Raw genomic sequence first — 72089 nt, 5'->3', positions numbered from 1 at the left:
TTTTGCTTCATGCTTATGAGGATTTGGCATATTGCTGATTGAGCTGAGAAACGTTCTTTTATTCCCCCATCTTTTGGAATCACTTGTGTAAGGTTAGCAAATGCCTTCATTGAATATTTAGAAGAATTCACCCAATAAGATCATCTTTGCCTACAGATTTCTCCTTGGAAAGTTTTGTAATTACCAATTCTATTTCTTTAATAGATACAGGATTATGAAATTTTTTCTATTATTTCTTGAGTTCAGGTTAGTAAGTGTTGTTTTCTAGAATATGTCTATTTCATCTAACTTTTCAAATTTGCCGGCATAAAGTTATTTATAATATTTTCTATTGTAATTTTAATGTCTATAGGATCCTTAATGACAGTACATTTTTCATTCCTGACATTGGAATTTCATGCCTTCTGTCTTGTTTTAAAATCTTCTGCAGTCTTGCTAAAATTTTATCAATATTATTAGTCTTTTCAAAGAAACAAACCTTTAGTCTTGCTGATATTTTTTATTATTATTTCCTATCAAATTATTTTCTTCTATTATGTATATAATTCCTTTACTTTTACTTTTCTTGGGTTAAATTTGGCATTCTTTTTCTAAGTATGTGATTGATTTTCAGTGTTTTTTTTCCTTCCAATTAATTATATGTAGTTAAGACTGCATATAATTTTTGTCTAGACCTGACTTCGGCTTCATCTTATGTTATAATATTTTGTAATGTAAGTATAATTTGCAATATTTTCAATTTTCCTTCTTCCATCCTTCTTTTGTTTTTCTTTCCTTTCCTTTTCTTTTCTTTCAAGACAGGGTCTCACTCTGTTGCCCTGGCTGGAGTGCAGTGGTGCTGTCATATCTCACTGCAGCCTTGGACTCCTGGGCTCAAGTGATCCTCCCACCTCAGCCTCCTAAGAAGCTAGGACTACAGGCATGCAGCACCACACCAGCTAACTTATATTTTATTTTTTGTAGAGATGGGGTCTCATCATGTTGTCCAGGCTGGTTTTGAACTTCCTAGGCTCAAGAATTCTCTTGCCTCAGCCTCCCAAAGTACTGGGATTACAGGCGTGAGCCACCACACCCAGCTGATATTTTCACTTTTTATTGTCAGGGATCTGACAATAGTTAGATTTAATCTCTGATTATCTTCTTTGATCTATGGATTATTTTAATTTGTATTTCTTCATTTCTAAACTCTTCAAAATTTTCTGGTTATCTTTCTGTTGTTGATCTCTAACTCTGTTCTATTTTTGTCAAAGAACATTATAAAAGATAAAATACTTTGAAATATTGTATTCTTTTTAATTTTGTTTTAGTAGTTATGTTTTTTGAGAAATTTGTCTTTTTTTTTTTTTTTCTGTTTGACAGGTTGCTATGTTGTCCAGGCTGAAGTGTACTATAACCCCATACTCCTGGGTTCAAGCAATCCTCCTGCCTCAGCTTCCCTGGTAGCTGGAACTACAGATGTGTGCCACCCTGCCCAGCACAAAATGTGTCCATTTTATCTAGATTATACACTTTGTTGGCATACAATTGTCCACAGTATTCCCTTATAATTGCTTTTCATTTCTGTAAGGTGATAGAAAGGTCTCATCTTTTATTCCTGATTTGAGTAATTCGATTCCTTTCTTCTTCTTTTTTTTTTCTTACTCAGTCTAGCTAAAGTGTCCTCAGTTTTGATTCTTTAAAAGCAAAAACTTAGTTTTATTGATTTTCTCTATCTTTTTCTATTTCCTAGTTCATTTATTCCCATTCTAACATTCCTTTCACTAGTTCTGGTTTGTCTTACTCTTTTCTAATTTATTTTCTTTCTTTCTTTTTTTTCCTTTTGAGACAGGGTTATTTTTTTGACACGGAGTCTTGCTCTGTCACCCAGGCTAGAGTGCAGCGGCCTGATCTCCACTCACTGCAACCTCCCCATCCCGGGTTCAAACGATTCTCCTGCCTCAGCCTCCCAAGTGGCTGGGATTATAGGTGCCTGACACCATCCAGGCTAATTTTTGTATTTCTAGTAGAGACGGGGTTACTTCATGTTGGCCAGGCTGGTCTCAAACTCCTGACTTCAGGTGATTCACCTGCCTTGGCCTCGCAAAGTGCTGGGATTACAGTCGTGAGCCACCGCACACGGCCTCTTTTCTAATTTCTTAAAGTGGAAGGTTGTTACTGATTTGCAATTTTTCTTCTTTTTTAATGTAGGTATTTACAGCTATAAATTTATCTTTTATCATTAAAATGTCCTTACTTTTCTCTAGTGGTAATTTTTGTATTAAAGTCTATTTTGTCTGGCATTAGTGTAGCCACTGCAGCTTTCTTTTGGTTGCTCTTCGCATAGTGTATCTTTTTTTTTTTTTTTTTTTTGAGACGGAGTCTCGCTCTGTTGCCCAGGCTGGAATGCAGTGGTCGGATCTTAGCTCACTGCAAGCTCCGCCTCCCGGGTTTACGCCATTCTCCTGCCTCAGCCTCCCTAGTAGCAGGGACTACAGGCGCCCGCCACCACGCTCGGCTAGTTTTTTGTATTTTTTTTGGTAGAGACGGGGTTTCACCATGTTAGCCAGGATGGTCTCGATCTCTTGACCTCGGGATCCGCCCGTCTCGGCCTCCCAAAGTGCTGGGATTACAGGCTTGAGCCACCGCACCCTGCATAATGTATCCTTTCCTGCCTTGTACTTTCAACCTCTTTGTAACTTTGTATCTAAGGTTTGTCTCCAGCAGAGAATATATACTTGCATCATTTTAATTTTATCCTTTCTGCTAACCTGTCTAAGTTGAAATGTGTAATGCATTTATATTTAATGTGATTACTGTAACATATTTTTATGTCTACCATTTCATTGTTTATTTTCTATTTTTCTGATATCTTTTTTGTTCCTCTATTCCTCTATTACTGCTTTCTGTCATGTTAAACAGACATTTTCTACTGTATCATTTTAATTCACTTATCATTTCTTTTACTCTACTTTTTTTAGTTCCTCTACTTTTTTGTCTTAGTGATTACCCTACAGATTAAAATCAGCATATTAATAATCCAGTTTGTATTAGTACTGACTTAATTTCAATAGTATACAAACGCTTTATTTCTGTATAGCTCTGTTCCCTATCCCCATGCTGTTATGTCATACAAATTACACCATTCTTTTTTTGTTTTGTTTTGTTTTTTTTTTTTTTTTTTTTTGGGGGAGGAATCTCGCTCTGTCTCCCAGGCTGGAGTGCAGTGGCTCCATCTCGGCTCACTGCAAGCTCCGCCTCCCGGGTTCACGTCATTCTCTTGCCTCAGCCTCCTGAGTAGCTGGGACTACAGGCGCCCGCCACCACGCCCGGCTAATTTTTTCTATTTTTTAGTAGAGACAGGGTTTCACCCTGTTAGCCAGGATGGTCTGGATCTCCTGACCTTGTGATCCCCCCACCTCAGCCTCCCAAAGTGCTGGGATTACAGGCATGAGCCACTGTGCCCAGCACAAATTACACCATTCTTACATGTGTGCCTATCAACGCAGATTTATAAATATTGTTTGCTGAAGTTTTAAATTAAATGGAAAAAGGTATTAAAAAGTACATTTATATTGTCTTTTATATTTACCTATTTCAGTTACCTTTACTGGTGTCTTTATTTCCTTACATGGATTTGACTATATTATACTATATTCTAGTGTCCTTCACTTGAGCCTGAAAGTATTTTAGTACGGCTATCTTGCTAATGATGAAATCTCTGTTTCTTTTTACCTGAAAATGTCTTAATTTCTCCTTCATTTTTGAGGGATAGTTTTGCCAGATTTAGAGTTTTTGGCTGACAACTTTTCCCCTCAGCACTTTGAGTATGTCTTTCAATTGCATTCTAGCCTCCATAGTTTCCCTCCTTCCTTCCTTCCTTCCTTCCTTCCTTCCTTCCTTCCTTCCTTCCTTCCTTCCTTCCTTCCTTCCTTCCTTTCTTTCTTTTCTTTCTTTCTCTCTCTTTCTATCCTTCTCTTTCTTTCTTTCTCTTTCTATCCTTCTCCTTCCTTCCTTCCTTCCTTTCTCTCCCTTCCTTCCTTCCTTTCTTTTTCTTTCTTTCTTTCTTTCTTTCTTTCTTTCTTTCTTTCTTTCTTTCTTTCTTTCTTTCTTTCTTTCTTTTTCTTTCTTTCTCTTTCTTTCTTTCTTTCTTTCTCTTTCTTTCTTTCTTTTTCTTTCTTTCTCTTTCTTTCTTTCTTTCTTTCTTTCTTTCTTTCTTTCTTTTTTCTTTCTTTCTTTCTTCCTTCCTTCCTTCCTTCCTTCCTTCCTTCCTTCCTTCCTTCCTTCCTTCCTCTGTCTCTCTTTTTTGTGTTTTTACCTTTTTCTTTTAAGTAGGGATGGGGTGTTGAATTCTTATACTCAAGCAATCCTCCCACCTCAGCCTCCCAAAGTTCTAGGATTATAGGCATGAGTCACCATACCTGACCCTCCATGGTTTCTAATGAAAGATCATCTGTCAATCTTCTTGGTTGAATGTGATGAGTCACTTCTCTCTTACTGGTTTCAAGATGATATCTTTGTCTTCAACTTTCAACAGATTGATTACAACATGTGTAGGTGTGGATCTCTTTGAGTTTATTCTACATACAGTTCATTAAGATTCTCAGATATGTAGATTAACATTTTTCATCCAATTTGCAAAGTTTTCAGTCATTATTTCTTCAAACATTCTTTCTGGCACTCTTTTTTTCATTTTAGGACCACAATTATACATATTTTGGTCTGCTTGGTGGTGTTCTACAGGTCTCTGAGAATCTGTTCATTTTTCTTTTCTCATTTTTCTTTTTCTTCCTCAAATTGGATAATCGAAATTAACCTACATTTAACTTTGTTGATTATTTCTTCTGCCTGCTCAAATCTGCTGTCAAGCCAGTCTGGTGAAATTTTCATTTCTGTTATTCTATTTTTCAACTTCAGAATTTCTATTTGGTTCTTTTTTAAATATAACTCCTGTTGCTATACTCTCTATTGGGTGGTGAGACATCATTCATATGCTTTCCTTTAGTAAACATGATTTCCTTCAGTTCTTTGAATGTATTTTAAATGCTTATTTAATGTCTTTGTCTAGTAAGTCTAATTGCTGGGCTTCCTTAGAGACATTTTTTAATATATTAATTTCCCCTCATGTACAGGCCATACTTTATTATTTCTTTGCATGTCTTGTAATTTCTGTAGAAAACTAGATATTTTGTGTAATATAATGTGGCAATCCAGATAATCAGATTCTTCCCTCCCTTTCCCTTCTAGGGTTTGCTTTCATTGTTTGTTGTTGTTTTGTTTTGTGACTTTTCTGAACAAATCTTACAAAGTCTGAATCTTCGTTATGTGTAACTATTAAACTTTTTCTCAGTTAGCTCTGTGGTCACCTAATGTTTGAACAAAGGTTTCCTAAAATGCCTGGAATAAACACATCTCCTAGTCTTTCCTGGGGGGCTTTGTCTTTGTTTCATGTTGCTGTAAGAGAATACCTGAGACGAGGTAATTTGTAAAGAAAAAAGGTTTATTTTACTCATGGTTCTGCAGGTTGGAAAGTTCAATATTACACAACTGCATTTGGTGGCTTCTGCGGAGGTCCTTGTGCTGTGTCGAAACATGGCAGAGAAACAAAAGGAGAAGCAGGTACATGTGAAGAGGACAAAACAAGAGAGGCAAACTTACTTTATAACAACCCACTCTCATGGGAACTTGATAACTAACCCAGTCAAGAAAGATACCAATCCAACTTAATGACCTAAGCACCTCTTAAAGGCACCATCTCCCAACACCACCAGATTGGGAACCAAGCCTCAAAATAAGTTTTGATGAGGACAAGCCATATTCAAACCACAGCAGGTTCTGTGTGCATGTTGGTGAACACCTTCAACACTCAGCCAGACAATCGACAACTCTGCTTTACCCTTTATCTCCTCCTTGTACAGAGCCCCAAGGCCAGTCCAAGAAGAAAGCTTACAATCTTCTCATGTCTTTCCTAAGTATGCACCCCGTCCTGCATATGTACATGGCCTTCTAGATTTCCAGGAACATAATGGAAACAATCAAAACCCCTTGGACATCTCATTTCCCCGATTTTCCCTTTAAGCTTTTTATTTAATCTCTCGTTTTCCCTCAACTGTTATCCGCTGCCTCAGGCAACTCAGTTGCCTTTAATTGTTTCCAATAAATATTTTCATGGAAAAGGATTTTTGCACTGGGCAAATTCACTATCAGGTCAAATGAGACCTACTTTGCAAATTGGGTATTCCAGGAAACCACCAGACAGGTAAAATAATGACAATTCTCTGATCACGAGGTTTTGGAAAAGCTCCAGCTCTGTGCTGCTCCCTCTAGGCTGCTGGTTTTCACCACGATTACAGCTTGTTGGTTTTCAAGTCTACTGCAGAACCTGAGAGGACAGAATGGGAACTGTACAAGTTAAAATGTCACAAAACTGTTTTTCTTTAGTAAATGTTCCCTGGATTGCTGCAAGACTTTGGTTAATTTCCAGAGTTCTGAAAAAGTTGATTTTTTACAATTTTTGTCACTTTTCCTGTTGCTTTTATGGAGAGGAGAGTTTTTGGAGGTTCTTTCTTTGTTATTTTTGCCAATATTGACCCATCTATAGGAGTTTTTAAAATTTTATATCATTGCCATTTTTTAGTTCTAGAATTTCTATTTAATTATTTTCTATACATTCTATTTCTTTAACAAAATTTTTCATTATGATTTCTATTATCTTGAACATATTCATTACGGCTACTATAAAGTTTATCTCTAATCCAATAATTAAGTTATTCATTATTTTTCTCAGTGATGCGCTTTTCTTCCAGAAGGAATTTGCCCTATCCTCTGTTAGGCATATAGAGTAGAAAGTGATCCTTATTTTAATGTGGAATGGATCTGACTTGAAGCAGGGTTTAAGTTTTTTATGGTTGTCATTGTCTACTGTTTCACTGACATCCTGACCCCTTAAATTTGGCAGCCCCAAACACCATTCTTTGTCTCTCCATGGCCATAAGTTGTCTGCTAGAATTATCGGTCTGTTGCTCTGCCCTAAAAATAAGATAATTTCTTTAGGAGTAAAGCGACTGGAGAATGCTGGCTCCTCTCTTGTTATCTTCTTTTCATGATCTTGTCTTCTCAAGCTGTGATCACCTTAAGAGTTTTATGATTCCCTCAAACATATTTTTTGTAGTTTTTTTTTTTTTCCTTTGAGAGGGAGTCTTGCTTTGTCATCCAGGCAGGAGTGCAGTGGTGTGATCATAGCTCACTGCAGACTCAGCTTCCTGAGCTCCAGTGCTCAAGCAATCCTCCTGCCTCAGCCTCCCAAGTAGCTAGGACTATAGGCATGCACCACCTTGCCCAGTTGATTTTTTATTTTTGTAGAGACTGGGTCTTGCTATGTTGCCCAAGCTGGTCTTAAGACTCCTAGGCTCAAGTGAGCCTCCTGCCTTAGCCTCCTAAAGTGCTGAGATTACAGGTATGAGCCACTGTGCTCAGCCTATTTTTGTGTTTTATCTGGCTTTACTCATTGTTATTGTGTATTGCACAAGCTATTCCATCATAGCCAAAAAGGGGAAGGCAATCCACAGTATTGTTTTTTATTTACAACTGGGTCTAGAATTGGAACCTCAGGTATTTCTACTAGTCTCTTCCTTCATAATCTCTTATTTCAGAAGTGGAAGTTGATATTGGACATCTTCCATTAGCCAAGCATATATATTGCATTAATATAGTATGGATCTGGGAGCTAACCAAATGATGTGTTATGACTATCATAATCTACCACTTTGACCAGCAAACCATAGTCACTCCTTGGTGGGAGAATACAACTGATCAAACATATGTTATATCTGGGACTAGAAGAAAAATAATTTTATTCCTCTTCAGTTACTCTATGGTAATCATTAATCTCAGATACTCTTAGAATTAATGACACTCATTAACCAGTTTATCATTGATGTCATTGTTGTCATAGTAAATTAGAAATGAGGGATTATCTTCATCAATGTCAGTATTTCAAGTAATATCAGCAAGAAATTAATAATAATCTGTATAGATGTGCTTGGGCAGATTCATTTGAGGCTGGGGAAAGAGAATGGTCAAGTACATCAAGTACATGGTCTGGTAAAGGTAAGGCATCCAGTATGGCTACAGTGTAGTGTACAATAGCGTGACAGAGAGTAAATGACTAGAGTAATGAGTTGATGCCTTTTATTTACTACTTCTCTGCCTCTCTCTGGGTAGAAAGGAGGTAAACAATATCAAATGTTGGCAAGTGACAATATATTACTATGGCTTTACGCTGAAGAATCATGACCTATGGGTGATTAGTAAGCACATAAAACACAATATTGAGAGTTCTAAGATCATTAGTACTAGAATCAGTCATCCTTAGTTTAAACCTATCTATGTCCCTGATTAAGCCTGTGTAATAATTTAACTATGTGGAATTATAAACGGAGTGGATGTAAAACCATAAATACCTTTTCTACCTTGTGTATCCCCAAGTTAACTTTCCCTTATTTGAATTTCTGAAATATCTATGGTCACTCTATTGCCACCTAACAAGGTGCAAAAATGTATGATGGATGAGAAGTCAGAATGAAGAAAGACAACAGTCTTAACAATTTGCTGTTAAATTATCTTACTTCTTGCAGATTGTACAAAAATATATGATGTTAAAAGGTTTCTGCAAGAAGGAGTCCTGAATATTAAGTCTCTTTAGCTTAAAGGTAAGTCAGCCTCTGTATAAGGACAATTTCATTCCTGTAACTTGCTTCCTATTTTCTTTCCTTTTTCTCTGGATTTGGCTCTTTCCTATCTTCTTTTTCTTGTCACTCTATTTATTCATATTTTTTTGCCTGTTTTCCAACTGGCTGTAATTCAGAAATGAAAAATATGTATCTTAATATTTTGATGTATTCATTTACTTAATAATGTAAGTTCTGAAGATTTGGAATGTATAAGTGAAAATTTCATTATGCTTTGTCTCTGTAAAATAAAAACTAAACTACGTGTTTGGGTTGGGGGGGTTGATTTTTGTTTCTAATTTAAAAATTTTTTTGATACATTATATTTGAACATATTCGTGGGGTGCATGTGGTATTTTGTCACATGCATGCAATGTAATGATGAAGTCAGGGTATTTAGGACATCTATCACCCACCATTTATCATTTTTATACATGCGGTACATTTCAAGTCCTGTCTTCTAATTTTTTTGAAAAATACTATACATTGTTGTTGACTATAGTCACCCTACTCTGCTATCAAACATTAGAATTTATTCTTTATATTAGTGTAGGTTCATAACCATTAACCAACATCTCTTTATCTCTGTCCACTTCCTAGTCTCTGGTATCTATCATTCTACTCTCTACCCTGATGTGATCAACTTTTTTTTTTTTTTTTTTTTTTTTTTGAGACGGAGTCTTGCTCTGTCACCCAGGCTGGAGTGCAGTGGCCGGATCTCAGCCCACTGCAAGCTCCTCCTCTCGGGTTCACGCCATTCTCCTGCCTCAGCCTCCCCAGTAGCTGGGACTACAGGCACCCGCCACTTCGCCCGGCTAGTTTTTTTTTTTTGTATTTTTTAGTAGAGACGGGGTTTCACTGTGTTAGCCAGGATGGTCTCGATCTCCTGACCTCATGATCCGCCCGTCTCGGCCTCCCAAAGTGCTGGGATTACAGGCTTGAGCCACCGCGCCCGGCCGATGTGATCAACTTTTTAAACTCCCACATACGAATGAGAACATGTGATATTTGTTTTTCTGTGCTTGGCTTATTTCACTTAACATTATGATGTCCACTTCCATCCATATTACTGCAAATGACATGATTTCGTCTTTTTAAATGGCTGAATAGTTTCACTGTCTATATATACTACATTTTCTTTATCCATTCATCCTTTCATGGACACTTAGGTTGATTCCATATCTTGGCTATTGTGAATAGTGCTGCAATAAACATGGGAGTGCATATATCCCTTTGATACATTAATTTATTTTCCATTTGGATAAATACTAATTAGTGAGATTGCTTGTGTAGTAGTTCTATTTTTAGTTTTTTGAGAAATCTCCATACTATTTTCCATAGTGGCTGTACTAATTTACATTCCAAGCAATGGTGAATAAGAGTTCCCTTTTCTCTTTTGGTTCCATATGAACTTTAAAGTAGTTTTTTCCAATCCTGTGAAGAAAATCATTGGTAGCTTGATGGGGATGGCATTGAATCTATAAATTACCTTGGGCACTATGACCATTTTCACGATATTGATTCTTCCTATCCATGAGCATAGAATGTTCTTCCATTTGTTTGTGTCCTCTTTTATTTTGTTGAGCAGTGGTTTGTAGTTGTCCTTGAAGAGGTCCTTCACACTACTTTAAAGTTCATATGGAACCAAAAAAGAGCCCGCATTGCCAAGACAATCTTCACCCAAAAGAACAAGGAGGCATCACACTACCTGACTTCAAACTGTACTACAAGGCTACAGTAACCAAAACAGCATGGTACTGGTACCAAAACAGAGATATAGACCAATGGAACAGAACAGAGCCCTCAGAAATAATACCACACATCTACAACCATCTGATCTTTGACAAACCTGGCAAAAACAAGAAGTGGGGAAAGGATTCCCTATTTAATAAATGGTACTGGGAAAACTGGGTAGCCATATGTAGAAAGCTAAAACTGGATCACTTCCTTACACCTTATACAAAAATTAATTCAAGATGGATTAAAGACTTAAATGTTAGACCTAAAACCATAAAAACCCTAGAAGAAAACCTAGACAATACCATTCAGGACATAGACATGGGCAAGGACTTCATGTCTAAAACACCAAAAGCTCATTTAAAACAATGGAATTATTTATTTATTTATTTATTTATTTATTTGTGTATTTATTTATTTTTGAGACTAGATCTTGCCCAGGCTAGAGTGCAGTGGTGCCATAGTTCACATATATATATGTTCCATCATATATATATATTCCATCATATATATATATTCCATCATATATATATTCCATCATATATATATATTCCATCATATATATATCTCTCACAATTTCTTTATCCACTCATTGGATTGCTTCCACATTTTTGCAATTGCAAATTGTGCTGCTATAAACATGTGTGTGCAAGTATCTTTTTCATGTAATGACTTATTTTCCTTTGGGTAGATACCCAGTAGTGGTGTTGCTGGATCAAATGGTAGCTCTACTTTTAGGACTCTTTAATGAATCTCCGCACTGTTTTCCATAGTGGTTTTACCAGTTTAATTCCCACCAGCAGTGGACAAGTGTTCTCTGTTCACCACATCCTTGCCAACATCTATTATTTTTTGATTTTTTGATTATGGCCATTCTTGCAGGAGTGAGATGGTATTGCATTGTGGTTTTGATTTGCATTTTTCTGATTATTAGGGATGCTGAGCAATTTTTCATATATTTTGTTGGCCATTTGTATGTCTTCTTTTGAGAATTGTCTATTCATGCCCTTAACCCATTTTTTATGGGATTGTTTGTTTTTTACTTACTAATTTGTTTGAGTTCGTTGTAGATTCTGGATATTAGTCCTTTGTCATATGTATAGATTGTGAAGATTTTCTCCCACTCTGTGGGTTATCTGTTTACTCTGCTGACTTCTTTTTGCCATGCAAAAGCTCTTTCATTTAATTAAGGTCCCAGCTATTTATCTTTGTTCTTATTACGTTTACTTTTGGGTTCTTGGTCATGAAATCCTTGCCTAAGTCAATGTCTAGAAGGGTTTTCCCGATGTTATCTTCTAAAATTTTTATAGTTTCACGTCTTAGATTTATGTCCTTGATCTATCTTGAGTTGATTTTTGTATAGAGTGAGAGATGAGGATCCAGGTTTATTATCCTACATGTGGCTTGTCAATTATCCCAGCTCCATTTGTTGAATAGGGTGTCCTTTCCCCACTTCATGTTTTTGTTTGCTTTGTCAAAGATCAGTTGACTGTAAGTATTTGGGTTTATTTCTGGGTTTTCTATTCTGTTTCATTGATCTATGTGCCTACTTTTATACCAGTACCATGCTGTCTTGGTGACTATGGCCTTATATTTTGAAATCAGGTAATGTGATGCCTCCAGATTTGTTCTTTTTGGTTAGTCTTGCTTTGGCTATGTAGGCTCTTTTTTGGTTCCATATGAATTTTAGAATGTTTTTTTCTAGTTCTGTGAAGAATGATGGCGGTATTTTGATAGGAATTGCACCGAATTTGTAGATTGCTTTTGGCAGTATAGTCCTTTTCACAATATTGATTCTACCCATCCATGAGCATGGGATGTGTTTTCATTTGTTTGTGTCATCTATGATTTCTTTCAGCAGTGTTTTGTGGTTTTCCTTGTAGAGATTTTTCACCTTCTTGGTTAAGTATATTCCAAGTATTTTTTTTATTTATTTATTTTCGGGCAGCTATTGTAAAAGGGATTGAGTTCTTGATTTGATTCTTAGCTTGGTTATTGGTGTGTAGCAGTGCTACTTATTTGTATACATTGATTTTGTATCCTGAAAGTTTATTGAATTCGTTTTTCGGATCTAGGAGCTTTTTGGATGAGTCTTTAGGGTTTTTGAGGTATATGATCATATCACCAGTGAACAGTGATGGTTTGACTTCCTCTTTACTTATTTGGGTGCCCTTTATTTCTTTCTCTTGTCTGATTATTCTGGCTAGGACTTCCAATACAATGTTAAATAGAAGTGCTGAAAGTGAGTATTCTGGTTTCCTTCCAATTCTCAGGGGGAATGCTTTCAACTTTTCCCTGTTCAGTATAAAATTGGCTGTAGGTTTGTCATAGATGGCTTTTATTAACTTGATGTATATCCCTTCTATGCTGATTTTGCTCAGAGTTTTAATCATAAAGTGATGGTGAATTTTGTCAAATGTTTTTCTCTGTGTCTATTGGGTTGATGATATGATTTTTGTTTTTAATTCTGTTTATGTGATGTATCACATTTATTGACTTGCATGTGTTAAACCGTCCCTACATCCCTGGTATGAAACCCACTTGATCATGGCGCATTATCTTTTTGACATGCTATTGGATTCAGTTAGCTAGTGTTTTGCTGAGAATTTTTGCACCTATGTTCATCAGGGATATTGGTATGTGGTTTTCTTTTTTCTTATGCCTGTTCCCAGTTTTAGCATTAGGGTGATACTGGCTTCATAGAATGATTTAGGGAAAATTCTCTCTTTCTCTATCTTTTGGAATAGTTTCAGTAAGATTGATACCAATTCTTCTTTGACTATCTGATAGAATTAAGCTGTGAATACATCTGGTCCTGGACTTTTTCTTTTTGGCAGTTTTTAAATTATTATTTTAATCTTGCTACTTGTTATTGGTCTATTCAGAGTTTCTATTCCTTCCTGATTTAATCTAGGAGGGTTGTATATTTCCAAGAATTTATCCATCTCCTGTAGACTTTCTAGTTTGTCTGCATAAAGGTGTTCATAGTAGCCTTCAATGATATTTTTGTATTTCTGTGGTATCGGTTGTAATATCTCCTATTTCATTTCTAATTGAGCTTATTTGGATCTTCTCTCTTCTTTTCTTGGTTAATCTTGCTAATGGTCTATCAATTTTGTTTATTTGTTCCAGGAACTAGCTTTTCATTTCATTTATCTTTTGTATTTTTTGTTTCAATTTCATTTATTTCTGCTTTGATCTTTGTTATTTCTTATATTCTGATGGGTTTGGTTTATTCTTGTTTCTCTGGTTCCTTGAAGGGTGACCTTAGATTGTCTATTTGTGCTCTTCCAGACATTTTGATGTAGGTATTTAATACTATGAACTTTCCTCCTAGCACCACTTTTGCTGTCTCCTCTCCCAGAGGTGTTTTTTGTTTTTTTGACAGAATTTTGCTCTTGTTGCCCAGGCTGTAGTGCAGTGGCACAATCTTGGCTCACTGCAACCACTACCTCCTGGGTTCAAGCGATTCTCCTGCCTCAGCCTCCCGAGTAGCTGGGATTATAGGCACACACCACCACACCTCGGTAATTTTTGTATTTTTAGCAGAGACAGGGTTTCACCATGTTGGCCAGGCTGGTCTCGAACTCCTGACCTCAGGTGATCCACCCACCTCGGCCTCCTAAAGTGCCGGGATTACAGGCGTGAGCCACCGTGCCTGGCCTTCCCAGAGTTTTTGATAAGCTGTGTCGCTATTGTGGTTCAGTTAAAAGATTTTTAAAATTTCCATCTTGATTTCATTGTTGACCCAAAGATCATTTGGGAGCAGATTATTTAATTTCCATGTATTTGTATAGCTTTGAGGATTTATTCTGGAGTTAATTTCCAGTTTTATTCCACAGTGATCTAAGAGGGTACTTCATGTAATTTTGATTTTCTTAAACTTATTGAGACTCGTTTTGTGGCCTATCATAACGTCTATCTTGGAGGATGTGCCAGGTATGTGCTGATGAAAATAATGCACGTTCTGCAGTTGTTGAGTAGAATGTTCTATAAATATCTGTTAAATCCATTTGTTCTAGGGTGATATGGTTTGGCTCTATGTCCCCACCCAAATCTCACCTTGTAGCTCCCATAATTCCCACCTGTTGTGGGAGGGACCCTGTGGGAGATGATTGAATTATGGGGTGGGTCTTTCCCATGCTGTTCTCGTGGTAGTGAATGGATTTCAGGTGATCTGATAGTTCTGAAAATGGAGTTGCCCTCATAAGCTCTCTCTTTCCCTGCCACCATCTGTGTAAGATGTGACTTGCTCCTCCTTGCCTTCCACCATGATTGTGAGGCTTCCCCAGCCACGTGGAACTGTAAGTCCAATTAAACTTCTATCTTTTGTAAATTGCCCAGTCTCAGTTATGTCTTTATTAGCAGTGTGAAAATATATACTTACACAGTAAATTGGTACCAGTAGAGCGGGGCACCTCTCAAAAGATACCCAAAAATGTGGAAGCAACTTTGGAACTAGGTAATAGGCAGATGTTGCAAGAGTTTGGAGGACTCGGAAGAAGACAGGAAAACGTGGGAAATTGTGGAACTTTCTAGAGACTTGTTGAATAATGATACAGACAATGAAATTCGGACAGAGATGGTCTCAGATAGAGATGAGGAATTTGTTGGGAACTGAAGCAAAGGTGACCCTTTTTATGTTTTAGCAAAGAGACTGGTGGCATTTTGCCCCTGCCCTGGAGATTTGTGGAACTTTGAACTTGAGAGAGATGATTTAGGGTATCCAATGGAAGAAATTTATTTATTTATTTATTTATTTATTTATTTATTTATTTATTTTCTTTCTTTCTTTCTTCTTTCTTTCTTTTCTTTGAGACAAAGTCTCATTCTTGTCCCCCAGGCTGGAGTGCAGTGGTGCGATCTTGGCTCACTGCAACCTCTGCCTCTCGAGTTCAAGTGATTCTCCTGCCTCAGCCTCCAGAGGAGCTGGGATTACAGGCACCTGCCACCATGCCCAACTAATTTTTGTAATTTTAGTAGAGACAGGGTTTCACCATGTTGACCAGGCTTGTCTCAAACTCCTGACCTCAGGCGATTCACCTTGGTGGAAGAAATTTCTAAGCAGCAAAGCATTCAAGATGTGACTTGGGTGCTGTTAAAAGCATTCAGTTTTAAAAGGGAAGCATCGTAAAAATTTGGAAAATTTGCAGCCTGACAATGTGATAGAAAAGAAAATCCCGGCCGGGCGCGGTGGCTCAAGCCTGTAATCCCAGCACTTTGGGAGGCCGAGACGGGCGGATCACGAGGTCAGGAGATCGAGACCATCCTGGCTAACACGGTGAAACCCTGTCTCTACTTAAAAATACAAAAAACTAGCCGGGCGCCGTGGCGGGCGCCTGTAGTCCCAGCTACTCGGGAGGCTGAGGCAGGAGAATGGCGTGAACCCAGGAGGCGGAGCTTGCAGTGAGCTGAGATCCGGCCATTGCACTCCAGCCTGGGCGGCAGAGCGAGACTCCGTCTCAAAAAAAAAAAAAAAAAAAAAAAAAAAAAAAATCCCATTTTCTAAGGAGAAATTCAAGCCAGCTGCAGAAATTTGCGTACATAATGAGGAGCTGAGTGTTGGTCCCCAAGACAAGTCCCTTCTGCTGCTTCCTCTACCCCTGTATTTCCCTCAGCTGTCTAAATTGACTCAGCTCCAGATCAGGTCAGAATCTTCTCCCATGATCCAGACCTTCAGACTCCCTAGTGAGGTATGTGTTTAGGGGTGGACATCCTCCTTTCTGACTTCCACAATTTGGGCACTCATAGTATTTGGGATGTCTCCCAGGTCCTGCAGGAGCAATCTGCATCCTTCAGAGGGTCTGTGGGTTCTCTCGGCTTTCCCAATTTATTCCTGCAGTAGGTCTGGAGCAAAAATTCATGATGCCAGACTCCACACGCTGCTCTGTTCATCCAAATTGGAGGGACAATCTCTTCCTGCCTCCCATCCACCTTGATTCTTTCCCCTATTTTGTTGTATTCTATCAGTCTATGTGTCTTTTTTTATACCAGTACTCTACTGTTTTGGTTACTACAGCCTTATAAAATGTTTTGAACTGAGGTATTGTGATACGTCCAGCTTTGGTCTTTTGGCTCAGGATGACTTTGCCTAGTCAGGTTCTTTTTTGGTTCTATAAAAGTTTTAGGATTGTTTTTTCTATTTTTGTGGAAAATAACATTGGTATTTTGATAGGGATCACATTAAATCTGTAGATTGCTTTGGGCACTATGGTCATTTTAGTGATATTTATTCTTCTGATCCATTAGCGTGGAATTTCTTTCCATTTGTTTGTGTCCACTTCGATTTCTTTCATCAGTATTTTGTAGTTTTCCTTGTAGGGATCTTTCACCTCTTTGGTAAAATTTATTCCTAAGTATTTTATCATATTTTTTGTAGCTGTTGTAAATGGAATTGCCTTTTCATTTGTTTCTCAGCTATTTCATTGTTGATGAATAGAAATGCTACTTATTTCTGTATGTTGATTTTGTACCCTGCAAGTCTACTGAATTTCTTATCAGTTCTAAGAGTGTTCTGGTGGAGTGTTTGGTTTTTCTAAATATATTATTTTGGAACTTGCTTTATGAGCTCTTGCCAGCAAGATGGTGGATAGGAGACAGGGCTGATATTCAGTGCCTCCTTGGATGGACAGAATAGTACTATGTTGAGTAGGAGGGGTGAAGGTGAGTATACTTGTCTTTTTCCAGTTCCTAGAGAAAAAGCTTTCAAGTTTTCATCATTCTGTATGATGTTAGCTGTGGGTTTTTGTTACATAAAGCCTTTATTATATTAAGGCATGATCCTTCTATGCCTAGTTTGTTTAGAGTTTTTATCATGAAAAGGCATTGAATTTTATCAAATGCTTCTTCTGCATTTATTGAGATAGTCATATGGATTTTGGCCTTCACCGTGTTGATGTGATGTATCACGTTGACTGATTATTGTATGTTGAAACATTTTTGCATCCTTGGTGTAAATCCTTCTTGGTCACATTATATTATTGTTTTGATCTACTGTTTGGTTCAGTTTGCTACTATTTTGGTTAGTATTTTTCCATCTGTATTCATCAGGATATTCACCTTTAGTTTTCTTTTCTTGGAGTATCCTTGTCTGGTTTTGCCATTGGGGTAATGCTAGCCTCGTAGAATGAGTTTGGGAGAATTCCCTCCTCTTCAGTTTTTTGGACTAGTTGGAGGAAAATTGGTGTTAGTTCTTTGAAAGTTTGGTGGAATTCATCAGTGAAACTATATGCTCTCGGACTTTTCTTTGTTGGGAGATTTTTTGTTACTGATTCAATTTCATTACTCATTATTGGTCTGTTCAGATTTTCTTTCTTCCTGATTCAATCTTGGTAGGTTGTATGTTTCCAGAAATTTATCCATTTCCTCTTGTTTTTCCAGTTTGTTACCATATATTTGTTCATAACGGTTTCTGATTATCTTTTGTATTTCTGTGGGATCAGTTGTAATAGCTTCTTTTTCATTTATGATATTGTTTACTTGGGTATTCTCTTTTCTCTTCTTTTCTTGGTTAGTCTAGTGTGGGGGTTCAGTCAGGATAGTGAGAGAAATTGTAAAATTATAGGATATAGACACAAACCTTCTTGGAAGGCTGGAAGGTATTTGCAAAAGTCTCAAGATAGGGTTATGGCTGAAAGCAGCATAATCCTTACCTTGAGTTAATTTCTTGGGGCACAGATATAAAGGAATGTAGAGTAGTTTATCTAAATAGCTTGTTTACATGTGGTCATAAGACCAAACTTTCGTCAACTGCGGGTGCATAATTGCTGTCTACTCAGGGGGTCATCAACCAGGTCAATTACCCTCTAGTGGTGTTTACTTACGACCTTTGTCGTTTAATCTTTACTGAATAAATGTCAGCTTTGCTGGCTGATCAGGACCACAGCTGCAACTCTTTTACAGCACCTTCCTTGGTGTCTGTGTGTGGCCTGCACTCTCAGCCGAACTGACAAAAAAGATATCTGTGTCAGTGTACATCTGTCATCCATCGTTGGGTCAGGATCTATGGGTCAAACCCCCGCAGCTGGTGCCCTGTGTGAGGAATGCTGCAAAGGGAGAGTGATGGACCCCCTGAAAACAAAGGTGAAAAAGGAACTGCACATTCAGTGAGTAATCAAGTCATTGGTGCCCACTAGGGATTTCCAAGTTTGGGGCGGGAGATTGTTCAGGCTAAGGTTTCATCATGGGGCAACACTTATCAGCTCAACAGAAACAGTATATAAAATATTGAAACAGCTGCTTAAAGCTAGCAGAGCCTTGGTTTTGCAGGCTCAATTAAGGCACCTAATGCAAACTGTTGTATCCCATAACCCATGGTTCCCCAAAGAAGACACGCTAGACCTAGAGCTCTGGGAACAAGTAGGAGAAATCTTAAGCAACATCATGTTCAAGCGTAACGGGTCCCAGTATCATCTTTAACGCTATGGGCCTTAGTAATGGCAGCTTTGGTCCCATTATACGCGGAAGAGCCTAAAAAGGGAAAGGAGGAGGCACCGTCACGTACTTTACCACCCCCGAGTCCCTCAGCTCTGATATCACCAGGCCAAAATAATAAAGAGGAAACGGAGGTTTTGCCTGAGCCCCCTCCTCCAATAGAAAGGAAAAAAGACAGGAGACACGCTCCAGCTGTGGGACTTTGTCTTAAGCAAGCAGCATTAAAAGGGGAGCTCTTAGCCTGCCCAGGTAATGCAAGACTGACAACGCAATCAGGTACACGAACCCATTTCTTTTAATGCTTATAAGGAGCTAAGAAAAGGCATTAAAGAAAATGGAGCCACTAGCCCATTTACGAAAGGAATGATTGAGGCCTTGGCAGACCACTTTTGTATGACTCCATGGGACTGGTCAATGCTAGCTAAAACAACTTTGAAGCCTAGCCAATACCTCCTCTGGAAGGCAGAATATTTTGAGTTGTGTGAGCAACAAGCCAACCAGAAACAAGTGACCGGGCAAGATATAACAGCTGATACACTCCAGGGGAAGGGTCCCCATGCCGATGTACAACAACAACTAGATTTTGATCCCCAGGCCTATGCTCAAGTGTCTTTGTGCACTCTCAGGGCTTGGGACCGAATTCCTGAAAGTGGAGTTCAGCAGGGATCTTTTATAAATGTTTGACAAGGGTCTCAGGAGCCATTTGTTGAGTTTATCAGTCAGTTAACCTAGGCAATTAAGAGACAAATTAGTCACGCCCAGGCTGCTGATATCTTATTGTTGCAACTGGCTTTTGAAAACGCTAATGTGGATTGCCAGCAAGCAATGTAGGCAATCAGAGGAAAGGCAGCCACAGTTGGGGAATTTATACAAGCATGTCAGCTGGTGGGAACTGAGATACACAAAGCCAAAATATTGGTTATGGCATTAAGGCCTCCTAAAGTGAAAAGGGAGAGAAACCAAAATTGTTTTCTATGTGGACAGCCAGGTCATATGAAGAGGGAATGCCCCCATAATAGAGACCAAGGTAACTCAGGGAAAGAACCCCCTTCTATATGCCCCTGATGTAAAAAGGGGAAACATTGGGCAAATCAATGCAGGTCAAAATTTGATGAAAACGGAAATCCTGTGAGTAACCAGGTAGGAAACGTCATGAGGGGCCGGCCTCAGGCCCTGCTTCAAACTGGAGCAATGCCAGGGGCTTTCCATCTGATTGAGGTCCTCTCTCTCAGAGCAGCCACCACTGGGAATGCAGGACTGGACTTACTCTGCTCCAACAAATTAGTGCTGAAAGAAGGAGAAGACCCTAAAAGACTTGCAACCAGGATATGGGGCCCGCTGCCTCCGGGAACAGTGGGATTAGTCCTAGGGCGGTGTAACCTATCCAGTAAAGGAATTAATGTGCTCCCCAGGGTAATTGATAGTGACTACCAAGGTGAGATATTGGTTATGATGGAATGTAAAGGTCTGCATATTCTTCCCCCTGGATCAAAGATAGCTCAGTTACTGATTTTACCATGCTGGGTCCTCAATGCCCACAGGAAGGAAAGGGGAAAGGGAGGTTTTGGGAGCACAGAAGCCACAGGAGTATATTGGAATCAATTAATCACTGATCAGAGACCCATGATTACCTTAAAAATTGGAAATAAGAATTTTACTGGCTTATTGGACACAGGGGTGGAAATTTCAATCATTATTGATCAAAACTGGCCGGAAACTTGGCCTTGGGTCACTCAGAAACAAAAAATTGTTGGCATTGGGGAAGCACACACAGCCAAGCAGAGCACACACCCCCTAGCCTGTTGTGATTCAGAAGGAAGAAAGGGAGCTATACAATCTCTAATCATGCCCATCCCTGTTAATCTTTGGGGATGGGACCTATTAGCCCTTCTAATAGGATCTGCAGAGGTCACTCTACAGACCCCTTTCTAACAGTGGCCACTGTTACTATTCTTCCCCTACCCCTGACGTAGCTCTCTCAAGATCCAATTTGAGTAGAACAGTGGCCTCTGAAGGGAGAGAAATTACAAAAAGCCCTTGAATTAGTTGAAGAGCAACTAAAGGCTGGACATGTAGAACCATCTAACAGTCCTTGGAATTCGCCCATTTTCATCATCCCCAAAAACTCTGGGAAATGGAGACTTTTGCATGACCTATGTGCTATTAATGCTAATTTGCAATGTATGGGACCCCTTCAACAGGGCCTCCCTTCCCCCATGGTGATTCCTCATGATTGGCCTACAGTCACTATTGACTTAAAGGACTGCTTTTATACACTTCCCCTAGCAGAACAGGACAGAGAAAAATTTGCATTTACAATACAAGCTATCAATAATGAAAGGACAGCTTGTCTATTTCTTTGGAAAGTGCTTCCTCACGGGATGCTAAACAGTACTTACCATGTGAGTATTATGTAAATCAAGCTTTGCTCCCCAGTAGAAAAGAATTTCCCAATTGTAAGATTATTCATTTTATGAATGATATTTTACCAGCAGCCCCAACAGAGCCAATACTTTTAAATCTATATACCTCTGTAATAAAGAATACACAGCTAAGAGGTTTAATCATTGCACCCAAAAAAGTACAACTTCCTCTCCTTGGAAATATCTTGGGTACATGCTAACTTTCCAGTCAGTAAGACCTCAAAAGGTTAAATTAAATACTAGCAACTTACATACCTTAAATGATTATCAGAAATTACTAGGTGATATCAACTGGCTCTGCCCCACTTTAGGCATTCCTACTTATAAGCTGCAAAACCTGTTTTCTATCTTAAAGGGCAATACAGCCCTGGATTCTCCCAGATATTTAATCTTTGCAGCAAAAAGGAAAATCGAGGAAATAGGACAAGCCGTTTCTCAGACGCAACTAGATCGCATAGACACCCATTTTTCCATCCAGTTGTTTATTTTTCCCACCAAACACTCCCCTACGGGGTAAATAGGATGGATGACCCCAGGACTGCACTTTCTAGAATGGGTTGTTTTTTTTTTTTTTTTTCTCACATACTGGGACTAAAACACTCTCTCCCTATATTCAATTAATCAGTAAAGTAATATATTCAGACCACAAACAATGCAGTCAGTTGCTAGGTTATGATCTTGATATCCTGATATCATATGATCATCAAATTACTTTTTAAGTAAAAAGTATTTTGAATCAGTTTTGTCTCTATTGTTAGATCTGCAAATAGCTCTCTCTGATTACACAGGACAAATAGAGCATGTTCTTCCTGCTAATAAACTCCTTCATTTCTTATCCTGTACTCCTGTGATTTTGCTGACAAAAATAGTTCATTCCCCCATACCTAATGCTTTAACGCTATTTACTGATGGTTCGGGTAAACATGGAAAGGCGGCAGTCTGGTGGAGACCACATAATTCATTCACTCAATCTGGGTTTACTAGCACTTAGAGAGCTGAGATCAGAGCCCTGATATTGGCCTTGGAAACTTTTTCTACTCAGCTCATCAATATAGTTAGCGATTCTGCCTACTCTGTTTATTTATTGCAAAAACCTTGAAACAGCCCTAATTAAGTCCACTCTGGAGTCCACCCTGTGTGCTCTTTTTCTCTGACTTCAGCAATTGCCACATCAATGTACACATCCTATTTTTATTACACACATTTGAGCCCACAGCTCACTGCCTGGCCCATTGGCTCATGGCAATGATCAAGCAGACCTTCAGGTTATGGCATCACTGCTTGACCAAGCCACACAATCACATCAATTTTTCCACCAGAATTGGAGAAACTTATCTAAGCAATTTCAACTTAGCTAGAGACTGGCTAAACAAATTATCCTACAATGCCCAGATTGCCAGCTAACAGGCACGTCCCCTCCTTCAACAGGTGTTAACCCTAGAGGATTAGAACCTAATCAGTTATGGCAAACAGCTGTTACACACATCCCTGAATTTGGAAAACTAAGATATGTACATGTGTCCGTTGATGCCAACACTCATCTAATTAGTGCACATGATCTTCCTGGAGAGTCCACTATATATGTCATTAAACATCTTCTTTTAACTTTTGCATTTATAGGGCGGCCCAGAAAAATTAAAACTGATCATGGTCCAACTTATGCCAGCTCACAATTTCAACAATTTTGTCACATGTGGAATATCCAACATTCCATAGGCACCCTGTATAACCCCTAAAGACAGGTGATAGTAGAACGTGCACACTCCATCCTTAAAAATATGCTCAACAAACAGAAAAGGGGGAGTATGGGTAAAGACCCTACAACACTATTGGCACAAGCCTTATTTACCCTTAATTTTTAAAATGTAGATGACAAATTTCAATCAGCTATAGAAAAGCACTTTTTACTAAAACCTCTCAAGACATAAAACCTGCCATTTTATGGAAAGATGTAAACAGTAATGTATGGTGTGGTCCAAATGAATTGTTAACTTGGGGAAGAGGGTATGCTTGTGTCCACACCCTCTCAAGTCCTCTTTGGATTCCAGCATGACACATCAAACCATACCATGACGTACGTGGCTAGGACCCAACCCAGTACCAGAAATGAAGGAACTAACCCTGCGCGATCCACGGCCCTGGATGATGTGGCTTCCGTGGATGACACAAGCCTGAACATCGCTTGGGGGATGCTGAAGAGGACAACTCAAGAGGCTGAAGGAATCCTTCTCCGGACACAGACACCATTCACTCCAGATAATTTGCTCCTCGCTATGTTTTCTGTTGTACATTGCAACTCACATAGGGTATTGATCCTTTATTATTATTATTATTATTATTATTATACTTTAAGTTCTAGGGTACCTGTGCACAACGTGCAGGTTTGTTACATAGGTATACATGTGCCATGTTGGTTTGATGCACCCATCAACTCATCATTTACATTAGATATTTCTCCTAATGCTATCCCTCCCCCAGGCTCCCATGCCCAACAGGTCCTGGTGTGTGATGTTCCCTGCCCCATGTCCCTGTGTTCTTATTGTCCAATTCCCATCTATGAGTGAGAACATGCAGTGTTTGATTTTCTGTCCTTGTGATAGTTTGCTGAGAATGATGGTTTCCAGCTTCATCCATGTCCTGGCAAGGACATGAACTCATCCCTTTTTTATGGTTGCATAGTATTCCATTGCATATATGTGCCATATTTTCTTAATCCAATCTATCATTGATGGACATTTGGGTTGCTTCCATGTCTTTGCTATTGTGGATAGTGCCACAATAAACATATGTGTACCTGTGTCTTTATAGTAGCATGATTTATAATCCTTTGGGTATATACCCAGTAATGGGATCACTAGGTCAAATGGTATTTCTAGTTCTAGATCCTTGAGGAATTGCCACACTGTCTTCCACAATGGTTGAACTAATTTACACTCCTACCAACAATGTAAAAGCATTCCTATTTCTCCATATCCTCTCCAGCACCTGTTGTTTCCTGACTTTTTAATGATTGCCATTCTAATTGGCATGAGATGGTATCTCACTGTGGTTTTGATTTGCATTTATCTGATGACCAGTGATGATGAGCATTTTTTGATGTGTCTGTTGGCTGCATAAATGTCTTCTTTTGAGAAGTGCCTGTTCATATGCTTTGCCCACTTTTTGATGGGGTTGCTTTTTTTTCTTGAAAATTTAAGTTCTTTGTAGATTTTGGATGTTAGGCCTTTGTCAGACAGGTAGATTGCAAAATTTTTCTCTCATTCTGTAGGTAGCCTGTTCCCTCTGATGGTAGTTTCTTTTGCTGTGCAGAAGCTCTTTAGTTTAATTAGATCCCATTTGTCAATTTTGGCTTTTGTTGCCATTGCTTTCGGTGTTTTAGTCAGGAAGTCCTTGACCATGTCTATATCCTGAATGGTATTGCTTAGGTTTTCTTCTAGGGTTTGTAAGGTTTTAGGTCTTACATTTAAGTCTTTAATCCATCTTGAGTTAATTTTTGTATAAGGTTTAAGGAAGGGATCTAATTTCAGCTTTCTACGTATGGCTAGCCAGTGTTCCCAGAATCATTTATTAAATAGGGAATCCTTTCCCCATTTTTTGTTTTTGTCAGGTTTGTCAAAGATCAGATGGTTGTAGATGTGTGGTGTTATTTCTCAGGCCTCTGTTGTGTTCCATTGGTCTATATATCTGTTTTGGTACCAGTACTGTTTGCTGTTTTGGTTACTGTAGCCTTGTAGTATAGTTTGAAATCAGATAGCGTGATGCCTCCAGCTTTGTTCTTCTTGCTTAGGATTGTCTTGGCAATGTGGGCTCTTTTTTGGTTCCATATGAACTTTAAAGTAGTTTTTTCCAATTCTGTGAAGAAAGTCATTGGTAGCTTGATGGGGATGGCATTGAATCTATAAATTACCTTGGGCAGTACGGCCATTTTCACAATATTGATTCTTCCTATCCATGAGCATGGAATGTTCTTCCATTTTTTGTGTCCTCTTTTATTTCACTGAGCAGTGGTTTGTAGTTGTCCTTGAAGAGGTCCTTCACATCCCTTATGAGTTGGATTCCTAGGTATTGTACTCTCTTTGTAGTAATTGTGAATGGGAGTTCACTCATGATTTGGCTCTCTGTTTGTCTGTTATTGGTGCATAGGAATGCTTGTGATTTTTGCACTTTGATTTTGTATCCTGAGAGTTTGCTAAAGTTGCTTATCAGCTTAAGGAGATTTTGAGCTGAGACAATGGGGTTTTCTAAACATACAATAATGTTATCTGCAAAGAGGGACAATTTTACTTCCTCTTTTCCTAATTGGATAACCTTTATTTCTTTCCCTTGATTGATTGCCCTGGCCAGAACTTCCAACACTATGTTGAATAGGAGTGGTGAAAGAGGGCATCCCTGTCTTGTGCCAGTTTTCAAGGGGAATGCTACCAGTTTTTGCCCATTCAGTATGATATTGGCTGTGGGTTTGTCATAAATAGCTCTTATTATTTTGAGATATGTTCCATCAATCCCGAGTTTATTGAGAGTTTTTAGCCTGAAGGGCTGTTGAATTTTGTCAAAGGCCTTTTCTGCATCTATTGAGATAATCATGTGCTTTTTGTCATTGGTTCTGTTTACATGATGGATTACGTTTATTGATTTGCATATGTTGAACCAGCCTTACATCCCAGGGATGAAGCCAACTTGATCATGGTGGATAAGCTTTTTGATGTGCTGCTGGATTCCGTTTGCCAGTATTTTATTGAGGATTTTCGCATCGGTGTTCATCAGGGATATTGGTCTAAAATTCTCTTTTTTTTGTTGTGTCTCTGCCGGGCTTTGGTATCAGGATGATATTGGCCTCATAAAATGAATGAAGGAGGATACCCTCTTTTTCTACTGATTGGAATAGTTTCAGAAGGAACAGTACCAGCTCCTCTTTGTACCTCTGGTAGAATTTGGCTTGTGAATCCATCTGGTCCTGGACTTGTTTTGGTTGGTAGGCTATGAATTATTGCCTCAATTTCAGAGCCTGTTATTGGTCTATTCAGAGATTCAACTTCTTGCTGGTTTAGTCTTGGGAGGGTGTAAGTGTCCAGGAATTTATCCATTTCTTCTAGATTTTCTAGTTTATTTGCATAGAGGTGTTTATAGTATTCTCTGATGGTAGTTTGTATTTCTGTGGGATCAGTGGTGATATTCCCTTTATCATTTTTTATTGGGTCTGTTTGATTCTTCTCTGTTTTCTTCTTTATTAGTCTTGCTAGCAGTCTATTTTGTTGATCTTTTCAAAAAACCAGCTCCTGGATTCATTGATTTTTTGATGGAATTTTGTGTCTCTATCCCCTTCAGTTCTGCTCTGATCTTAGTTATTTCTTGCCTTCTGCTAGCTTTTGAATGTGTTTGCTCTTGCTTCTCTAGTTCTTTTAATTGTGATGTTAGGGTGTCAATTTTAGATCTTTCCTGCTTTTTCTTGTGGGCATTTAGTGCTATAAATTTACCTCTACACACTGCTTTAAATGTGTCCCAGAGATTCTGATACATTGTGTCTTTGTTCTCATTGGTTTCAAAGAACATCTTTATTTCTGCTTTCTTTTCATTATTTACCCAGCAGTCATTCAGGAGCAGGTTGTTCAGTTTCCATGTAGTTGTGCAGTTTTGAGTGAGTTTCTTAATCCTGAGTTCTAATTTGATTGCACTGTGACCTGAGAGACTGTTTGTTATGATTTCCATTCTTTTACATTTGCTGAGGAGTGTTTTACTTCCAATTATGTGGTCAATTTTAGAATAAGTGCGATGTGGTGCTGAGAAGAATGTATATTCTGTTGATTTTGGGTGAAGAGTTCTGTAGATGTCTATTAGGTCCGTTTGGTGCAGAGCCAAGTTCAAGTCCTGGATATCCTTTTTCCCTTCTGTCTTGTTGACCTGTCTAATATTGACAGTAGGGTGTTAAAGCCTCCCATTATTATTATGTGAGAGTCTAAGTCTCTTTGTAAGTCTCCAAGGACTTGCTTTATGAATCTGGGTGCTCCTGTATTGAGTGTAAGATAGTTAGCTCTTCTTGTTGAATTGATCCCTTTAACCATTATGTAATGGCCTTCTTTGTCTCTTTTGATCTTTGTTGGTTTAAAGTCTGTTTTATCAGAGACTAAGATTGAAACCCCTGCTTCTTTTTTCTTTTTTCTTTTCTTTCTTGTGCTTTCCATTTGCTTGATAGACCTTCCTCCATCCCTTTATTTTGAGCCTATGTGTGTCTCAGCACATGAGATGGGTTTCCTGAATACAGCAGACTGATGGATCTTGACTCTTTATCTAATTTGCCAGTCTGTGTCTTTTAATTGGGGTATCTTGCCCATTTACATTTAAGGTTAATATTGCTATGTGTGAATTTGATCCTGTCATTATGATGTTAACTGGTTATTTTGCCCTTTAATTGATGCAGTTTCTTTATAGCGTCAATGGTCTTTACAATTTGGCATATTTTTGCAGTGGCTGGTACAGTTGTTCCTTTCCATGTTTAGTGGTTCCTTTAGCAGCTCTTGTAAAGCAGGCCTGATGGTGACAATATCTCTCAGCATTTGCTTGTCTGTAAAGGCTTTAATTTCTCCTTCACTTAGGAAGCTTAGTTTGGCTGGATATAAAATTCTGGGTTGAAAATGCTTTTCTTTAAGAATGTTGAATATTGGCCCCCACTCTCCTCTGGCTTGTAGGGTTTCTGCCGAGAGATCTGCTGTTATGGGCTTCCCTTTGTGGGTAACTGATGGGCTTCCCTTTGTGGTAACCTTACCTTTCTCTCTGGCTGCCCTTAATATTTTTTCCTTCATTTCAACCTTGGTGAATCTGATAATTATGTGTCTTGGGGTTGCTCTTCTCGTGGATTATCTTTGTGGTGTTCTCTGTATTTCCTGAGTTTGAATGTTGGCCTGCTTTGCTAGGTTGAGGAAGTTCTCCTGGATAATATCCTGAAGAGTGTTTTCTAACTTGGTTCCATTTTCCCCATCACTTTCAGGTACAACAAACAAATGTAGATTTGGTCTTGTCACATAGTCCCATATTTCTTGGAGGCTTTTTGCATTTCTTTTTACTCTTTTTTCTCTAATCTTGTCTTCTCACTTTATTTCATTAATTTGATCTTCAATCACTGATATCCTTTCTTACACTTGATTGAATTGGCTATTGAAGCTTATGCATGCATCACGAAGTTCTCATGCTATGGTTTTCAGCTCCATCAGGTCATTTAAAGTCTTCTCTACACTGTATATTCTAGTTAGCCATTCATCTAGCCTTTTTTCATGTTGTTAGCTTCCTTGCGATGGGTTAGAATGTGCTCCTTTGGCTCAGAGAAGTTTGTTATTTCTGACCTTCCGAAGCCCACTTCTGTCAACTCATTGAAGTCATTCTCTGTCCAGTTTTGTTCCATTGCTGGCGAAGAGCTGCAATCCTTTGGAGGAGAAGAGGCATTCTGGTTTTTGGAATTTTCAGCTTTTCTGCTCTGGTTTCTCTCCATCTTTGTGGTTTTATCTACCTTTGGTCTTTGATGTTGGAAACTACAGGTGGGGTTTTGGTGTGGATGTCCTTTTTGTTGATGTTGATGTTATTTCTTTCTGTTAGTTTTCCTTCTAACAGTCAGGCCTCTCAGCTACAGGTCTGTTGGAGTTTGCTGGAGGTCCACTCCAGACCCTGTTTGCCTGGGTATCACCAGCAGAGGCTGCAGAACAGCAAATATTGTTGACTGATCCTTCCTCTGGAAGCTTTATCCCAGAGGGGCACCCACCTGTATGAGGTGTCTGTCGGCCCCTGTTGGGAAGTGTCTCCCAGTGAGGCTGATTAGGGGTCAGTGACCCACTTAAGGAGGCAGTCTGTCCATTCTCAGAGCTTGAATACCATACTGGAAGAACAACTGCTCTCTTCAGAGCTGTCAGACAGGGACGTTTAAGTCTGCAGAAGTTGTCTGTTGCCTTTTGTTCAGCTATGCCCTGCTCACAGAGGTGGAGCCTACAGAGGCAGTAGGCCTTGCTGAGCTGTGGTAGGCTCTGCCCGGTTCAAGCTTCACAGCTGCTTTGTTTACCTACTCAAGTCTCAGCAATGGCGGATGCCCTTCCCCTGCCAGGCTGCAGCCTCAGGTCGATCTCAGACTGCTGCACTAGCAGTGAGCAACACTCTGTGGATGTGGGACCCACCAAGCCAGGCACAGGAGGGAATCTCCTGGTCTGACGTTTGCTAAGATCGTGGGAAAAGCACAATATTTGGGCAGGAGTGTACCCTTTTCTTTCCAGGTACAGACTGTCACAGCTTCTCTTGGCTAGGAAAGGGAAATCCCCTGACCTCTTGTGCTTCCCGGGTGAGACAATGCCCCGCCCTGCTTCAGCTTGCTCTCCATGGGCTGCACCCACTGTCCAACCAGTCCAAATGAGATGAACCAAGTACCTCAGTTGGTAATGCAGAAATCACCCATCTTCTGCGTCGATCTCCCTGGGAGCTGCAGACCGGAGCTGTTCCTATTCAGCCATCTTGGAAGTGACCCTGGGTATTGATCCTTTTTATGCTCTCACTTTATCTGCAACCTGTACCTGCTACACTCTATTGGGCTCATATCTTCGATCCACCTTTCTTTCACCCTGTCATCTCGGCAGAGACTCTCTTCCCAACCTTTAGTAATGTAACTGCTTGGCTAGGAGGGATAGATTTACTCCCAGTGGGGTCCCTCCATAATGGCATACATTGGACTAAGGTGCCAGATAACCCTACATATCACTCCACTATCCTCCCACTGTGTTTAAGTTATAAAGGTTATAACCCTTACTGTGTACTTGCCCAAACACAATTATGGCTACATCATGGCAAAAGAAATGCCTTAAAATCTAAGCTGCATGTAGCCTGAAACTGGGTAATGTAATCAATGCCTCTTTCCCAAACATTCCTTCTTGTGCTAAAGAACAAAGCTGGGAAAGTAATGGATTCCACTTTAGCTGGGAGGTCTGTCATGGAGACGAAGTCCATAGCCTCCAGCTAGGCAATTATAATACCTTAGCTGGGCGTGGTGGCACCTGCCTGTAATCGCAGTTACTTGGGAGGCTGAGGCAGGAGAATTGCTTGAACCTGGAGGCAGATGTTGCAGTGAGCTTACATGGATTTCACGCTGCCCTGGAATATGTGGGGGTGTGACAAGATGCACTGGCATTCCAACAGCAACTAAACTGCACTGGGAGTATAAACGTATCTGTGTCACTTCTTTACCATGGAATCAATCAATACATAGTTGGGATGAGGTGAAACAACACCTCTGGGGAACCTTTCATGACAATTTAACAGCAGATATAAAGCAGCTTAAAACTAAAATTTTAGAATCCCTTCCCACTATAGATCTACACACCCAACAAACAGCCATTTGGAAGGGTGTGCAAGATCATCTCTCCTGGTTAGACCCCCACTCCTGGGGTTCACTCTTTGACTGAAAAATAATGTTGCCAATTATATTCATGATGGTCTTATGTTGTTTGCTAATTCTAGGATACAAAGCCAGAATAAGAGCAATGACTGCCTAGACTGACAGATCTGTTGCTGCACTCATCTGTATGCTTCAGTCAACAGAACCTGATGCAAAAAACAGAAAAGGAGGAGATGTGGGGGTTCAGTCAAGATGGTGGGAGAAATTGTAAAATTATAGGATATAGACACAAACCTTCTTGGGATGCCAGAAGGTAATTGCAAAAAACTCAAGATAGGGTTGTGGCCGAAAGCAGCATAATCCTTACCTTGAGTTAATTTCTTGGGACATGGATACAAAGGAATGTAGAGTAGTTTATCTAAATAGCTTGTTTACTCTTCTGGTCATAAGGCCAACCTTTCTTCAACTGCGGGTGCATAATTGCTCTCTACTCAGGGCGGGGGAGGGGGGTGGTCAGCAACCAGGTCAATTACTCTCTAGTGGTGTTTACTCACGACCTTTGTCATTTAATCTTTATTGAATAAATGCCAGCTTTGCTGGCTGATCAGGGCCATGGCTGCAACTCTTTACAGCACCTTCCTTGGTGTCTGTGTGTGGTCTGGACCCTCAGCCGAACTGACAAGCAAGATATCTGTGTCAGTATACACCTCTCTTCCATCACTGGGTCAGGGTCTACAGGTCAGACCCCCACAGCCTAGTTAGTAGTTTATCAATTTGTTTATCTTCTCAACTTTTTCTTTCGTTGATGCTTTGTATTTTTTAACATCAATATTGTATTTTGTTCTGCTCTGATCTTTATTATTTTTCTTCTGCTGATTTGGTGTTTTGTGTGTTCTTGCTGTTCTATTTTGTTGAAGCGCATTGTTAGATTATCTATTTGAAATTTTTCTACTTTTTTGATGTAGGTGTTTATTGCTATAAACTTCCCTTTTAGCATGCTTTTGCTGTATTCCATAGGTTTGGGTAAGTTATATTTCCATTTTTATTTGTTTCAAGAAATTTTTTTATTTCCCTCTTAATTTCTTTCTTTCTTTTTGTTTGTTTGTTTGTTTGAGGCAAAGTCTCACTCTCTCACTCTGTCACCCAGGCTGGAGTGCAGTGGCACAATCTTGGCTCACTGCAACCTCCACCTTCCGGGTTCAAGTGATTCTCCTGCTTCAGCCTCCTGATCAGCTGGGACTACAGGTGTGCACCACCATACACAGCTAATTTTTGTATTTTTAGTAAAAACAAGGGTTTCACCATATTGGCCAGGCTGGTCTCGAACTCCTGACTTCATGATCCACTTGCCTCTGCCTCCCAAAGTGCTGGGATTACAGGTGTGAGCCACCACACTGGCCTCCCTCTTAATTTCTTTATTTACCCAGTGGTCATTCAGGAGCACATTGTTTAATTTCCATGTATTTGTATAGTTTTCAAAATTCCTCTTGGTATTGATTTCTAGTTTTATTCCATTGTGGTATGAGGAGATATAATTTCAATTTTTAAAAATTTGTTGAGGCTTGTTCTGTGGCCTAATGTATAGTCTATCCTGGAGAATGTTCATGTGCTGATGAGAAGATTGTGTATTCTACAGTCGCTGGATAAAATATCCTGTAAATGTCTGTTAGGTCCATTTGGTCTAAAGATCATTTTATGTCTAATATTTCTTTGTTGATTTTCCATCTAGATGATCTGACTACTGCTGAGAGTGGGGTGTTGAAGTCCCCCACTAATATTTTATTGGAATTTATCTGTCTTTTTAGATCTAGTAATATTTGTTTTATAAATCTGAATACTCTAGTGAGTGTATGTGTATATATATATATAAAATTGTTATATTCTCTTCCTGGATTGATCCCTTTATCATTACGTAATGACCTTCTTTGCCCTATTCTACTGTTTTTGCCTTAAAGTCTGTTTTATCTGATATAAGTATAGCTACTCTTGCTCTTTTTTATTGCATAAAACATCTTTTTCTATCCCTTTACTTTCAGTGTATATAAGTCTTTGCAGGTAAAACACATTTCTTGTAGGCAGCATATAGTTGGATCATATTTTTTCACCCATTCATCCAGTCTTTCTTTTCTTTCTTCTTGTCTCTCTCTCTTTCTTTCTGTTTCTTTCTTTTTCTTTCTTCCTTCTTTCCTCCCTCCCTCCCTCCCTTCCTTCCTTCTTCTTTTCTTTTCTTTTGTTGATGGAGTCTCACTCTGTCACCAGGCTGGAGTGCAGTGGCATGATCTCAGCTCACTGCAACCTCCGCCTCCCAGGTTCAAGTGATTCTCCTACCTCAACCTCCCAAGTAGCTGGAATGATAGACATGCACTACCACACCCAGCTAGTTTTTGTATTTTTTACTAGAGATGGGGTTTCACCATGTTGGCCAGGATGGTCTTGATCTCTTGACCTTGTGATCAACCGCCTCAGCCTCCCAAAGCACTGGGATTTTCTTTCTTTCTTTCTTTCTTTCTTTCTTTCTTTCTTTCTTTCTTTCTTTCTTTCTTTCTCTTTCTTTCTTTCTTTCTTTCTCTTTCTTTCTTTCTTTCTTTCTTTCTTTCTTTTCTTTCTTTCTCTTTCCTTCCTTCCTTCCTTCCTTCCTTCCTTCCTTCTTTCCTTCTTTCCTTCCTTCCTTCCTTCCTTCCTTCCTTCCTTCCTTCCTTCCTTCCTTCCTTCCTTCCTTCCTTCCTTCCTTCCTTCCTCTTTCCTTCTCTTCCCTCCCCTTCCTTTCTTTCTTTCTTTTTTTAGACCCAGTTTCACTCTGTCACCCAGGCTGGAGTGCACTGGCATGATCTTGGCTCCCTGCAACCTCCATCTTCCAAGTTCAAGTGATTCTTATCCCTCAGCCTCCTAAGTAGCTGGGATTACAGATCCATACCACCACACCTGGCTAATTTTTTTTGTATTTTTAGTAGAGACAAAGTTTTGCTATGTTGGCTAGGCTGGTCTCAAACTCCTCGCCTCAAGTGATCCCCCCTACCTTGGCCTTCCAAAGTGCTGAGATTACAGACATGAGCCACTGCATCTGGCCCAGTCTGGACTTTTTAAGTGGAGAACTTAAAAATTTCATTTACATTCAAAGTAATTATTGATACATGAGGTTTTGTTTCTATCATATTGTTAATTGTTTCTTCATTGTTTTGTATATTCTTTGTTCTTTTTTTCTCTTGTTTTTCATCATAGTATTTCAGTAGTAACACCATTTGCGTAGTTTCTCATTCTCATTTTTGTGTTTGCTTAAGAGTGAGTTCTGTATTTTTATGTGTTCTTCATGATGGTAAATGTCATCTATTCATTTCCAAGTTTAGAAGTCTCTTGTGCATTTCTTGTAGGGTCAGTCTAATAAATAATGAATTTCCTCAACTTTTTCTTCTCAGGGAAAGACTTTATTTCTCACTCATTTATGAAGAATCATTTTCTGGGCATAGTACCTTACTGGCAGTTTTATCCTGTCAGCACTTCGAATATAACATACCATTTTTCTTTCATCCTGTAATATTTCTACTGGGAAATCCACTGTTAGTCTGATAGGGGTAATTTTATAAATGACTGAATGTTTTTCTCTTGCTGTTTTTAGAATTCTCTCTTTGTCTTTGACTTTAGAGAGTTTGAATATAATGTGTTGGAAGGAAGACATTTTTGCATAATATCTGGTTTGGTATTTTTTGGGTATATCTGGATGTCTAAATCTCTTGCTAGACATGAGAAATGTTCACCTATTATTTTGTTAAATAGGTTTCCTAAGTGTTTTGTTCTTTGTTTGCCCTCTAGGATACTGATATTTCAAATATTTGATCACTATATGGTGTTCCATATGTCATGAAGGCTTTGCTCGTTTTAAAAAATTTCTATTATTTATTTCTTTTGTGAAGACAGAGTCTCTCTCTGTCACCCAGGCTGGAGTGCAGTGGTGCAATTTCAGCTCACTGAATCCTCTGCCTCCTGGGCTCAAGAGATCCTCCCACCTCAGCCTTCTGAGTAACTGGAATGACAGGTGCACACCACGGTGCCTGGCCAGTTTTTGTATTTTTTGTAGAGATGAGGTCTCACTGTGTTGCCCAGGCTGGTCTCAAAGTCCAGGCTGAAGTGATTCACCTGCCTCAGCCTCCCAAAGTGCTGGGATTACAGGTGTGAGTCACTGCACCCTGGCCTGCTTTGCTCATTGTTAAAAGTCTTTTTTTCATTATTTTTGTCTGACTGGGTTATTTAAAAAGAAATTTCTTCAAGTTCTGAGGTTCTTCCTCTTCTTGGTCTAGTTGATTGTTAAGGCTTTTAATTGCATGTCGTATTTAATTCAAGGACTTCTTCAGTTTCAGGATTTCTCTTTGGTTCTTCTTCATGTTATCTATCTCTTTGGTAAATTTCTCATTTAAATCTTCAATTGCTTTTCTGATTTATTTATTTTGTTTCTTGGAGTTCTCTTGTGTCTCATTGAGCTTTGTTATGTCACAATTTTGAATTCTTTCTGGGATTTTGTAAATTTTTTTAATTGTACTCTACTTCTGGAGAATTGTGTTTTGTTGAAGGTGTCGTATTTCCTTGCTTTTTCATGCTTCCCGTGTCCTTACGTTTATATTTGTACATCTCGTGTAATAGTCACTTTTTCCAATTTTTTGAGTTTGTTTTCACTGGGGGGAAAAGCTGTTCTCCCACATCAGCCTCCTGAGTAGTTGGGATCACAGGCACATACCACCACACCTGACTTATTATTATTATTATTATTATTATTATTATTATTGTAGAAATGGGATCTCACCATATTACCCAGGCTGATCTCAAACTTCTGAACTCAAGTGATTCTCCCACCTCAGCCTACTAAAGTGCTGGGATTACAGGCAGGAGCCACCATGCTGGACCAGATCAGTTCTTTGAGGAAACCTGGAGAATCAAATCTGTGTTAAGTCAGAGTTTGTCTCAAGGAAAGGAAACAGCTGGCAACTTGAAATGGAATGGCTTGATGACAGGTTAGAACTTGTGAAGTAGAAGTAACTCAGAAGCACTCCTCAGGGAGTAAATAGCTCTTTCTCTTAACAGTTTCCAGGTCAGTAGAATTTAGAAAGGCTTCTAAGAGGCCAACCAGTCTTTTTGATCCAACATTAAATTGTAAAAACGGATATAGAAGCCAAATTTCACAGTAGATCTAACAAAGTAGCTAATGGGTACTATGCTTCTGAGAACCTGAACAGGCCTCTGAGAGCTGTAACTAGAAGAAAAGTAAAGACTCCAGACTCCAGCACCAAGCAGACTTGCCTTGGCAATTTGCAACCTGAAGCTCTAAGGAAAAACTATTTTAGAACACACCAAAACTATTCCCATGTGCTGACAGGTATGGAGACTTGTACTTATATACTGTTTTATTCTTTTCTAACTCATTTCCATGCACTATTTCTATTTTTTTCTCCTTAGTTTTACCTTGCATGAGTTTGCTCACTTTTTATGCATACCTGTTTAGACTTGTACTTATATGCTGTATTATTCTTTTCTAACTAGTTTCCACGCACTATTTCTATTTTTTCTCCTTAGTTTTACCTTGCAAGAGTTTGCTCATTTTTTATTCATACCTGTTTATCAATCCTAAAATACTAAAAGGATCCAGGCAGGGCAGCTCTAATTGGTGGCTGCATGGGTGCTACTTCCTGTGAGGCAGCAATTCTAACCCTAGTTGGCATACACTTCAGATTTTCTCAACAGCAGAGGCCATGACCTTCCCAAGAACCCACTTCAACCCTCAGTTTTCTTACGTCTATGTCCACGTGACACCTCTGATAACATTTTCCTACTATGATACAGAACTATTCTCTTGATAGCATGCCACTTCTCTTTCCAGAATTCAAGGATACAACATCTCTGTTTAACACCTCTCCCTTCTCTGCAACTCACTCAGGACAATCTCAGTACCTCTATTACCTGGCACAAGTGAGGATGCCTCACACTCAAATTAAGCAGAAGTAATAATTCTTGTCATCACAGCTTTCTCCAGACCTGCTCCATCAGCATTTTACTCTCACTCTTAGAGCTTCAACCATCAAACAGACAGTTGAGTGTTCAATAGCCCCTTTCTGGGACAGATTTTTTTAGTTGACTGTGTATTGTAACCCTGAGCAATGGAGCCCCTGGCTAAGAGAGAGAGAAGGTAAAGCAGAGAAGGAAGTGCTACAATGCTGCCTTTTTGGAGAGGAAATGGAGACAAATAGTTTTTATGGGTGTAACACACAGCCTTCACTGTCCCACAGTAAGAGCAATTGAGCTTAAATACTAAAAAAAAAAAAAAAAAAAAGCCTTTTCTATGTGAGCTGAAAAAAGAAAGAGAGAGCAAAAGTGAGGACGGACTGGAGTAATCTTGCTTGAAGTTCTCTCACTCTAAGGAAGAATCTTCTGTTCCTCTGTCATACACGAGTGCTTAGGGCTTACATAAGCCGCATCTGCATGTTGCTAGGAGCAGATCCTGCTACTCAAGACAACAAAAAAGGAATCAATCATGTACCTTACATATTTAGAGATACGTGAGTACACTTTTTTCATAAATAAAGCAACACACCCTTGCCTGACTTCCTAGGACCTCCACAATTGAGGTATAGTTATTTGGAGTCAGAGATTCTTAAACCAATCCTGGTTCTGCTTTTTTCACTTCACCAGATCAAACTTGACCAGATTCTTTAACAGTTCAAAAATCACAACCCTTTGAACTATTGTACTCTTGTTTTCCATTTTCCTTTATACTACTATACAGGTGGTACAGATTTTTCTTAAAAATCTATGTCTGACAAACAGAGAGCTAAATCAGGATTGAACTTCCATTCACAATTGCTTCAAAGAGAATAAAATACCTAGGAATTCAACTTACAAGGGATGTAAAGGACCTCTTCAAGGAGAACTACAAACCACTGCTCAGTGAAATAAAAGAGGATACAAACAAATGGAAGAACATACCATGCTCATGGATAGGAAGAATCAATATCGTGAAAATGGCCATACTGCCCAAGATAATTTATAGATTCAATGCCATCCCCATCAAGCTACCAATGACTTTCTTCACAGAATTGGAAAAAACTGCTTTAAAGTTCATATGGAACCAAAAAAGAGCCCGCATTGCCAAGACAATCCTAAGTCAAAAGAACAAAGCTGGAGGCATCATGCTACCTGACTTCAAACTATACTACAAGGCTACAGTAACCAAAACAGTATGGTACTGGTACCAAAACAGAGATATAGACCAATGGAACAGAACAGAGTCCTCAGAAATAATACCACACATCTACAGCCATCTGATCTTTGACAAACATGACAAAAACAAGAAATGGGGAAAAGATTCCCTGTTTAATAAATGGTGCTGGGAAAATTGGCTAGCCATAAGTAGAAAGCTGAAACTGGATCCTTTCCTTACTCCTTGAATTAATTCAAGATGGATTAGAGACTTAAATGTTAGACCCAATACCATAAAAACCCTAGAAGAAAACCTAGGTAATACCATTCAGGACATAGGCATGGGCAAGGACTTCATGTCTAAAACACCAAAAGCAACAGCAACAAAAGCCAAAATTGACAAATGGGATCTAATTAAACTAAAGAGCTTCTGCACAGCAAAAGAAACTACCATCAGAGTGAACAGGCAACCTACAGAATGGGAAAAAATTTTTGCAATCTACTCATCTGATGAAGAGCTAATATCCAGAACCTACAAAGTCGTCAAACAAATTTACAAGAAAAAAACAAACTTTTTGATGGGGTTCATCAAAAAGTGGGCAAAGGATATGAACAGACATTTCTCAAAAGAAGACATGTGTACAGCCATCAGACACATGAAAAAATGCTCATCATCACTGGCTATCAGAGAAATGCAAATCAAAACCACAGTGAGATACCATCTCACACCAGTTAGAATGGCAATTGTTAAAAAGTCAGGAAACAACAGGTGCTGGAGAGGATGTGGAGAAATAGCAACACTTTTACACTGTTGGTGGGATTGTAAACTACTTCAACCATTGTGGAAAACAGTATGGCGATTCCTCAAGGATCTAGAACTAGAAATACCATATGACCCAGCCATCCCATTACTGGGTATATACCCAAAAGATTATAAATCATGCTGCTATAAAGACACATGCACACGTATGTTTATTGAGGCACTATTCACAATAGCAAAGACTTGGAATCAACCCAAATGTCCATCAGTAACAGACTGGATTAAGAAAATGTGGCACATATACACCATGGAATACTATGCAGCCATAAAAAGGGATGAGTTTGTGTCCTTTGTAGGGGCATGGATGCAGCTGGAAACCATCATTCTCAGCAATCTATCGCAAGAACAGAAAACCAAACACCGCATGTTCTCATTCATAGGTGGGAATTGAACAGTGAGATCGCTTGGACTTGAGAAGGGGAACATCACACACCGGGGCCTATTATGGGGAGGGGGGAGAGGGGAGGGATGGCACTGGGAGTTATACCTGATGTAAATGAGGAGTTGATGGGTGCTGACAAGTTGATGGGTGCAGCACACCAACATGGCACAAGTATACATGTGTAACAAACCTGCACGTTGTGCACATGTACCCTAGAACTTAAAGTATATATATATATATATATAAAAAAAAATCTATGTCTGAGTGTGCAGAGCTTCAGCTAAAGTCCAAGCAGGGAATGGGAGATCTATCACGTTCCTTATTACAGAAATATTACTGATATTAATGCAGCCTAATGTTATGCTAAGTCCTTTGACAGGTATATCAAACTATTGGATCTTATTAAATTGGTGCCAAAACAGATAGTTATAAGTGAGATGGAGAGACAGGACATTCTCTTCCCATATCCCTCTCTTCCTTACCCTATTTACCCCAAAATGCTGAGGCAGGAAATAATACATACTCCTTTGTGCACTGCTCCTCCAATTCCCATTCTTAAATGGAGACATACTTAAGGCATAATCTTCAGCCGTTTGCTCATCTCTCTACACTCGTTCTCCTGCAGATCTCAGTCACCCTCATGGCATCAATCATTATGTCACAGAAAACCCACTAGTGTACAGTCTCTGGCTTCATGTTAGTATATGTCCTGGGTGCGTCCATCTGGATGTTCCATCATTACCTCAAACTCGGTCCTTAATTTCTCTGTTAAAAACATCTTTTCCCTGCAAACCATGCTTTGTGTTCAGCATGCTCATCTGTCATCCAGCTTAAGAATGATATCTTCTGGCTATTATTTGATTTTTGTACGAAAACAAAAGCTTTGTTATAGAAATCAGCATACTATTTTTTTTCAATCTGGAGAGAAGATATTCGGGTGACTGAAAGTATGGTCAGGTGTCAGATATAGATGTGCAAATGCTTTCTTGCTGTCCTGTCGGTCTCAGTACATTCACTTTATAGCTGCTGGCAGTATCGAAGATTCTTTTTTTGTTTGTGTAAACTCTAATTTCTACCAAGGTGTCACGGATTTTTAAAATTAGTATTTCATTACAAATGTCTCAGCATTGGTTAATTTTTGCCAGGACCATTATTAATTAAGCAAATAAATTCAACAGCCATTTGGGAAAAAAAAGAAGGCCATCTTCTTTTTTCAATAATGTATTATATAGTCATAGCCAATAGTTTCATTTATATAGAATGCATAGAAACTGTTCACACAATATCCAGCATTTTGTATTTTTCCAGTAGGGAACATTTCTTCACTGAATTCCACTTTCACATTAGATAATTTAATAGTTTTATGGAGGAAGTAAAACGCCCCCCCGCCAAAATTGAAAAATTCAGTTGCTGGCTTTCATGAACACACCTTATCAGGTGAAGTAATTCCCTTTTATTTCTAGTTTTCTAGGACTCTTTATCATGAATGAGCAAATGCTTTTTTCTGCATCCATTTACATAAGTATAAAATTTTTCTTTTGTATTCTGTTGAGATGTGGAATCACATTGATTTTTTTTGCATGTTAAACATGCCTTCCATTCCTGGCATAAACTCTTATGATCATGTTATATCATCCTTTTTAATATATTGTCAAATTCAATTTTATAATATTTTGTTAAACATTTTTGTGGCTATGTTTGTGATGTATGCATGTCTTTAGTTTCCTTTTCTTTTAATGTCATTGTTTGGTGTTAGTATACTGGACTTGTAAATTATTGGGATGTGTTTTCTTCTGCTGTTTTATTGAAAGAGTTCGTATTGAGTTGGTATGGTTTCTTCCTGAAATGTATAATAGAATTAATCAGTGAAGCCATCTGATCTGGAAACCATTTGGCCTTCTCTGTGAGAAGGATTTTTAAAATTACAAACTTAATTTCTTTCATCGATTCAGATTCTTCTTGATTTAGTTTTGGTAATTTGAATCATTCAAGAAATGTTTCTATTTCATGTTGCTAAAATAAAAATTTTAGACAAATTGAATTTAACGGAGTTTATTTAGCAAAGAACAATTCATGAATTAGACAGCCCTCAGGACCCAGAAAGACTCAGAGAGCTCTATCCAGCATGAGAAGGCAGTGTTTATAGATAAAAACAGGAAGTGATACTCAAAAACAGCCAATTGGTTACAGCTCAGTGTTTGCCTTATATGGGCATGGTGTGATGAGGCATTTGCTTTATGGGAGACATAGTATGATCACTTGGCAGCCTGTGATTGGCTGAGACTCAGTTATTTATTAAAACACTCTTAAGTTAGACTGTAGTTTGTTTGCATAATGCCATTATGTTAGGTGAGTTTGCTATGTAGGAACTCAAGATATGGAGAAAGATTTACACCACATTTAATTTAATTTAACAATATAAATTGTCAAATTTATTGTCATTTTTGTTTATTGGCATTTTCATAGTATTTTATCATAATACTTTTAATGTCTGTATGATTTGTTGTGATGTACCCACTTCCATTCCTGATATTGGGGATTTGAGTCTTATCTCTTTTTCTGATCCATCTAGCTAGAGATTCATTAATGTATTGAGCCTTTTTGAAAACCAGCAATTGGCTTTGTTTATTTTCTTTACTGCTTGTCCATTTTATTGCATTTATTACTGCTCTTATTAATCTTGGGATTAATTTGATCTTTTTTTCCTAGCTTCTAAAGATGGGAGCATAGATAATTGATTTTAGAGTTTTCTTCCTTTCCAATTATGTAAAGTTATAAATTATTCTCTAATTACTGTATCATACTAATTTTGATATAGTGTGCTTTCATATTCATTCAGTTCAAAATATTTTCTAATTTTCCTTCTGACTCTTTTAAAATCCAGGTGATATTCAGTAGTATACTTTTAAATTTCTAGGTATTTGGGACTTTCAAGGTATTTTTCTGTTATTGGTTTCTAATTTAATACTATTGTGGTCCAAGAATGTATTCTGTATGATTTCAACAGACACATGTACGTATTTATTTAGATATTTGTTTATATGTGTTTATGACCCAATGTATAGTCTGTCATGTGGAATATTCTTGAGCATTTGAAAATAATGTGTATTCTGCCACTGTTGTGTGATATATTCTATAGATCTTGATTAGATCACACTGGTTTATTGATAATGTTATTTAAATCTTCTGTGTCCTCATTGAGTTTTTTCCTAAATATTTTATTGTTTACTGAGTGCTAGAATACTAAAATATAATTGTGAATCTGTCTATTTCTGCTTTTATTTCTATCATTTTTGGTTTAGTGTGATTTAAGACATATTTTCTAAGAACGTACACATTTAGGGTTGTTATATGTTGGTAATAAAATGATCCTTTTATCATTATGAACTATCCTTCTTTCTTCTTGGTAATATTTCTTATTGTGAGTTCTATATTTCTGATATTAATACAGCCACCAACATTTCCATGGTTGGCATTATTTTCCTTCTCTCGTTCTTCGTTTGTTTGTTTGTTTGTTTGTTTTTCTTGTAAGTTCTGAGATACATGTACAGAATGTGCAGGTTTGTTACATAGGTATACATATGCCATGCTGCACCTATCAACCCGTCATCTGGGTTTTAAGCCCTGCATACATTTGGTATGTGTCCTAATGCTCTCCCTTCCCTCGCCCCCCATCCCCCGACAGGCTCCGGTGTTGATGTTCCCCTCCCTGTGTCCATGTGTTCTCATTGTTCAACTCTCACTTATGAATGAGAACGTGCGGTGTTTGGTTTTCTGTTCCTGTGTTAGTTTGCTGTGAATGATGGCTTCCAGCTTTATCCATGTCCCTGCAAAGGACGTGAACTCATTCTTTTTTATGGCTGTAAAGTATTCCATGGTGTATATGTATTCTCTCATTCTTTTACTTTTTACCTGTTTTTGCCTTCATATTTAAAGAGGGCATTATGTAGACAGCATAAAGTTGGCCTATTCATTTTTTGTGCATTCTGACAATCTTTGCCTTTTACAATGTTTAGACCATATGCATTTAATTCAATTATTAGTATGGTTGTTTTTTTTAATCAGACAACAATTTTTAATGGTAGAATCTAATCCTTCCTCTTTAAGTTCTAACAGGAACAATGTAGTTGATGGCAATTTTCTTTTTTTTTTTTTATTATTATACTTTAAGTTCTAGGGTACATGTGAACAACGTGCAGGTTTGTTACATGTGTATACTAGTATGGTTGTTTTAAACTCTACCATCTTACAGTTTGTTTTCTCTTTGTCTTATCAGATTTTCCTGTTTTTATTTTGAATTAATTATGCTTAGTATTCTATTTTATCTTCTCCATTGGCCTCTTAGCTATAGCCCTTTTTTTTTTCAGTAATTGTCAGGAGTTTAAAATATTCATCTTAATACATTCTACCTTCAAATAATAACACACCACTTCACATGTAAAAGAAACTTACAACATTATACTGCCATTTCTCCCATCTATTATTTGTGCCATTGTCATCACGTTTTACTTCTGGGTATGTTATAAAGCCCCAAATAATTTTTACTTTAAACAATTATCTTTTTTAACTTAAAAAATCTAGAAAACGTGTTTTTATATTTATCCGCATTTTTACCATCTCATGCTCTTTTCATCTTAATATCCAATGAACACTCATAAAGAAACAAAATCCTTGCTCAATTAAGATATTTTTCTTCATAATCATAACTGTTCTCAAATCTTTGAAAGCTCTGGTAATGATGATTTAAGTTCTCCCACATGGAATGACTATGGCTGGTAAAAATTGCAATGAATGAGGGAATTTTTAAATTTTATTTATTGGCTCTTAGTTTATCATGTAGAAAATATCCTCCATGAGATATTGCTATAATTACAATCCAGCCTTGGGAAGGAAGCTCAGGGGCTGTGAATGGAATCCAAATCTGCCTGAAATCTTGATCCAGACAGACTTAATCTCTTCCCTCAGAGATTTCAAACACTGCAGTCTTCAAACTACATCCAAGAAAATCTTCATCCAAGTAAAATTTCCCCCAAATATCCTTTCTCTACCCCACCCTATCCTGTAGTTAGGGAAGAACCCAGGGCTGAATCACTATCCTCAGACCTTGCCATTCAGGTGGGATCCGAACCTTTAGTAACTTCATCTGCAACAGAGCTTGAAACCACACTTTCAAGAAATAGTATTCACATGTGACCTGATCCTAGACTTCCAGTAAGAATGACTCAGAGTCTCTCAGCTCTAAAATACTGAAGTATTTATTGGTCTTAGGGTATTCTCGGGAAGGTTACAGTGAAGGATGCTTCAAAGGAGAACAAAGGATAAAAGGCTCAGTGAAGGGATAGTGTCCATATCAGTGCTACCAAAGTGTCAACATTTATTCATTACCTTCCATTTGTTGGAAACTTTACTAAGGAATGACTATTTTAAGGCAACAGATAAGGAGAGAGCTTGAAGGGTCAGCAATTCAGTCAGCCACTGGAGTAGCAAACACATGAAGTGAGAAGAAAAACTGAGATGGAGTTTGTAGGGCAGCTGGAGTTCAGATCTCTCCTAAGTCCTCTTCTGTTCAGGTATTTTGTCACCTGCAGCAACACACACAGTTACTGTCATTCCTGGGTTCACTACTGAAGCCCAGACCCATCTTCCCCACTCCCTTTATACCTGATCTTCCCATTTCTCTGCCCTGTTCAGGTCCCGGGGAGAAGGTGGTCATCCCTGCACATGCCCTGGTCCTCCAGGTGAACAGCACATAGGAGCCAAGGAGTTCCCTAAAGTCATCAAATTTCACCCTCAACCCTCAGCTGACTTTGACGCCATCCTACATGCTTCATGTCTCCAAAGTATCCTGATAAGGGTAAGGGCCACATTACTGAGGGCAGAGAAGAAGCTTAACCCTGGAATGAGACTTGGAAGGGACAAACATCCAAACCATATCAATGAAGGCAATGAAGGAAGGATACTTGCTCACATTGTGTAAACTGCTCTTTGAAAGGATTTCAAAACCAAGATAAATTTTCTAAAATGATCTCTGTTGAACATCTGACAGCAGCACTTCCTCCTTCCTGGAATTCTTTAATTCCTTGGTTTATGTGACAACATATTCTAATTATTCTGCCTCTCTGATTCTTCTCCATTTTTGTTAAATACTCCTCTTTTGATATTTTGTTAATCATGTATCTTTGCATTAATTTTGCTTTTTCAAGATATTTCATTAAAATATGATTCACTTTTATTACTGAGTTCTTTTGGTATCCCCCAAATTTTGCACCTAAGTCAAGTGCATCCCTTACATCACCCTAGTCCCAGCCCTCCTTTCCATACTTCCTCTTAACATCTGACATTCTCCATTCACTTTATTCTGTTATAAATCATTATAGATATAATTATAAATTGAGTGAACAAAGAAAAATAAGGAAGAGTTTCTCCTACTGGATACTAACACACACTAGAATGTCGTAGTAATCAAAATACTAGGACACTGGTACAAGAAGAGACAAACAGAACAGTGGAACAAGATGGAACCCAGACAGAGGCCTGTCTGTAATGGGAGCTTTCAGTACAGCAAAGGACATGCCATAAACTTATGGAGAAAAGGTGAACTATTTAGTAGTTGTGGGAACACTGGCCCTTTATGTAGAGAAAAATAAAACATGCTCCCCATCAAACACAAAGATGAAGCCTAGATGAATTAAAGTGATAAATGTGAAATTTAAAACTACAGAAGATATTTTAAGAGCATCTTTGATATCTCAGTACAGGGAAGACTTCTTTTTAAAAAGACACGCAGGCAGGGCACAGTGGTTCACACCTGTAATCCCAGCACTCTGGGAGGCCAAGGCGGGTAGATCACAAAGTCAGGAGATGGAGACCATCCTGGCCAACATGGTAAAACCCCACCTACACTAAAAATACAAAAATTAGCTGGACATGGAGGCACATGCCTGTAATCCCAGCTACTTGGGAGGCTGAGGAAGGAGAATCTCTTGAACCAGGGAGTCAGAGGTTGCAGTGAGCTGAGTTTATGCCACTGCCCTCCAGCCTGGTGACAGAGCAAGATTCCATCAAAAAAAAAAGAAGAAAGAAAGAAAGAAAGAAAGAAAGAAAGAAAGAAAGAAAGAAAGAAAGAAAGAAAGAAAGAAAAGACAAGACAAAACAAAAAAGAGTTGATGGCCTTCATTACAAAATATTAAGGATTTCTCTTCAATAAAGGAAAACAAGGAGAAAGTTGCCAGAAGTCAGATTAGGGGGAAAACATTTGCGATGCCTACAACTGACAAGGGACTACTAGCAGAACTATATAAGGATCTCCTGCAAATCAATAAGAAAAATATAGAAGCCCACAGTATGGGCAAATAATTTGAACAGGCAATTTATAGAAAAGGAACCCCCAAGTGGCTAATCAGTCCCAATTATAGCCCCAATTATAAACAATTAAAGAAGTACAAAATAAAACAGCATATTTCTTTATGCACATGAAATTGGCAAAAATTAGAAAACTGGATAATGTCTGGTGTTGATGTACATTTGGGAGTTGCAGGATATTTCAGGTACTGACAACGGAAGTACAGATGAGTACAGCCATTCTGATGAACAGATGAGCAGTACTTAGTCAAATTAAGGAGCTGCATCTCCATCGACCCAGCAACCCCTTTCTAGGATACATACATTCCAGGAATGCAGATCAGGTCCACACGCATACGCAAGTCCATGTGAGATACAATCATCGCTTGCAATAATGGAGATCCAGGGATAACCAAGGAACAATATAGATACGTGGATTGATATGATTTGGATATTTGTCCCTTCCTAGTCTCGTGTTGAAAATTGATCCCCAGTGTTGCAGCTGGGGCCTGGTGGGAGGTATTTGAATCATGAGAGAGACTCCCTCATGAATAGCTTGGTTCCCTCTCTAGGGTAATGAGTGAGTTCTCACTCTATTAGTGCACATGAAACCTGGTTGTTAAAAAGAGCCTGGCACCTCTTTCTCTCTCTCTTTCTCCTTCTCTGACCATGTGATTCACCGGCTCCCTTTGCCTTCCACCATGAGTAAAAGCTTCCTGAATCCCCCAACAGAAGCAGATGCCGGTGCCATGTTTCTCGTACAGCCTGCAGATCTGTGAGCCAATTAAAGCTCTTTTCTTCATAAATTAGGTAACTTCAGGTACTCCTTTATAGCAATGCAAAATGGACTAATGCGTGGACTTATAGAGCAAAACATTATGGAAGATTTGGAAGAAACAAACTGGATGTACAAAATTAGATCTATAATTTAATGTCATTTTGGCTAATTAAAATACATGTACACTGAACACTAATACATATTATACAGGATCTATGCAAATGAAAGGAAACAGCAAATTCATTAAAATGTTTGCCTATGAGGTCAGGGTAAGAGGTTAGATATGGGAGTAACGACTGGGGATAAAAGGGACCAAATAAATCGAGAGAGATTGAGAGCTCGGAGGCACCAATGATGATAGTATAATGAACTGAGAAGTCCTTAACCTTTTGTACCTGATGTCCAGCATAAATAACAATAATAATAATGAATTAGATGTGGTCACCTGCATGGAAGTTCACTACCTAATGCTAAGAGAATTCCCAAAACACATACAAATATAAAACATGGTGAATGTTATGAAAAATAGAAAACTATAAGATCTCCGGAGGGGCATTTTTTGTGTGGCTTTGCCATGGAATGAGTCCAAGTAAAGGCAGTAAATAGTACCGGTACCCACCACACTGTGTTGTAATTACGTATAGAAATATAGATCTGCCTCCATTAATAGACAATAGACTCTTGGAGAATTTGAACTTGGTCTTTTCTTTCACAAAATAGGGTGTATAGTATAGTGGATAAACAGTCTTGGATCTAGACTTTCTGGATTGGAAGCTAGCCCTACTACTTCATAGCTGTGGGAACTTGATCAAGGTGCTTCAGGTCTCTGCGTATGTAAAAAGATAGAAGTATTTCTCATGTGAAATGGTGAAAATAATAGTACCTACCTCAAAGACTATTTGTGAGAATAAAGTGAGTTAATAAACATAAACGCTCAGAATAGCGCCTGAGCATATTAACTACTGTTTAGTTATCAATGTTGTTGTTGTTATGTGGCTGAATGCTTTTAACCCATTAGAAGATCAACGAACAATTATCGGATTGAATTTTTCCTCCCTTCCTTACATTCTACAAATCCTAGAGCCTCCTCTTTACATTCCCACCTTTACAGTACTTCACAGGGGCCCCTGGGCCCGGGGGTCACGGCCAGATCGCAGAGACTTTATGATGAGGACGGTGCCCACGATGATGCCCACTAGGCCCAGCACCAGGCCCAGGGCACAGAGCACAGTCTCCGTTGTCTCAGGCATCTGGATTGGCTCTTGGGCCTCTGGGGGAAGAATGAAGAGATAGGGTCAGGAGGTGCAGTGAGGGTGGTTCTGGTGTGGGATGGGTGTGGGAATTGAAGGTTATGGACAGTTAATTGGACATTAGGATGAGGAGAGGACTGAGACCTGGCCAGTGGGGAAAGCTGGTGCTGAGGACACCAGGTCGTTGGAATAGAGGATGCCAGAAGATTATGGAGAGAAAAGGAGCTGCATACCCCAGTGCTTGAGGAGCGGCTGGTCCAAGCCCCAGTGTTCCACCCTGCAGTCATAGAAGTCCTCGGCCGAGGGCACAAAGGTCAGGTAATGGAACTTGTGTAATCTGTAATCTGTTCTGGGCAGGAAGAGGCTCTCAGCAACACCCTCAGTGACCGGCTCCCCATTGCACAGCCATGTAACGTTGAGCACCGGTGGGAAGAACTTGTCAATGTGGCAGATGAGGGTGTTGGGCTGTCCCAGCTCCACAGGCTCCTTGGGAAACACGGTCACCTCAGGGGGATCTGGGAGGAGACAGGAGCAGGTGAGGACCCTGTTCTGGGATGAATCACAGAGGCTCCACCTCTGGGGGGTCCTCTACCTCAGCCTTAGATTTTTGGCAGCTCTGGGTTCCTGAATCACAGAGGGGAGTATCACACTACTGACCAGCCTCACTCTGCTCACCTTTCTCTTTCTTGAGAAGAGAGGATGCAAGCCCTTGCTGTAGTGGGATCAGCCCATGACCACTAGTGGAAGAGGATTACACAGCAGGGAGCACTTAGGCTTCCTAGTCTGAGGGTGGCAGAGAGGCCCTCTCATCCCTTCCAGTTGGGCTACAGAGGAAGAGGAAAAGATAGGCAGTACCATTGGCGGCCTTAGTGTGGTTGGAACGCTGGATCAAGATATTCAAGTTGTGGTTCAATGCAGCAATGTTAGCCAGCCCGCCCTGAGCCTCAAAGGAAAAGGCTCGGCCAAACTCCTCCAGATGCCAGACGGTCTCCTTCTTGTCCAGATCCACATAGAACTGCTCATCTTCATCAAACTCAAACATATACTCCCCTGTTGGTCTATGTGTCTGTACAAACGAGGCATAAGTGGACACATGGTCCGCTGCATAAAGAAAGTAGAGAAAAACATGACAAAATGTCAGTATGAATATGCAAGTGGTGAAAGCTCGAGAATGAATAAAGACTTAGGAATATAAAAAGGAAGAAGGTAAGAGGTCAAAGGCAGGACATATGGGGAAGAGAGACCAACACCATTAAGGAAATAATACAGAGCAGATGGGCAGTTATAAAAAGAAAGGAGTGAAGAACAAAATGAAGTTTATCATTGATAAGTCAAGCTGCTTCCTGGTCTTTGAAAGTCTGGGCATCCTGACCCTACACAATAGTAATCGTAACAATGACAGCAAACATTTGTTGAGCACTTACTTGTACCAGGCATCCTTCTAAATACTTTACATATTTCACTCATTGAATTGTCACAATAGCCCTATGAAGCAAATACATAGCATACTATTTTACAGGTAAGGAAATGCAGAGAGGTTATATATTAATAACTTGCCAAGGTCATACAGCTACTGGTGGAACTAGTAGACAGATTTTTTCTACCTTTAAGGTCTTAATTCTTCTAAGACACAGATATAAAATTGTTTTTCGAGTCATGAGGATAGGGGAGTGAACATTTTATTTTTCTTATTGCAGAAAGAGAGAAAAAATAGAAAATTGGGAGGAAGAAGAAAATACCCTTCAAATTTTCATGTTCTTGACAGTTTTAAAGTTTCTGTCTTAGTTTATGAACATGAAACTAGAATGTACAGCTTTGTTGATAATATTTTTCACTGGGGCATATAAATTCAAAAGTACAGTACAGTTATTTTGGCATTTGTTCCAAACTTTTGTTTCCTTTTTTAAAATATTTCGTTATTTTATGTTCGGGGGTACATGTGCAGGTTTGTTATATAGATAAACTCATGACTCAGGGGTTTAATGTACAGATTATTTCATCATCCAGGTACTAAGCACTCTAAACTTTTCTTACATTTATATTTTGATTTATGTTCTAGAGGCCAACTAGAAGTTATTGCTGAGTTTGGAACACCTGTAGGATTTAATTTATTTTGTTTCTTAGTCTTTATTAGTGTGCAAGAAGTAGCAAAGATAAGAGGATAAAAGCAACTGTAATCATTAAAGAAAACAATGAATGTATATGTGAGAGTCTGGGTTTAGAATGATAAATGCATGAGAATGAGAAGGGACCACAGGGCTCATCTGTTCTCACCTCCCAACTCATGGATTTTCCTGCGAGTTTGCAGCCCTGACATGTGGGGACCCAGTCTGTGCTTGGCCACTTACAGTGACAGGGAGAATGACGCCCTGTCACTGTAATTGTAAGTATCTGGAGGGTATGACCTGTGTCTTATTTTTCACTGAGAATGACTCCCTGTCACTGTAAGTGGCCAAGCACAAGTGGTATTTCAAACTAAACAAAATAAATTAAATCCTATAGGTGTTTCACAAGGAAACTCAGCTTCCTCCTCAGTTTAAAAGACTCAAAGGACTCATCAGGAAAAAGAGGGTAAAATAAAAAGACACAAAGTCCTCTAGCAATTATTGGAAACTCATCTTCTTAATACATGAATCTCTCCTGTATTTTTTAAAATACTTTTTAAAAAACATTTTCACAAGTTCTGTTGTCTAAAGATCAGCCAGATATGAAACAGATTATTTTACTTCAAAATATCATTTCCATTCAGACAAAAATATGTATTAAAAGACTACTATATGTCAAACACTGTTAGATGCTAAATATTCAAGTAAAAATAACACATAGGTCCTGTTCTGCAGACGCGTACAATTCACAGAAGGAAACACAAGTGACAAGACAACAGCAGGTTCAGAAGGATAAGTGCAGATGCGTGGGTATACAAAACATGTGATCAAACAACACATCGGGAATGGCTTCCGGGGGAACAGATGGCTTCAATGTAGGCATTCAGAAAACAGGACAAAAGCCACTTCTCACAGGGAAGACAGCCTGACTGGGAGAAGATATTGAGTTCACTGTGGGGCTACTGCAGTAGACGATCTGGAAGTCACCTAAGGAGAAATAATACATAGACATTTGTGGATGATGGGTGGTCTCAGGAGAGGAGTTTAGGCCAAAGAATTGAGAGTCATTAGAGGCAGGTGCAAATTAGATGAGATTTTCCAGGAAGAGTGCCAAAAGTCAGAATTGCAGAGATCTCAGACTACAATGAGAGGACATGATAATTAAGAGGTGATTTAAAGGATGATAAGGAGGATCCAGAGAAACAGGAGACAGATAAGGACAGGGTAGTTCATCAGAAAGAAGTGGATTACAATGCAAATGTTGTTAGTAAGTCAAGTCAGAGGCACTGAGAAGCACCCACTGGATTTGATCTTCTGCAGAGGTTCCTGATGGCCAAGATGAGAGGGATCTACTGGACACAAGTCAGAAACTTAGTTCCAACTGTGAGGACATAGAGAGAGTGTCTCTAGGGTAGGATGTAGGCAAGGTTGTTTTTTGTCAGTTGGTTTGCACTTATGTTTTTAAGGTAAAGGACATGTTTAGATGTTAAGAGACAAGGAACCACGGGGGAGGGAAACCTTGAAGAGACAGCTGAGCAAATTAGGAATTTCTACCAATAATCCTAAAACACATTCAAATCTAAGAAGATATGCCCATTGTGATGTTTATTATAACATAACATTAGAAATAACCCAGGTGACTGTGAACAGGGCAATCGATATTTCTGATTCTCCCCAGCCTCATTGCCTCTTTATTCTACACATCTTAAATAAAACTGTCTGAGGCCAGTGTGCATCTTGTACGCTATGGATTCTAACCTTCCCATCACTAGGTTTTGGGATGACAGCATCATACACAGGCTTGATGTCATTCTCCCTGATGTCAGCTACAGGAAGAAAGAGCATTCACCACGGCCCATCTCTGGCTGAGTCCTTGCAGCTATCCAAAGTCTAGGCCTCCCCTGCAGTCCTGGACCTCTCAGGACCCAAGTCACAAGGCTAACAAGACCATGCAATAGTGCTGTTTGAGACAGGAAAGTTTGTGACCACCCACAAAGACCCAGGAAGAGCCGTAGGGTCCTAGGAGAAATGGAGGATACAGGAAAACTCAGCACTTTCTCTCCTAATGCAGAGCCCATAGCTTGGAGTTCCTGTGAAGCAGCCACAAAAGACAGAGGCTGGGGATCCCAGAGAGATGGGAGGGATGTGGGGGCCCAGAGGGCCCTGGTAGAAGGTCATTGTGTGCAGGAATCTGGGGGAGGCAGTGTATGACCCTCAGAGCTGGGTCTGGACTTCAAACTTGGCTCGTTGATCTGCTGTGTAACCTTGGAAAATGTATTCATCTTTTTGAGCTTCAGTTTTTTCAAAATAATTTCTAAATGAAGGAAATAATATCTTCATTGAAGTTTCCTGTGAGATGTAAATGGGGAAAGAAACTATGCAGGTGTCTCGTAAATTCTGGCTGCCATTGCTGTTATTATTATGAGGGCCAGAGGGAACACAGACTATCATGAGGGCCAGATAGATCAATGAGCCCCTAAAATCTCTGATTCCTGAAGCAACAATTGATGTGAGCCTCCCCACCACTCACCCCGATGCTCTTGTGTCCTCCTGAGCACTCACCCTTGATGGCCCCAGCTCCTCGGAGACTCAGCAGGAAAGCCAAGGAGAGGGCTCTCAAGATCACAGCTCTGGTCTGGAACATTCTGTCTTCAGGGCACACGTTGTGGGGTCTATAATTGATGACTGTGAGCACAGGAACAGTGATGAGGAACTGAGCCGGGTGGAGGCAGATGAGACTCTGGAACTGTGGGCTTCTAGCACTGGAAATGGTCAAAATGGGTGGAGAGGAGTCAGCATGGCTGGGCTTCACCAATCAGAGGAATAACAGAGCTGACATTCTCTGTTGCTGGGTAAAGAGGATGCTGGAAGGTGCTGGGGAAGAGATGGGAGAATTTTAGGTACCAGCGTGGTCAAGAGAGCTCCAGTTCACAGTTCGTTTTCAGTTAGAGAAGGAGACTTAAAAAGATAAGTCACATCTTCTCTGATGGCAAATGTTTTCCATTATGTTCCTTCACCCCACTCCCACCCCCATCCCAGACAGTCAGATGATCTTTGATGATTTTTGGTCACTATATTTTAAATCATGATTTATGTTACATTGTCAAGTTTACAAATATATTCTGCTGATAATTAAGAATGAATGTGCTATATAATAAAATATTTATTAATCTTTCTTTCTACCTCTGAGATATCTCCTTTTTATGTAATCATTTCTGCAGAAGTGTTATAATTTCTATTTAGAGGTTTTAATTAACCTGAATGAAGTTGATCTTTAAGTATTTATCTATTCCTTGTTACCTTTGTTAGTGAAATTTTTAGATAACTTTTATTTAGATTTCTCAGTATTTGACTTTTCCTGGTATTTAAACTGTGTAACAACATTTTTATGTTTAAATTACCATGTTATTTCAGTTTCATATAAGAATACCCAGGACAGCATTACCTGTGGTCACAATGCGCACCCATATTTTGATCTTGTTTTTGAGAAGGGTTTCTCTAATGCTTTTCTGTTACATGTAATGTTCATTTTTTATTTTATATTCTCTTTACCATACTTAAGAAATTACTTTTCTAGTCTCATCTTAAATATTTCAAATTTGAGCGATTTCTTTGACACTCATGGATAAAGTCACAAAACATTTAATATTACATTAATATTTTTCTTGTTTGTGGTAGCCTTACCTTGCATAAATAATAATTACTAACAGATTAGTTCATGAGAGATGCTATTATTAGTGCTTTGCAAGCATTATCTCATTTAATCTTCACATAAATCTGAGGGAAGTATTATTAATGCCAACTCTAAAAATAAATTACTTGAGACATTGAGGAGTTAAGTATCTGTCTAATTATCTATGGCAGGTAAATGACAAGGAGAAGAGTCCAACCCAGGCAGTTACTAAGAAAACTGAGCTTTTCTCCACAATCCTCTCCTGGCCCCTCAATCCTACTGGACACCTTCTACTACATAATTCTTTCTTCTCTTGCATTTTACATTATAGCCTTATATTTACATTTTAAATAAATGATGCCAATTTGATTTTTTTTTTTTTGAAATTAGAATTGGTGGTCCAGTAGGATCACATTTATAAGTGTCTAAAGTAAAAAGTAATGTTCTTTGGAAGTTTGTAAAAATATTCACTATAACAAAATAGAATCAGATTGAAGGAGGTGGGGTCTTTGATTTTTTCTTCACTTTCTTCCTTATTTGCTGGTCAATTTATATTCTCTATGGTTTTATTTTTCCAAAGAAATTTCAGACCTATTGATCTCATTTGGTCTTAAGAGTTTGCTATAAGGCCGGTTATATCATCCCCATATTGAAGACAAGGAATTGAAGTCCAAGAGAGGCAGTGTCGTTAAAGCTGCATATTTACATGGTAGGGTAGGTGGTGTGTCCATGCTCCCGGAGTAAGGTTCCTACACTGAGCCCTGCTGGCTCTGATGACAGTCCTATGGAAGAACCTGGTATCCCCTGCACATTGCAGGACCCACAGACCTCTGGGAGAAAGTAAATATAAATGAGTGCTAATCTTAAACACACCTTTGGACAAAGGCAAGACAGACAGACTCCAGGCCTCATCTGAGTTCTGGGATGGGTACTCTAATCCCTCTAAACCATGCCACTGAATGGTCTTTTACACACTGAGATAGCACCCCTTCCACAACAGACCATGTCTTGTGAGTGTGTGAGGTGTGGCAGAATTGGGGAAATGATAATCCCCGTAGATGGGCCAGCAGAATATTTGAGATCACATTCAGAGCAAAGAAAACACATCATCTCCCCAAACCTCATGACTTATCTGACTGCTCAATATGAGTATCACTGTCCTCCCTTTTGTCATCTTAACAGCATCACAGGCTTTATATTTTCAGACCTTTCGCACTAACCGTCTGCCCGGTGAGTGATGACTCATACAAAGCTCAGTGTCCATTGGTTCTTTTCTCAGACCCTGTCCAATCCCAGGGTCACAGAAGACTGCTTGGGTTCATGGTTTCTAATATTTCAGACGAGCTCCCCTTAGTGAGTCCTTCTTTTCCTGACTGCAACTCTTTTCTTCTTGCCATCCTTTTCCACCTCCATGATGGTTCTGCCAGTTTCTGGGGCCCCCCAGACAGTGACTCTGACGGCGTTACTGATGGTGCTGCTCACATCTGTAGTCCAGGGCACGGCCACTCCAGGTAAGAGCAGAGCTGCCATTCCTGGAGGGTCTGGCTCAGGGAACAATTCCTAGGGGACTTTCTCTTTAAGAGACCAGACCCTGAGACAGGCTGCAGGGGCTCCTGCACTAAGCCGGTGTCCTCCCTTCCCAGCTAGAGAATGAGGCTCACCCCCTATAGGATAGGTTGCTACCCTACAGGCCTATTCTTTCTCCAAGGATGTGGGTACAGCAAACAGAGAGAGGTGCCCAGTGGTCAGGATACTTGTCTTTGGGGAAATGGGGCCAAGAGATCCAAGATAACCTTGAACAGACAAGGTTTGCAGGGAGAGAGGTTAGCAAGTGCAGGCTCCTGGGCATTCTCACATCTGCATCCAGTCTGGAGGGGACTCAGGAAAAGAGCCCTTAGCTGGAGTGTCCAGGCTCTGAGGATCATTCTCCAGGTAGGAGCAGGAGCCCACACCCTTTGGACAATTAAGGCAAGATGGGAGGGAGGATTGAGTACGGGTTCTAGCTCCTGAAGGCACTCTCATTAGAGGTACTTCTCCCAGCTTCCCCAGAATGTGGTTAGAGTATTACGGTGGGCTGAGACTTGTAGGAAGAATGTGATGAGGATGTATGGGTGCGTGAAAGAGATTGAGTGTAGATTATCAGACAGCCAAGGAAGCAGTAACAAACGGAAAAACCTTTTCTTCCTGCTGCCTCCCTGTGGCTGGTGTAATGTTATGTCTTCTGTGAGCCATTGTTTTTCTCTCAGGATGCTCTTATCTTACTAGTCCAAATTTACACCAACACCCTAAGAGGAAGGACTGCAAAGTAGGTACCTTAGTTTTCCACTGACTTCCACCTTTCCTGCTTAGATCCTTCCTCCTAGACCCCTCCACACCCCTCATAGGACACACCTAGAAGGTACTGACATCATGTCACCTCCTCACTTTTCAGGATAACAATGTTGGAATCTCCTGAGGACAGCCCCTCAAAGCCATTACCTCAGGTTCATTGTCTGGGAAGGGGAGGAGAACCTGCACTTGTAGTCACAGAGGGGTGCTGAGAACTAACCAGCAGGATGGCTCAGCCCTGGGAACTGGAGAGGGCTGAGGCTAGGGAAAGAGGAGGCTGGAGTAGCTCTGGTGACACTAATCAGTGTCAGGAGGAGGTGAGGGGATGTGGCGCCCCCATCCCATAGGCAGAGCTGTTGTGTGGGATGAGGGGCAGTGTTGGGAGCCACCAAGGAAACCCAGAGATGGGGGAACAGAGAGCAGAAGGGGGCATGTGATGCTGGGCAGTGAACGTGGGGAGGGGCAAAGGCTGGGTTGAGGTTGTTGGGGGAATGAGATGAGGCAGCAGAGCCATGTGACAGGGACTGAGGGTGGGTTACCGGAGCTCCCTGCGTAGAATGAATGTTCAATCAAAACCTGCTGAAGGGAGAGCTGGAGCCATAGGGAAGTGGGCAGAGTGGGTAGGGCTGATTCCACAGTGTACTGCATGCTCCTCCAACTCCACACACATCCCCATCCTCAAACAGCACAAGAAGAAAGGACGGAGGAGCCAAGCTGTGGCTTAAAGGGGTTGGGGGAGAAAAGTTTGGCTGAGACAATCCATAGGGAGCTAGAGGTTTTTAATATATCCTGTTCTGAGTGAGAGATGAATTCATTCAGCTCAGTGGTTTCAAACTGTGCTCTGGGCAACTCAATTGTTAAGGGTTCCACAAACAGGATAAACTTTCTTATATTAAAAACCAAAAGTTTCAAATTACATCATAAAACCCCTCATCGCTTATGTCTACTTGGCAGGTAAAATTCCATTTAAAAAGTTAAATATATTTTTAAAAAATACCTAAGACTGGGTAAACTTTTTTAAAAAAAGAATCAAATGTTGCAAAGAAAAATTTCAAAATTCTTATTCTTGAGTGAAAAATGTTCTTTTACCAGTGAATGAAAAGGAGAAACAAAGACTAACAAATGAAAATGGGAGAATCCACACTCAGAGCAGGGCAGTTAAACAGGGAGGGGCGGATGGGTAGCAGTGGAGGAGGAATCTGGGTTCAAAGGGCTGGGGATGGCTGGGCTTGGGAGTTTAGGAGGTTGGGGCCCAAGGCACCAGGAAAAGGAGCAGGTCAGGATATCCGAGTCAAGACCTGAGATCTCGCCTTAGGAATGACACTGGAGACTAAAGGTGGACTCTGTTGTGCCCCTGAGCCCAGCCCCACTCCATCTACATTATCCTGTGCCACCAGCTGTGCAGCTTCTGTGAGAGGTGTTGTTAATACACTGGAGAAGTTAACTTGCAGAGCATGAAAGAGATGAGCAGAACAACCATAGTAATTTCCCCAATGTGCCCAAGAACAGAGCAGGCCTGAAGAGACTCAAACAGAAACAAACAAGTGCCGTGTCATTGATAATTCTGTGTAGACACACACCTGCCAGACACTGCTCATGGCACTCCCTAGGAAGAACAGCATGTGGGAAGTCTGCCAACATTCTTTATGTAAAAATTACATCAATGCTCTCTTCCTTTATGCTGCCTATGCAGCTGGCAGCCATCTCTTCCTCCACATCATGGCCTCTCTCTAACTCCTCATGAAGCCTAAGATCATCAAAAAGAGGACCAAGAAGTTCATACGGCACCACTCAGACCGATATGTCAAAATTAAGCATAACTGGTGGAAACCCAGAGGTCTTGACAACAGGATTCATAGAAGGTTCAAGGGCTAGCTCTTGATGCCCAACATTGCTTATGGAGGCAAAAAAAAAATAAAAAATGCTTCCAGAAGTTTCTGCTCCACAACGTCAAGGAGCTTGAAGTGCTGCTGATGTGCCACAAATCTTACTGTGCTGAGATGGCTCAGAAAGTTTCCACCAAGAACCACAAACCCATCATGGAAAGAGCCACCCAGCTGGCCATCAGAGTCACCAACCGCAATGCCAGGCTGCTCAGCAAAGAAAATGAGTAGAAAGCTCATGTCCACATTTTGTGTTTAAATAAAACCACAAAAACTGCCAAAAAATTACCTCAATGCCTCTAAACCCAAAGGACTCCACTCCCACAGGTCTCTGGTAGTTGTGGTGATTTTCATTGATTAAGATATTTTCCACATCTTTCGACACCAAGTCTTTCTGCATCCATATTTGAAAATTAACTTTCAGGCTATAGAGTCTCCTTCCTTCCTTCCTTCCTTCCTTCCTTCCTTCCTTCCTTCCTTCTTTCCTTCCTTCCTTCCTTCCTCTCTCTCTCTCTTTCTCTCTCTCTCCCTCCCTCCCTCCTTCTCTCTTTCTCTCTCTCTTTCTTTCTTTCTTCTTTCTTTCTTCCTTTTCCTTCTTTCTTTCTTCTTTCTTTCTTCCTTTTCTTTCTTTCTTTTGACGGAGCCTTGCTCTTTCACTAGGCTGGAGTGCAGTGGCACAATCTCAGCTCACTGCAACATTTGCCTTCCAGGTTCAAGCGATTCCCCTGCCTCAGCCTCCCGAGTAACTGGGACTACAGGCACTCACCACCATGCCCAACTAATTTTTTGTATTTTATTAGAGATGGGGTTTCACCATGTTGACCAGGAAGGTCTTGATCTATTCACCTCATGATCCTCCTGCCTTGGCCTGGTGGCAAGGATAATGGAGATGGAGTGGGGCTGGGCTCAGGGGCACCACAGAGTCCACCTTTAGTCTCCAGTGTCATTCCTAAGGCGAGATCCCAGGTCTTGACTCGGATATCCTGACCTGCTCCTTTTCCTGGTGCTGGGATTACAGGTGTGAGCCACCATGCCCGGCCTAGTCCAGGTCCCCTACCAAAGTTGAAGAAAGTTTTAATGATATATTTCTACATTTCCTAAATGCAAAACAACAGGAGCAGGTTGAGGAATTCTCAAGAAACTGGCAGAGGAAAATCCCTAGCTGTGATAAAGAAAAAGAAGGAAAGGAGGGCTTCCTGGAAGAGGTGACATTTGAGCCAGGACTGATACCAGGATGGAAATGTCAGGCAGGAAGTTGGGTAGGGGGACCTCCACCCTCCATGTCCCCTGCTCCTCCTGCCCCTACTGTTTCTCCCAGCGACCACAGGTGAACCAGCGACCACAGGTGAACCGTCTCCCCCTCCTCCAGCTACCAGCAGAAGGGACTGCCTTCCTCTCAGTGCTGGCCCCTCCCTAGTGATCACTCAGTCCCCCGAGGAGTGAGTCTCATTCTTTTCAGTAAATCCTCTTCCTGCGTAGTGAGAAAACGGAGGCCTGGAGAGGCTCTGCGACGGGCCTAGGACCACAGAACTCGGTACAATGAAAACTCCTATTTTAAAATCCAGTCCTGAGTGGGAAGATTTGGGAAGAATCGTTAATATTGAGACAGAGAGGAAAAAAGAGCGGATTAGGTGAGAGGTGAGAGTACACCTCCCCTCTTCATGGCCTCCTCCTCCCTGCAGAGAATTACGTGTACCAGAGACGGTTTGAATGCTATGCGTTTAACGGGACACAGCGCCTCCTGGACAGATTCATCTACAACCAGGAGGAGTACGTGCGCTTCGACAGCGACCTGGGGGAGTTCCGGGCAGTGACGGAGCTGGGACGGCCTACTGCCGAGTACTGGAACAGACAGGACTCCCTGGAGCAGGAGCGGGCCGAGGTGGACAGGGTGTGCAGACATAACTACGAGCTGGATGAGGCCGTGACCCTGAAGCGCCGAGGTGAGTAAGGGCTTTGGGCTAGGGATCCCAGGGCAGGCATGGCGGCCCAGGCCCAGAGAGCAGGGGCAGCGGGGCCGGCCTAAGGGATCTTAGTGCCAGGCAGAAAGGGGACTTTGGGCTGGGGATTGATGAGGGAGCCCATCTGGAGCATGTCAGGGAAGCGAGCGTGCGGACCTGGACTGGGCTGAGCGTGGAGTGAAGAGGATGGGAGCAGAGAGACCCCCCCCGCGGACTTCATCAGGCCTGGCAGCTGACTGCATGTGGGTGAGAAAAGGAGGCCACAGGAGAGCCTGCAGGGGTGTGGTGTGGAGATGGAGGTGGAGATGGCACAGCAGGCCATGCAGAGTCGAAACCTGCAGGGAGACGGCTGGGTTTGAGGTGCTTGAGGGGCCAGATGGATGGTCTGATGGGCAGGTGGAGAGAAGGGTCTGCAGCTGGGGAGGGGCCTGGGCTACAGGAGACCTCCCAGGGAGAGGGGACCCAGGGGGAAGAGCAAAGGACTGGATCCTGGGAACTGGACAGTTGTGATTTGGCCAACAGAGAAAAGCCAGTGAAGGAGACAAAAAACCAAAGTGCAGCGTGAGGAGAGGCCCGCAGAGAAAAGTCCTGGAGGCTGAGGGGAGGGGAGGCCCGCAGAGAAGAGTCCTGGAGGCTGAGGGGAGGGGAGGCCCGCAGAGAAGAGTCCTGGAGGCTGAGGGGAGGGGAGGCCCTCAGAGAGGAGTCCTGGAGGCTGAGGGGAGGGGAGGCCCGCAGAGAAGAGTCCTGGAGGCTGAGGGGAGGACAGACCCACAAAAAAAGATTCCTGGAAGCTGAGGGAGGGGACCTCAGCAGCACAGTGGACAGAGGTGCCAGTGACTTCGGAAGGTCAGAAAACAGAAGATGGAAAGTGGGTTTGGAAACCAGGGAGACCTGGGGAGAGCAGGTTGCCTGTAGCAGTGGAAGCTGGAATGGGAGGGGGTGGATGAGGCTGAGTTGGCGCATCCTCCTCCGGGCTGAGATGGATTTTACTTGTTGTGGGTTCCCCATGGCTGGCACAGGGCAGTATCTGAGCTCATTCATCTTTTCCTTCAGGAAGTCTGGGTGTAAAGGGATGGAGAGAGGTGAGGTGTGTGCAGTAAGAGGATTTCTCAAGGATGGGACAAGAGGGCCTTGGAGCTTTGGCTTCCTCCTGTGAACTTGTGGAGTGGGGAGCATGGTGCACCAACCTGAGGGACCTGAGGGAGCAGCATCAGGGCATGGGGGTGAGCCCTGGACCTTTGTCCTTGAGAGAGAAAAAAATAAAGGGAGGAGGAGAAAGCTGGGGAGGTCACACCTTTGATTTCCTTGTTCCTGGAAAGTGGAAGGAAGTGCACCTGCTAGGAGTGAGAAGGTGGACACACTGGGTGGGGATGAGGTGAGTGACATGAGTTTAGGCAAGTTGCTGAGGTAATTAGTTGAGAGAGGTGTTCAAATAAAAGCAATGCAATTACTTAATAATTGTTCAAATAAAAGTAATGCCAGCCTAAGGAGTGTGGGTTTCTCCTTTAGGCCCGCAGGTCCCCAACCTCACTCCTCCAAAGACTGTCCTGGAGATCCTCTGTGATGCACAGATCCCCAGACTCACTGCCCCCAGAGTCAGATTCCCTGGGTGGGGAGGTCTGGAGGTCAAAGTTTGTAATCAGCTCCTAGAGGTTCCCATGTAGCCATATAAGTATTGTCAGAACACTGAAGATATTTGAAAGATGAAAAAGAGAAGGTTGGAGCTGTGTCTTCAGAACACAGCTAAGGGTGTTAGGTGGAGGAGGGACCAGAGGCAGGGAGATGAGGTAGGAAACTGCTATTATTGTCTGGGAAATTGCAATGAAGGCATGAATTAGAACAGGGAAAACACAGAGGCAGGGGAGAGGTGGAATGGGGAAGAAAGGAGTTGTGACAATTCCAATGTGGATGCCCACCCAAATCTAGAAGTAATTGAGCAAATGTTTTCTGGGCATTAGAGAAAGCAACTAGAACAAACAGGAATCCTTCCCCTGGTGAAATGTATTTGTACTGGGTCAGAAATGAGGCCATTGGGTATCAGGCCTTAGCTCCAGCGCCCCCTGGGGGTCTCTGATGTGCTCCAGGCTGACCAACTCCTGACAAAGAATACTGAGCAAGATGCCTCTCATGGAAAGTTCTGGGACCTTAAAACAGACACTCAAGTATTCCCCTTGATTTCATGGTTCCCAGGAGCTCTGTGGGGAAGAAATTGTACGTAATTCACAACTGAGATTTTGACATGGGTTGAATAGTTTAATGGATGTTGAGTTTACAGAGGTGATGATGTAGTAAGACACAGGTGCCCCTGAAATAAACTCACATTGAGGGAAGAGACTGGCAATGTGGATCAGTCCATAGACAAGGCAAAGATATCATAGGGAGTAAGGGTTGTGGGTCAGTTCAAGATGGTGCTTTTACCTGGCCCGGCCTCATGTCAGGGTATTTGTGTTCTCCAGGAAGTAGAAAGGAAAGAACTGTGTGATTAGGGACCTGGAAGACTGATTTGAGACATTCCTCTGAATGAGCTGTTCTCTAGAGGCAGTTGACCCTTTTCTGTGTTTGTTTTTTGTTTTTTGTGTTTGTGTTTGTTTTCGAGAGAGGTTCTCGCGCTGTCTCCCAGGCAGGAGTGCTGTGGCACCATCATGGCTGACTGCAGCCTCAGCCTCCAGGTTCAAGTGACCCTCCTGCCTCGGCCTGCCATGTAGCTAGAACTACAGATACATGTACCACCGTATCCAGCTAAATTGTTTTCTTTTTAGAGATGGGATCTCACTATATTACCCAGGCTGGTCTCGAACCCCTGGGCTCAAGTGCTCCTCACACCTCAGTCTCCCAAAGTGCTAAGATTATGGGCATGACCACCCTGCCTGCCTTTTTGTGCCTTCTGAGGAGGAAAAAGGTACTGGTGGCAGAGAGCCAAAAGAAAAGCTGCAGGTGGCAGTGTGGAAATTGACCTGTGAACAACAGAACAAGCTGGGGTACAAATCCAGAAATGCAGAGGGGGGCAATACCTGGTCATCTGTGAAACCTTCACGGGACCTGAAGACACAGCACAGAGGAAGAACTTGGAAAGGACGGGATTTCTACTACTCAAACATGTAGGGGCTCAGGATATTGCATAAATGCGAAGATTTTGAATATTTGTAGGTGAGGTCAAAAAATACATAGGTTATTTGCAGAATAAGACATGTCAAGCTCTCTTTGTTTTCTTTGTATTTTCATGAAATAAAGTTACTGGATTAATAGGCCACCATAATGCCATTGTCTGTGTATTTTAATTTCAAGATATTATTTGGGTAAATTTTACATCATTTGTATCAAGACAGAACTTTGAAAAGATAGGAATTTTCGCATTTGATTAAATATTTTTTGCCCAAATTGTTTTTAGTTAAAATTTCTCCTAAATGTACTACAGAGTGCTACCTCTGAATCCCCACCATTCCCCTATATACTTATTATTTATTATTTTATTCAAGATCATGCATGCTCTACTTGAAGGTCTATTTCTATCTTTTCAGTGTCATCCTTACCCACTAGCCTAATCACACTATTCCTATTTTCAACATCTAGGAATCAATTGCATAGTAAACATGCCTAAGAAATAATAATCTGGCCAGAGGCAGTGGCTCAGGCCTGTGATCCCAGCACTTTGGGAGGGCGAGCGGGCAGATCACTTGATGTCAGGAGTTGGAGACAAGCCCGGCCAACATGGTGAAACCCTGCCACTACTGAAAATACAAAAAATTTGCTGGGTGTGGTGGCAGGCACCTATAATCCCAAGTACTCGGGAGGCTGAAGCAGGAGAATCCCTTGAACCCGGGAGGCTAAGACTGCAGTGAGCCAATATTGCACCACTGCACTCCAGACTGGGCAACAGAGCGAGACTTGGTCTGAAAGAAAAAAAGAAAGAAAGAATAATCTCAAATGCTGTCCCACTTTTTTCTTCCCCATCCCTAGTCCAGCCGAGGGTGAACGTCTCCCCCTCCAAGAAGGGGCCCTTACAGCACCACAACCTGCTCGTCTGCCATGTGACAGATTTCTACCCAGGCAGCATTCAAGTCCGGTGGTTCCTGAATGGACAGGAGGAAACAGCTGGGGTCGTGTCCACCAACCTGATCCGTAATGGAGACTGGACCTTCCAGATCCTGGTGATGCTGGAAATGACCCCCCAGCAGGGAGACGTCTACACCTGCCAAGTGGAGCACCCCAGCCTGGACAGTCCTGTCACTATGGAGTGGAGTGAGTTAGTCTCTGATGACCCTCCTAGACCCCACCTCTGAAGAGTAGGTGACTCTCTGGCTCTGAGGTCCACTCATCCTGTCTTCTGCATCTATACCCTGGGGCCATGTCCAACCCCATCTTTCTTCCATACCAGCTCCTGAGCATAGTTTTAAGCTGGGGAAATGGAGATTTCCTGACCCTGGCCTAGGGGTCCTGAGGATTCATAGTTCTCCTCCTTGTCAGAAAATCTAGGGACACAGACACCTTCCTGAACTGACCTCACACATGGGAACTGTTCTCCTTCTTCAGCATTGTAGCCTCTTCTCAGGCATTTTTGAGAGGCAACTTCCAGAATCAGCATTTCCCACCTTGTTAAGGTCACACCCTCTGTTCCAGACATGAGGGTGGCTCTTTCTGAATTTCCTCTTAGGCAAGCTTTCCCCCCCATACTGTCCTCATCCTGATATTCTGCATCAGGCTCCAGAATCTCAGACAGGACATGAATAGGGGCACAGCTGGTGGAGGTGACACTAAACCTGGGTCTGTCCTTCCCAGAGGCACAGTCTGATTCTGCCCGGAGTAAGACGCTGACGGGAGCCGGGGGCTTCGTGCTGGGGCTCATCACCTGTGGAGTGGGCATCTTCATGCACAGGAGGAGCAAGAAAGGTGAGAAGGACTGCAGGGTGAGCGGGACTTACCTTCCCTGGCATATTCACACTTACTCCATGATGAGGGGTTCAGACAGAAAAGAAATGCCAGGAAGATGCAGAGGCCACTGAAATCAGATAGAGAACAAACGTGATCTATATGGAGAGAGGTATCCCAGGCTGGAATCTTAATGCAGCCAGATGCATGAGGTCCCAGGTACTCAGGCTCCTGCGGGGCATCCATTGAGTGATGGCCAATGGAATTTGGTGGGATGGAAATGTTTCTCGAATTATCTGAGGTGGTTTCAATGACTGAATACATAACCTTTTCTCTTTCATTTCAGTTCAACGAGGATCTGCATAAACAGGTAATATTCCTGCTTTGATTTACTTGTGGGGTGGGTTACAGGAGGATGTGAGTCCTTTCTGTGCAATGTGGCACTGAGGCTCCTCTAGGAAAAGAATCTCAGGCCTGAACCCCTCTTTCAACCTCAGCTCTCAGGTGAGTGGGGAAAGAGCATTGCATGGCTCCATTGCTGAAGGAAGCAGAAATCAACTCTGTTCTTTATCAGCCTGAGACTCAGCCTCTCACCATGATTTTTCTCTCCTGGGACTTAAAGAAAGGAGGCCCGCAACCTGGGATAACTTTGTCTTTTACCCCCACAGCATTCCTGACCTCATCAAAAGGACTAATGTGCCTTGGAACAAGCATTTTCTGTGTTTCGTTAGCACCACTGACTGGTACCGGGGCAGACCCCCAGCTTCCCAAAGGATGCAGCTGCCCAGAAGTTGCTCTGAAGCCAGTTTCTGTCATTCAGCTCTTTGATTTGATGCACAGTTTCTTGAACTGGGCCTCCAACCATGTTCCCTTCTTCTCAGTGCCATAAATAATCAAAATCCAACATGAGTGTTTATTTTCTTTTAAAAATATGCACCAAATATGCACCTCTCATCACTTTTGTTTAAGGGTTTTAGTAAACAGTAGGAGTTAAAGCAGTTCATTTTGGTTTACACGTAGGAAAGAAGAAAACCGTGAAAATGGGGATATGTTAACTATTGTATAGTGTGTCCTGTTAGACATGGCACTCTTCTGAATTTACTGGATTTAAGTGAGCTGCCCCCAAATCGAGTTTAGTGCCTTCATCCATTTAGATCTCAGACCCCTATTCTTAGCTATTCCATGGTGAACAGACTGCAAATCTGCCTGTTAGGACCCATATTCACACAGCTCTGATCCAACATAGAACTTACTGAGAGCACGTTTTATCATTAGCATTAAGAAATTAAATAAACATCAGAATTTAAAATTATAAATATAATCTAATACCCTTTAAACATTTTTTTCACATGCCATCACAAATACTCCTTAACCAAATCTAGCTTGGCCTTTCGAATGCATCAAGTAGACGTGATTTATCCTCTAAGTCTGCATTCATCCACCAGCCTCGGCCTCCTGCCTTCATTTTCATACAGACAGAAACGCCTCCCCATTGGGAAAAGAGCAAAGCAATATGTGTAGCACTCTTCTTCAAACACTGGTCATTTTTTCTTTCTTTTTTTTTTTTCAATCCAACATCATTCTGTGTTTTTCGCCTCATATTGACACCTTTCAGTCAAGGTAGAAGACATGTTTGGTGTAAGCTTTCCTTTTCGTGTAGAGGATGGATTCTTCACTCCTGATACACATAATGAGTGCTCAGCAGCTCTCTGACACATCCAGTTGATGCCTTCCCTCTCCCTGGCTTCTTACAAGCTTCTTCTGGGCCTTGTGTGTCCCTGGGCGCCTGTCTATGGACGATTCCCACAAGCTACTGTGCTTCTTTCTCCCACCTCCCCTTGCAAATAATGCCCTGCATCTGGGGACCAGCTTCCTCCAATTCCAAGAGAAGTGGGGCTGAAGGTACAGATTGGACGTCACTGGCACAGATATAAGTAAATATAGCTAGAGTCTGCAGAGAGGATCACAAGGTGAGGGAGTCAGGAAAGAGAAGCCACCCACAAGGAAAACCAATCATGTCTCGTAGAGTCTTCTTAACCTAGGGAATAGGACACAATCAGTTTTTCTTTTTAAAACATCCATATCACTAATCAGCCTCATTTTCTCAAAAATTATACAGGAAAATGCTGCTGCCTTGTTTTTGTGTAGTAATTTCAGCTATCACATGATGAGGTAATGAGGACAATATATAGTAAATAAATGAGGACCCTTTATCTGTCTTATTTTCCCTTTTAGCTTCACAGCCAACTTGGGAGAAACCTATGCAGCAGAAAATTAATATGATTTTAATCCAGGGATTCAACGATGGAAGGAGGTCATGAGAATTGCAGAAAGTCTTCAAATCGAGATCACTGTGAAATCCTCAGACCCAGAGCAAATAAATCCTACCCTCAGAGCCACAGAACAGTCAACATTACAAACCATATCCCATCAGAGTCATTCTGCTCCATGCTTGTCACCTGTACCCACATTATAGGTTAGGGCAGTACCCAGAGTGGAGTGAACAATCTCTGGACTAACACCTGGCAGGATCAGAAGCTGAGGGATCTGCACCCACATTGCAGGAACAGGATATGTGCTCCTAGGGAATTGAGGGTATAAGGAGATGAGGAAATGCCCTGCAGTCATGGAAAGATAGTGTAACACATGTCTCACTCTGACATATGCTGGTATTTATGAAACTCTGGGATTTCTAAGGAAGGATGCAGTGCAGAGAGAGGTCCCAGAGGAGACAAGAGCTGAGAGACCATCCAAACTGGGGACCACCTTGTCACTACACTTCACATTTTCTATATTTATAGAGTTTTCTAAATTTCAGGCCCTTTGCTGAGTGCTATGTGCAGAAAGATCAAAGGCAGCCAGGAGGCAGAGGAGTCTTGAGGTACATCAGTCATTGGGGTTGAAAAGCAGAGATTCAAAGGAAAGCTGGGACTGGAGCTTTAAAGGAGAGCTGAAGCTAGTGACTCCCCCATGTCAGCCTCTGACTCAGAAACATTGACACCTGCAGTAGAACAAACCCAACGGGCTTAGGACTCCCAGCTGAGTGTTGTACCTCCCATCCCTTTCCACCTGGTCCCTTCATTTTCTACCCCTCACAGTCCCCTAAGGAGAAGGTGGTCCACCCAACAGATGCTGCTGCCTCAGGTAGTGATCAAGGGGTACCCTAAGAAGAAGTCATTTCACCCTCTCTTTGTCCCCATTTGTCAAGCAGCAGTGAGGCCAAGTCAGGGGATGGTGAAAGAGGCAGGAGGTGGGAGTTAGGCATTGGCTGTGAAGATGCTCTTTAAAGGGGTTCCAATAACCACTTGCTACCAGGCCAGTGAACACTTGCCATAGTTGACGTCTTTACAGCATGTCACATTCTAAACTGTCCCTGAAATTCCTGTGCACTTGGCTTATGGGATGAAACATCCTCCTAGTCCTCTTGTCCCTCAGTTTATTTGAAGTCTCATTGAGCACCTTCCCTTCAACTCCTTTTACACAGTAAGAATAGGATCAGCTGTGCTAAAGTAACAAATACCCAGATATCCAGGTTTGGCTCATGCTACACATCCAAAGTAAGTCATCCAGGAAGCTCTGCTCATCATCTTACTCAGGAAGCCAGGCTGACAGGTTTTCTCCTGCACCTCTGCTCCCAGAACCTCCCCAGAAGAATGAAGGGAACCTAAGAAATCATTCACTGGCTCTTAATGATCCCTCCTAGAAAGAAAACACTTCTCGCATCTCATTTTCCAATGTAAATCACATGGCTGCAACTAACTTCAAATGAGTGGGAATCCTTGAAGGTGGAAAACATTTAAGCAGTACATATTAAATAAATAATAAAATACTTCTACAAGAGATATTTATGGAAGACCTACTGTGTACCAGGAGCAATGCTAGGCATTATGGATATCAGTAGCCTTTGGCTCCTGAAAAGTTTACAAACTACCTGCTGGCCTAAGGAAAGGCACAGGGATACTGGCAACAGTCTATTTCTTCACCCAGGTGCTAGTTACATGAGTGCTTGTGGTGATAATCATTCAACGTACATTCTATTGGTTTGTGTGCTTCTTCCAAATGTCCCCTAGTTCACAATAAAAGGGCTTAAATAGAGAAGTAAAGGAGAATTTGGGAATTTGAAGCAAAAGCAAGAAGCCAACGAATCAAGCACAACTACTGAGCTTTGATAAAGATTGGAATAAGAAACATAAAAAATGAGATAACAAATAGGACTTTTGCAACTGAAGTGTAATTAATAAGCAAAAAGTCAGGCTGAGAAACTGCCCAAGGAAAATGTGATGGAGCAAACAATAGAAAATGTAAAGGAAAAGTGAAGAGAAATGAAGGATGGAAACAGACATCTGACATCTTGATAATTAGACATCTAGAAAGTCAGGGAAATAGTGGAGGGAGAGGAAATAACTGAAAACATAATAGATGTTTAGTCTTTATAGAAAGATGAAATAAGTTCATTCAAAATGCTGCATAGAATGTCAGACTATTTGTTAAACAATTTTGTTAGAGTGAAATGACTGAAAACAAACGAGATAATTATGTGAATTAAGAGGATGGAAAAGTAGAAAAACAGCAAAAAGAAAATACACGTAAGCAATAAGGACAAAAGCTGAATTCAATGAAATATAAAAATAGGGAGACAAACAAAATCAAATTTTGAGGCAATGAAAACTTAATGAGACCTCTGGCAAGACTCCTAAGGAAAATACAGGAGATTCAGAATGAAAAGGGGGAATGACTGTTTGTACACACATTTTAAAATGTGAAATCTTACAACCCACTCTATATGTATAAATTTGAAAATTTAGATAAAATGAATACATTTTTAGAAAGATATAAAGGTCAAAATGACAGGAAGAAATAGAAAACTAAAATAGAGTAGAGAATATCAAAGAAATTGTCATGGGAAGCAAAGAATCGCCTTCCAAAAGGCCCTGTCCTGATCATATTGCCGTTAGGGGCATCCTCCCACATTTCCAGGAGCAGATTATGCCTCTTACATGTGTGATTCTAGAAAACAGAATGGAACAGCATTTTTGAGATCATTTTATGAGGTTGGTTCATTCATATTTCCAGAGCCAGTCACTGAATCTAACAGTACATTATAAAAACAATCAGTTTTGACCAATTTAGATTTATTCTAGGAATGCAATGATCCTTCAGTGTCAGAAAATATATAATGTGGTTAACACATTAGTGGACTCCACAAAATTCACATTAATTTAAACTGAATTCAGCTCAAGACATAGACAGAATTTAATCAATTTCATGATGTGTTAAAGATAGTGAACCAAAAATCTATAGCTTATATATTTCAAAGAAATGAGGTGGATTCCCTGTGAGATTGTGCAAAAGATAGGATGTCCTTCGTTGCTGGAAATGTTTAACATGGCATTGGAAGTTCTGAACATCCCTCTGCGGGCAGAAGTAAATTAAGGCTGTGTAAAATGGAGGAAGACAGATTGTGGGTGCAGATGAAATAATCTAATACTGGACAAGACTGCAGCCACTGCTGGCCCAAAGCCTGGGTTTAAATCCAAGCTTTGCACTTTGAAGTTGTGTGGCCTTCACCTCCCCCCGTGTCTGATTCCCCCTCTGTAACATGAAATAAATAAGAACCAACCTCCACGTGTAAATAAGTGAACACATGAGAAGCACTTAGAATAGTGCCTGGAACACAGTAAGCAACTCAACGAATGTCATTTATCATTACATTTGTTAGTGTTTTCATCCAGCCCAATGGCACTAAAACATCAGTGCTCAAAGAGCCCCTGATAAAGTGTTTCTCTTTCCCATTCTTCACCCCTAACTTTTTATCTCGTCTATTCCACTGTGTCCCTAATGCACCTCTAGGAAGACTCACAGGAGCCCCTGGACCCAGGGACGCTGTCAGATCGCTTGGTCTTTGAGACGATGGTGCCATTGAGGATCTCCACCAGGCCCACCAGCAGGCCGAGGGCACAGACCAGCATCTCCATGGTCTCAGGCACCTGGATTAGTTCCTGGACCTCTGGGCCACCAAGGGAAGACAGAGTAATAAGGTACAGAGAGCAGAGGCTGGCCTTGGGTGTGGGAGGTGTTGGGTATTTGAAATTATGAGATGGTGAAATTTGGATAAAGTGACCATAAAACATAGGATTGAGGAAAGCAGGTGCTGAGGGGTGATGGGTCCAGGAAATAAAGGTGGTGCCAATGCCGTGATGGCAGAGGGAGGGCACCCCATACCCCAGTGCCTGAGGAGAGGCTGGTGCAGGCACCAGTGCTCCCCCTGGAGGTCACAGGTGTCCTCGGCCGTGGGAAGGAGGATCAGGTAGTGGAACCTGTAGAAACTGAGTTTCTTGCTGGGCAGGAAGATGGTCTCTGCAATACCCTCAATGACTGACTCCATTGTGCAGCCACGTGATGTTCAGCGCCGGCAGGAAGAACTTATCAACATGGCAGATGAGGGTGTGGGGCTGGCCCAGCGCCACAGGCTCCTTAGGAAAGACAGTCACATCGGGGGGTTCCAAAAGGGGATAGAACCCAAGGAGCCTACCGCCATTGACTGAGTCTCAAAGGTTCCACCACCCCAAGCCCTATATTCACCAGATTAGGGGCCACCTCTCCCAGGCCCATCCTCCTGCTCCCCCAGGGATCCCGGGCAGGGTCACAGCCTCTCATGCTCCTGACCTGGGCCCCTCAGCCCAGCCTTTCTCTTGAGTAAGAAGAAAACACCTCCCCCTCTGCTGTCCTAAGAGCCCAGCTGTGTGGACCCAACGCTGCTCGCTCTCAGGGAAGGGGCTCATTCATGAGTGGGCAGCATGGCCTGTAGTTCTCTGTGTGGCAGAGAGGCCCTCCCATCCCTCCAGCTGGACTGTAGAGGAACAG

At 40.9% G+C, this 72089-nt stretch overlaps 1 protein-coding gene, 1 long non-coding RNA gene and 2 pseudogenes across 3 annotated transcripts; 2 read left to right on the top strand and 2 right to left on the bottom strand.

Moving 5' to 3' along the window:
- Positions 1-44279: 44279 nt before the first annotated feature.
- LOC102136862 (HLA class II histocompatibility antigen, DP alpha 1 chain) lies at positions 44280-53256 on the bottom strand. 2 transcript variants are annotated; one of them, XR_012433924.1, is made up of 5 exons: positions 53077-53256; positions 49265-49510; positions 48643-48924; positions 48225-48429; positions 44280-44622 (listed from the first exon to the last, which is right to left on the bottom strand). XR_012433924.1 is itself a non-coding variant. In XM_065544181.2 (5 exons), the coding sequence occupies exons 1-4, from the start codon at positions 53156-53158 to the stop codon at positions 48275-48277; spliced, it is 765 nt and encodes a 254-aa protein (XP_065400253.1). In that variant the 5' UTR covers positions 53159-53256; the 3' UTR covers positions 44280-44622; positions 48263-48274. The 2 variants fall into 2 exon arrangements, 1 of the variants encoding a protein (XP_065400253.1); XM_065544181.2 differs by having other exon boundaries at positions 48263-48429.
- A 2291-nt stretch (positions 53257-55547) lies between these two features.
- Positions 55548-66129, top strand: LOC102139636 (HLA class II histocompatibility antigen, DP beta 1 chain; annotated as a pseudogene).
- Positions 57997-58776, top strand: LOC141410124 (large ribosomal subunit protein eL32-like; annotated as a pseudogene).
- Positions 66130-69963: 3834 nt separating the features above from the next.
- On the bottom strand, positions 69964-71232 carry LOC141410125 (uncharacterized). The gene is made up of 2 exons (XR_012433923.1): positions 71086-71232; positions 69964-70232 (listed from the first exon to the last, which is right to left on the bottom strand). It is a non-coding gene; the product is annotated as an uncharacterized lncRNA (long non-coding RNA).
- Positions 71233-72089: the final 857 nt, after the last annotated feature.

Source organism: Macaca fascicularis, chromosome 4 (assembly GCF_037993035.2).
Source record: "Macaca fascicularis isolate 582-1 chromosome 4, T2T-MFA8v1.1".
In the NCBI taxonomy this organism is placed as follows: Eukaryota; Metazoa; Chordata; class Mammalia; order Primates; family Cercopithecidae; genus Macaca; species Macaca fascicularis.
This window is presented reverse-complemented; position numbering and strand designations above follow the sequence as displayed.

What these genes read in the sequence shown, in the direction of transcription:
- LOC102136862 (XM_065544181.2), bottom strand. Translation starts at nt 53,158, where the DNA reads ATGTTCCAGACCAGAGCTGTGATCTTGAGAGCCCTCTCCTTGGCTTTC. An exon ending in AGGAGCTGGGGCCATCAAGG is followed by an intron (nt 49,511 to 53,076) that starts GTGAGTGCTCAG and finishes TTCTTTATGCAG; the next exon opens with CGGACCATGTGTCCACTTAT. An exon ending in GCCGCTCCTCAAGCACTGGG is followed by an intron (nt 48,430 to 48,642) that starts GTATGCAGCTCC and finishes TTCTTCCCCCAG; the next exon opens with AGGCCCAAGAGCCAATCCAG.